Raw genomic sequence first — 72,089 nt, 5'->3', positions numbered from 1 at the left:
TTAATCGCCTTATGTCAGCGGTCGGCAACCCGCGGCTCTAGAGCTGCATGCGGTTCTTTAGCACTGTCCTAGTGGCTCCGTGGAGCTTCTTGAAAAATGTCTGAAAAAGATGGGGGAGGTAAATATATTTTTTGTTTTAATATGGTTTCTGTAGTAGGAAAATCATGACACAAACATTTATTCAATTCATTAATATTGTGATGAAGTTCAAAGTTGAGGTAGCATCGTACAACAGAGTAGTCACGTGGTGCGTCATTCTCAATAGGATGCACTGCAGGAAAAATAAACATTTCATGATGAAGGCTCATGATCTATTTGTAGCCAACTTTGTCATTTTGGTCATTGGCTAACATATCTAATATAGATTCGTACAGCATGTGTTGCCTTCATTATAAGGCTAATATGTAATTTTTTGCGGTTCCAGACATGGTTTTTTTTTTTTGGTTCAATATGAGTCTTCATGAGTCAACATTTTGGGTTGCCAACCCCTGCCTTATGTCATTTTATGAGGTGCGCAAGGCAATTTTTGTGGAAATTGCTTAAAATTTACCTTTTCAAGCAACTTTATGTAGTAACTTCATGCTCCTGAAAACAGCCAAATTCTCATGGTGGCTGACTGTATTGCTGGCTAACCCTATGCATGTAACAGTGCCAAAAATTGGAAATCCGTATATGGTTAACTTTAAATGACCATTGGGTACAGGCATGGGCCAAAATCAGTTTCTTACCGTATGATAACCTTGAGTACAAATATTACGGTATCAAAATAGAAATCTAAAATGCATTATTTTGATAATTTGTTTACATTATTCATGTTTTCTCAAACAATATGTAGAATATTTTGTACTGAAAAAAAATGCTCAGACCAAGTTTAAATTGTTGAATCGAGAACTAACAATATTGCATCACTGGTGAGCTATTTTTAAAAGTGTCGACTACTTATTTGTTTTTTGGGGGGCAGGGCACCTGATGACGACGGGCACCATATTGGTTACCGCTGTTCTACAAACATAAAAACTAAAAACCACTATAACAAACGTAACTCTTATCCCCTGCCCGAAACACTGGGATCCCAAGCTTATGCCATTTTAGCAGTGCATATTTGTTAACAATTGACTGTATGCTCGTGTCGATGTATTCACATTATCAACATTCAACAGTATGTTGTGCTAACCGACCCATTTACAGTACGTCATCAATGTCATCGACTACTTGGGACGGCTCTATACGCAATTACATTGAACAACTGTGTTGTGTGCCTAAGATTCGTATTAACAAAACAGCATGTCCTTCGGCTTTGAGAAGCTGATTTGATTCCTGCGAACTGTCAACACCATAAGCTCAGCGAGAACGTTTGTTAGGGTTTAAAAGCAGCCAATAATATTGAAATAGCTCATCTAACAATCGGATAATTAGACATTTTAAAACCTTGGTATCCTTTGAAACTAGTTATCAGCCCATGTCTGAATATGTTTTTTTTTGTTTTTTTTTTAATATAAAGGGTAGTAACAATTTTGTCCACATTTATCTCCTATACTGCGATGTATCGTCAAATGTTCAATCTTAATTCTATTTTTTTTTTTTTTTTTTTTTCCCAAACACCAGGCTATTCAGGTAAACAAATTATTTTTTCACTAATTTTCCTAATTTTCCAAACAACGGTTTGCACTAAACAACTTGATAACAAACCAATCCAGTTGTACACAGATATTACAAAAACAAAAGTATATATTTCAACAAATCCAGAAACAGCAGAAGCATATGTACCACAAATAGAATGTTCTGCTGGCTGTTGCAGGACGTTAATGATAAGATCATCATACAAGAGTGATATCTGGAATATGAAATTTTTTTACATTAACTAGTTCTACCTTTTTTTTTTTTTTTAATCTTAATTAGGCCTGAACGATATTGGAAGAAACATTGCTGCGATTTTTGGGGGGATTGCAATATATTGTGATATTAAAAATACTTATTTATACCTATTTTTTTAGCATTGGAAAGAGATATTAGACATGTTTTTCACTTTTTTCCCCAAAGTATGCTTTAAAAAATGTATCTAAATATTTTAAAAAATGGGTTTTAAGCATTTCAAATGAAATAATGATGATCAGTTTTAAATGTAACTGTCCCACCTAATCATTTTTAAACAAGAATAAAGTGCTTTAGTAAATGCTTCTGTTTATCTACCTTGGCTGCAGAATCACTATTGGCGTTCATTTCCAAGACACAACAGGTGTACAAAGAAAACCCCTTAGAAGACCGGCTACCTCGAACGTTTCCACACACACACATTCATTCCAACGCACGCTTCCTTCTTGCAAGAAGTGCTTAACAAGTTAAACAATGACTGAAACATCTGGTGCATTTGAAGTCCGCTTCAGTGGCAAGATCAAACACAACCATCGTTAACTTTAATAAGCAACTGTGCAGAGGAACATAGAGCTGGGAGAGGGATGGAGGGAGCACGAGTGACACTAAAGCGATCAGCTCGGGACCGAGAAAGCATGAACCAACATAAATTTGTGGATTAAAAAAAAATAAAACTATCGCTCATATGCACTTCGCGATGGAGATGTTTAAATGATATATCGTTCAGGCTTAATCTTAATACATTGCCCTGTTATTGTATCGTGACCAGGAATTGTCAAATCCTCAAAATGGGGTGACTCCGATTTAGGTGCAAAAATGTGATCAGGGCATTGTAGAGTAAATGGTGGTACAAATGATGATCTTGCTACTCTTTTTTTTTTTTTTTTTTTTTTTTTTTTTTTTTTTTCTTTTCCATAGTAATTGTGTCAAAATTATGAAGATGAAGCTACAAACCTTTGTTTTTGTTCATACAAGGTCGAGGAGTATTTACCAAAGCCCCTTTCAGGAAAGAAGATTTTGTGGTGGAGTACAGAGGAGATTTAATAGATTGGGATGAATCCCAAAAGAGAAAGATGGACTATGGAACAGGAAGAGTCTTTGTCTTTGATTTCCGCTGGCAAGAAAAAACTTGGTGGTGAGGCTAAGATTGCAGTTATCAGATTTTTATTTTTTCATGCATTCAGTGTTTTAACTGTTCAGGTGAAAATCAATGCCATAAGACATAAATTGTCTTGAGAAAAATCACTTGATCTCTGAGGATATATATGTTATTATATATATATTATAATATGACCCAATTGTGCATTTCCCTTCCCCTTTTAAATGTGTATATACTGTATATTCTATATATTTTATATATATATTTTTTCATATTGTCTTTTAAGCATTGATGCTGCCAAAGAAGATGGCAGTCTCGGAAGACTGGTCAATGATGACCACAAGCACCCAAATTGTAAAATGAAGATGATTGTGACAGAGGGCAAGCCTCACCTGTGTTTATTTGCACAAAGAGACCTTGACATTGGTGAAGAGATAACTTATGACTACGGACCAGCGGACTGGCCTTGGAGGAAAAAGGTTTGTCAAATAAGTATCAGACATAAAAATAACTTGCAACAGAGCTTTGGTCCCTCAAATGTTGGGGTTTCCAGTTTGTTTTCATTTTATGGTAAACAGGTTGACTGTTTGTAGGCTAACCACAAACTAATTTAAAAGTTGTTTTCCTCCTTATCGCATGATCACATTAATAGAAATTGTATGTCTCCATTTGCGGATCAGGACAAAGGACAATCGACTGTGACGAAAACTGCTGAGAGTGAAATTTCCAGGACCAGAGAGCAGCCTCCACAATCTAAAGACTCGGATATGGAGGTATGCATAGCATGTGCTTTAAAGCTGCAGTTTGTCTCATATTGGTTAATGGTTTATATTACTTCTCCACTTGTTGATTAGGTTGGAGGAAGCCATTCCACTGTGACTGAATATTCTGAGGTTGGGGTCTCCAGAACCAGAGAGCAACAGTCTCCGAAATCTACACACGCTGCAATGGAGGTATGCATCGCTTGTGCTTTAAAGCTGCAGTTTATCTGACTTCAGCCAATTGTTCGAGACTTGAAATACAGTCCAGCCCAGCCCAGCTTAGTGGGTGTGTGTCAGGTTTTACAATGTTTGTGGGGACCCCGTAAAGTTATTTATTTTGTTTTTAAAAATACTATTTAATAACCTGTTTCATCATGAGTTTATTGAAATAATAACAGAAGTTGTATATACCCTTAGTCTTAAATAATCTACAACATTACCAGCCACTGCAGCTGTTAATTTGGGAGACGTTTAGGACATGTCGGGCACTGATGTGGTCCCTAACACGTTATTGTTTTCATTAAACCTCAAATGAATAAAATGCTAGTCAAAAAGAGAACAAATGCATCACGATAAAAGTGATTTTGAATCGGCCATAGTGAGTGGATTCAACTGAGTTATGGATTTTTGTTGTTGTATATGGCTAAATCTTAAAATGCATAGAGATATACATTTGATGTTTGTTAATGAGTTATATTCTCAACTTGTTGATCAGGATGGAGGAAGCCATTCCACTGTGACTGAATATTCTGAGGTTGGGATCTCCAGAACCAGAGAGCAACAGTCTCCGAAATCTACAGACGCTGCAATGGAGGTATGCATCGCTTGTGCTTTAAAGCTAAAGTTTGTCTGACTTCAGCCAATTGTTCGAGTCTTGAAATATAGTACACCCAAGCCCAGCTTAGTGGGTGTGTGTCAGGTTTTACAATGATTGTGGGGACCCCGTAAAGTTATTTATTTTGTTTTTAAAAATACTATTTAATAACCTGTTTCATCATGAGTTTATTGAAATAATAACAGAAGTTGTATATACCCTTAGTCTTAAATAATCTACAACATTACCAGCCACTGCAGCTGTTAATTTGGGAGACGTTTAGGATATGTCGGGCACTGATGTGGTCCCTAACACATTATTGTTTTCATTAAACCTCAAATGAATAAAATGCTAGTCAAAAAAAGAACAAATGCATCACCATAAAAGTGATTTTGAATCGGCCATAGTGAGTGGATTCAACTGAGTTATGGAATTTTGTTGTTGTATATGGCTAAATCTTAAAATGCATAGAGATATACATTTGATGTTTGTTAATGAATTATATTCTCAACTTGTTGATCAGGATGGAGGAAGCCATTCCACTGTGACTGAATATTCTGAGGTTGGGATCTCCAGAACCAGAGAGCAACAGTCTCCGAAATCTACAGACGCTGCAATGGAGGTATGCATCGCTTGTGCTTTAAAACTACAGTTTGTCTGACTTCAGCCAATTGTTCGAGTCTTGAAATATAGTACACTCAAGCCCAGCTTAGTGGGTGTGTGTCAGGTTTTACAATGATTGTGGGGACCCCGTGAAGTTATTTATTTTGTTTTTAAAAATACTATTTAATAACCTGTTTCATCATGAGTTTATTGAAATAATAACAGAAGTTGTATATACCCTTAGTCTGAAATAATCTTCAACATTACCAGCCACTGCAGCTGTTAATTTGGGAGACGTTTAGGACATGTCGGGCACTGATGTGGTCCCTAACACATTATTGTTTTCATTAAACCTCAAATGAATAAAATGCTAGTCAAAAAAAGAACAAATGCATCACGATAAAAGTGATTTTGAATCGGCCATAGTGAGTGGATTCAACTGAGTTATGGAATTTTGTTGTTGTATATGGCTAAATCTTAAAATGCATAGAGATATACATTTGATGTTTGTTAATGAATTATATTCTCAACTTGTTGATCAGGATGGAGGAAGCCATTCCACTGTGACTGAATATTCTGAGGTTGGGATCTCCAGAACCAGAGAGCAACAGTCTCCGAAATCTACAGACGCTGCAATGGAGGTATGCATCGCTTGTGCTTTAAAGCTACAGTTTGTCTGACTTCAGCCAATTGTTCGAGTCTTGAAATATAGTACACCCAAGCCCAGCTTAGTGGGTGTGTGTCAGGTTTTACAATGATTGTGGGGACCCCGTAAAGTTATTTATTTTGTTTTTAAAAATACTATTTAATAACCTGTTTCATCATGAGTTTATTGAAATAATAACAGAAGTTGTATATACCCTTAGTCTGAAATAATCTTCAACATTACCAGCCACTGCAGCTGTTAATTTGGGAGACGTTTAGGACATGTCGGGCACTGATGTGATCCCTAACACATTATTGTTTTCATTAAACCTCAAATGAATAAAATGCTAGTCAAAAAGAGAACAAATGCATCACGATAAAAGTGATTTTGAATCTGCCATAGTGAGTGGATTCAACTGAGTTATGGAATTTTGTTGTTGTATATGGCTAAATCTTAAAATGCATAGAGATATACATTTGATGTTTGTTAATGAATTATATTCTCAACTTGTTGATCAGGATGGAGGAAGCCATTCCACTGTGACTGAATATTCTGAGGTTGGGATCTCCAGAAACAGAGAGCAACAGTCTCCGAAATCTACACACGCTGCAATGGAGGTATGCATCGCTTGTGCTTTAAAGCTGCAGTTTATCTGACTTCAGCCAATTGTTCGAGACTTGAAATACAGTCCAGCCCAGCCCAGCTTAGTGTGTGTGTGTGTCAGGTTTTACAATGTTTGTGGGGACCCCGTAAAGTTATTTATTTTGTTTTTAAAAATACAATTTAATAACCTGTTTCATCATGAGTTTATTGCAATAATAACAGAAGTTGTATATACCCTTAGTCTTAAATAATCTACAACATTACCAGCCACTGCAGCTGTTAATTTGGGAGACGTTTAGGACATGTCGGGCACTGATGTGGTCCCTAACACATTATTGTTTTCATTAAACCTCAAATGAATAAAATGCTAGTCAAAAAAAGAACAAATGCATCACGATAAAAGTGATTTTGAATCGGCCATAGTGAGTGGATTCAACTGAGTTATGGAATTTTGTTGTTGTATATGGCTAAATCTTAAAATGCATAGAGATATACATTTGATGTTTGTTAATGAATTATATTCTCAACTTGTTGATCAGGATGGAGGAAGCCATTCCACTGTGACTGAATATTCTGAGGTTGGGATCTCCAGAACCAGAGAGCAACAGTCTCCGAAATCTACAGACGCTGCAATGGAGGTATGCATCGCTTGTGCTTTAAAGCTACAGTTTGTCTGACTTCAGCCAATTGTTCGAGTCTTGAAATATAGTACACCCAAGCCCAGCTTAGTGGGTGTGTGTCAGGTTTTACAATGATTGTGGGGACCCCGTAAAGTTATTTATTTTGTTTTTAAAAATACTATTTAATAACCTGTTTCATCATGAGTTTATTGAAATAATAACAGAAGTTGTATATACCCTTAGTCTGAAATAATCTTCAACATTACCAGCCACTGCAGCTGTTAATTTGGGAGACGTTTAGGACATGTCGGGCACTGATGTGATCCCTAACACATTATTGTTTTCATTAAACCTCAAATGAATAAAATGCTAGTCAAAAAGAGAACAAACGCATCACGATAAAAGTGATTTTGAATCTGCCATAGTGAGTGGATTCAACTGAGTTATGGAATTTTGTTGTTGTATATGGCTAAATCTTAAAATGCATAGAGATATACATTTGATGTTTGTTAATGAATTATATTCTCAACTTGTTGATCAGGATGGAGGAAGCCATTCCACTGTGACTGAATATTCTGAGGTTGGGATCTCCAGAAACAGAGAGCAACAGTCTCCGAAATCTACACACGCTGCAATGGAGGTATGCATCGCTTGTGCTTTAAAGCTGCAGTTTATCTGACTTCAGCCAATTGTTCGAGACTTGAAATACAGTCCAGCCCAGCCCAGCTTAGTGTGTGTGTGTGTCAGGTTTTACAATGTTTGTGGGGACCCCGTAAAGTTATTTATTTTGTTTTTAAAAATACTATTTAATAACCTGTTTCATCATGAGTTTATTGCAATAATAACAGAAGTTGTATATACCCTTAGTCTTAAATAATCTACATTACCAGCCACTGCAGCTGTTAATTTGGGAGACGTTTAGGACATGTCGGGCACTGATGTGGTCCCTAACACATTATTGTTTTCATTAAACCTCAAATGAATAAAATGCTAGTCAAAAAAAGAGCAAATGCATCACGATAAAAGTGATTTTGAATCGGCCATAGTGAGTGGATTCAACTGAGTTATGGAATTTTGTTGTTGTATATGGCTAAATCTTAAAATGCATAGAGATATACATTTGATGTTTGTTAATGAATTATATTCTCAACTTGTTGATCAGGATGGAGGAAGCCATTCCACTGTGACTGAATATTCTGAGGTTGGGATCTCCAGAACCAGAGAGCAACAGTCTCCGAAATCTACAGACGCTGCAATGGAGGTATGCATCGCTTGTGCTTTAAAGCTACAGTTTGTCTGACTTCAGCCAATTGTTCGAGTCTTGAAATATAGTACACCCAAGCCCAGCTTAGTGGGTGTGTGTCAGGTTTTACAATGATTGTGGGGACCCCGTAAAGTTATTTATTTTGTTTTTAAAAATACTATTTAATAACCTGTTTCATCATGAGTTTATTGAAATAATAACAGAAGTTGTATATACCCTTAGTCTGAAATAATCTTCAACATTACCAGCCACTGCAGCTGTTAATTTGGGAGACGTTTAGGACATGTCGGGCACTGATGTGATCCCTAACACATTATTGTTTTCATTAAACCTCAAATGAATAAAATGCTAGTCAAAAAGAGAACAAATGCATCACAATAAAAGTGATTTTGAATCTGCCATAGTGAGTGGATTCAACTGAGTTATGGAATTTTGTTGTTGTATATGGCTAAATCTTAAAATGCATAGAGATATACATTTGATGTTTGTTAATGAATTATATTCTCAACTTGTTGATCAGGATGGAGGAAGCCATTCCACTGTGACTGAATATTCTGAGGTTGGGATCTCCAGAAACAGAGAGCAACAGTCTCCGAAATCTACACACGCTGCAATGGAGGTATGCATCGCTTGTGCTTTAAAGCTGCAGTTTATCTGACTTCAGCCAATTGTTCGAGACTTGAAATACAGTCCAGCCCAGCCCAGCTTAGTGTGTGTGTGTGTCAGGTTTTACAATGTTTGTGGGGACCCCGTAAAGTTATTTATTTTGTTTTTAAAAATACTATTTAATAACCTGTTTCATCATGAGTTTATTGCAATAATAACAGAAGTTGTATATACCCTTAGTCTTAAATAATCTACAACATTACCAGCCACTGCAGCTGTTAATTTGGGAGACGTTTAGGACATGTCGGGCACTGATGTGGTCCCTAACACATTATTGTTTTCATTAAACCTCAAATGAATAAAATGCTAGTCAAAAAAAGAGCAAATGCATCACGATAAAAGTGATTTTGAATCGGCCATAGTGAGTGGATTCAACTGAGTTATGGAATTTTGTTGTTGTATATGGCTAAATCTTAAAATGCATAGAGATATACATTTGATGTTTGTTAATGAATTATATTCTCAACTTGTTGATCAGGATGGAGGAAGCCATTCCACTGTGACTGAATATTCTGAGGTTGGGATCTCCAGAACCAGAGAGCAACAGTCTCCGAAATCTACAGACGCTGCAATGGAGGTATGCATCGCTTGTGCTTTAAAGCTACAGTTTGTCTGACTTCAGCCAATTGTTCGAGTCTTGAAATATAGTACACCCAAGCCCAGCTTAGTGGGTGTGTGTCAGGTTTTACAATGATTGTGGGGACCCCGTAAAGTTATTTATTTTGTTTTTAAAAATACTATTTAATAACCTGTTTCATCATGAGTTTATTGAAATAATAACAGAAGTTGTTTATACCCTTAGTCTTAAATAATCTACAACATTACCAGCCACTGCAGCTGTTAATTTGGGAGACGTTTAGGACATGTCGGGCACTGATGTGGTCCCTAACACATTATTGTTTTCATTAATCCTCAAATGAATAAAATGCTAGTCAAAAAAAGAACAAATGCATCACGATAAAAGTGATTTTGAATCGGCCATAGTGAGTGGATTCAACTGAGTTATGGAATGTTGTTGTTGTATATGGCTAAATCTTAAAATGCATAGAGATATACATTTGATGTTTGTTAATGAATTATATTCTCAACTTGTTGATCAGGATGGAGGAAGCCATTCCACTGTGACTGAATATTCTGAGGTTGGGATCTCCAGAAACAGAGAGCAACAGTCTCCGAAATCTACAGACGCTGCAAAGGAGGTATGCATCGCTTGTGCTTTAAAGCTGCAGTTTATCTAACTTCAGCCAATTGTTCGAGACTTGAAATACAGTACAGCCCAGCCCAGCTTAGTGGGTGTGTGTCAGGTTTTACAATGTTTGTGGGGACCCCGTAAAGTTATTTATTTTGTTTTTAAAAATACTATTTAATAACCTTTTTCATCATGAGTTTATTGAAATAATAACAGAAGTTGTATATACCCTTAGTCTGAAATAATCTACAACATTACAAGCCACTGCAGCTGTTAATTTGGGAGACGTTTAGGACATGTCGGGCACTGATGTGGTCCCTAACACATTATTGTTTTCATTAAACCTCAAATGAATAAAATGCTAGTCAAAAAAAGAACAAATGCATCACGATAAAAGTGATTTTGAATCGGCCATAGTGAGTGGATTCAACTGAGTTATGGAATTTTGTTGTTGTATATGGCTAAATCTTAAAATGCATAGAGATATACATTTGATGTTTGTTAATGAATTATATTCTCAACTTGTTGATCAGGATGGAGGAAGCCATTCCACTGTGACTGAATATTCTGAAGTTGGGATCTCCAGAACCAGAGAGCAACAGTCTCCGAAATCTACAGACGCTGCAATGGAGGTATGCATCGCTTGTGCTTTAAAGCTAAAGTTTGTCTGACTTCAGCCAATTGTTCGAGTCTTGAAATATAGTACACCCAAGCCCAGCTTAGTGGGTGTGTGTCAGGTTTTACAATGATTGTGGGGACCCCGTAAAGTTATTTATTTTGTTTTTAAAAATAGTATTTAATAACCTGTTTCATCATGAGTTTATTGAAATAATAACAGAAGTTGTATATACCCTTAGTCTTAAATAATCTACAACATTACCAGCCACTGCAGCTGTTAATTTGGGAGACGTTTAGGACATGTCGGGCACTGATGTGGTCCCTAACACATTATTGTTTTCATTAATACTCAAATGGATAAAATGCTAGTCAAAAAAAGAACAAATGCATCACGATAAAAGTGATTTTGAATCGGCCATAGTGAGTGGATTCAACTGAGTTATGGAATTTTGTTGTTGTATATGGCTAAATCTTAAAATGCATAGAGATATACATTTGATGTTTGTTAATGAATTCTCAACTTGTTGATCAGGATGGAGGAAGCCATTCCACTGTGACTGAATATTTTGAGGTTGGGATCTCCAGAACCAGAGAGCAACAGTCTCCGAAATCTACAGACGCTGCAATGGAGGTATGTATCGCTTGTGCTTTAAAGCTGCAGTTTATCTGACTTCAGCCAATTGTTCGAGACTTGAAATACAGTACAGCCCAGCCCAGCTTAGTGGGTGTGTGTCAGGTTTCACAATGTTTGTGGGGACCCCGTAAAGTATTTTTTTTTTTTTTTTTTAAATACTATTTGATAACCTGTTTCATCATGAGTTTATTGAAATAATAACAGAAGTTGTATAAACTCTTAGTCTGAAATAATCTACAACATTACCATCCACTGCAGCTTTTTATTTGGGGGACTTTCAGTACTTCCTGGCTCTCCTGGGGTCCATTGCACACTATATTGTTAGCAAACAAAATGGATAAAATACATCAAGATAAAGCGACTTGGCATCAGCTATACTGAGACAGTCAAACTGATAAAATAAATGTTCTCATGGATTGCTAATGCTTAAAAATTGGTAGAAAATCTGTAGCAAGTACAGTGAGGTGCAGAAGTATTTGCACTCCTTGTGAGTTCACCCCTTAAGTAAATAGAGGATTAAAATGTCATTCATAGATGCATTTCCACTTATGGAGATATAGTTTAAAAAAATAAATTAAAAAAACGCAACTGGCATTGTATGATTTTTCTATAATTCAATTATAATTTACTGGGGTTCATAAGTATTTGCCCCGCTCTCTGCTTCTATTACACAGGTGCTTGACAGCGATCCGACATTTACTTGCGGGGCGGGAATTTCTCCACAGCGGTGCTTCATGTCACACACAGGCACACAGAGGCCGATCAATTCATTCCACAAGCGTTCAGAATACATTAATTGCAAAACCGAAAAGGCGCGGTTCATAAAGGCGTATTGAACCGTACTGGCCGAACCATACGGTTCGGCTTTGAACCGCAAACCGTTGCACCACTAGTGACTGCGCTTCAAGTGTTCGTTCATAGCCGATGTGCTACCATGGTATGTGAGCCCAGCTTAGCAAAGAGTACACACGGTGGCACCCTCCATATTTTCCTTGAAATAATTCCAGGCTCTGGCTATTCTGGTCCGGTTTTTGGGCTTTTTGCCACTTTCAGGTGTTACCAATTCTGCCCTTTTGGTAATTGGCGGTGTTTTTAACTCCTCGCCGTACTGACAAGTGAACCAGTGATTCACTTGGTTCGTTGTCGTCTGTTCGTCTGATTTCCTCCTCCGGAAGGCGGCGGCGTGCATAAAAACACCGAGAGGCGTCGGATAGCTCTTTAGATACTTTTATTGACCAAAACAAAAATGTGGGGGATGCAGCCACTCAACTCCGCGATACCCACAAACTTTTCCAACTCCCTCTCTCTCGCTCCCTCTCTCTCGCTCGTCCACTTTCTTCCTATTTGCTCAATCTGACATTGGCGGTCACATTGAAATAACAGCGGCCCCCTTGGAGGTGCCAGTAACAACCGCTTGCATCGCGAGCGCCCGCCATTCTAAACTTTATCCGCATTAAAAAAAATTTTAACCCGTCATTACCCGTCGACGCAATTACGTCATCGATGACATCGACTAGTCGGGACGGCTCTAGTTATAACTATTGCTGATTCTCAGGGGTACAAATACTTATGAACCTCAATAAATTACAAATAAATTTAAAAAATTACACAATGTGAGTTCCGGATTTTTTTAGATTGTCTGTATAAGTGGAAATGCATCTATGATTGAAATATCAGACCTCTACCTATTTTGTAAGTGGATGCAAATACTTCTGCTCCTCATTGTAAATATTGTCAACCTAAATCTCAACTTGTTGACAGGACGTACAGTTGAATTTAAGTGAATCTCCGGAATTTGAGATGTCAAGCACCACCGAGCATTCCTCTCTAGGACCTACGAAGTCAGAAGTGAAGGTACTTTTTGTTTTTCAATGTTGGATATATACCGTTTTTGATATTTGTGTGTAGACCTCTTTCCTCTGTGACGGTATTCAGCAATTCATGGTTTCTTTGTTCTTTAGAAATTGGATTCAAACCATTCTTTTCCCATGGACAAAAAAAACCTGCACAATATGGGTTTGGTTAACTACACTGATTCTGATGAATCCCAGGAGCTATCCATAAATCTTTACCAAAGTACTATCCCAAAGCTCAGGAGAACTAAATGTATGCAGGTCAACAGCACACTTAGTCGTTATCAGGTATGTATTAGGTAGAAGTGTGCAAAATTTCCGATTCTTAGATTATTCGCGATTCGGCCGTGGAAGATTCGAGAACGATTCACAAACATCCAAATTCCGATTATTGAAATATGCCAAGTAAAGCAGAAGTACGACACACTCAGCGCGCCGCGCGGTCTTCGGTACGCAATTAGGGACGGAGCGAGAGTAGCTAAACATAATGCCTCTCATTACCCGGCCCCTCGGGTAACGCCAATGCTCAACTCACGGCTCTAGCTCAACTCATGCTACGAGATAAAAAAAACAACAACAACATACCTGACTGCTGCCGAAAAGCTGCTACAAGCCACATTATGTTACGGTAGATATCATTTATATAGGACTAGATGCATTATAGCTTCGGTATCGTTACCAGCACATCTAAAAAAAAACTAGATGCGGGCGTTAGTAACGGCCGCCATCTTAAAGCAGTACACTTCCCTGCAAGGCTGTTGTTGCGAACCTTCCAAGCGAACCTAATTAACTTTTTATCTAAAATACTCCTAAATCGGTAAAATATTGACTTGAATCTATCTTTAAAATAGTTTTAAAACTTTTACATGTTGAAAGTAGACAAAAGAGAAATTATGGAATAACAGGAGCAATTTTAACAACTTTAACGGTTGATTCACAACATTAAATTAATTGAAAGTAGTTTAAAGCTGCTGATATAGAATGGGGACTGGAGTTTTTTAATTTACTGTTATTTTTGTATATTTGTTTACTGCTATATGTTAACTTGATATTGAAACAGTAGTTTGGTTTAGCCTGAGAGGATTTTTGAACAATTTTGGAACTAATGTACAAAAGTAATTTAAAAAAAAAAAAAAAAAAAAAAAAAGAGTGGGGTGCATCAATAATCGTTTTATAATCGAATCTGAGCCTCTGAATCGTAATCAAATCGTTAGGTGCCCAAAGATTCCCAGCTCTAGTATTAGGAATTGTGTTGAGTCTTTTCATTGGTCGTCTGCCTTCTTTCCTTTATAAGTTTTTTTTTCTAGGTGGGAAATGAAATTGACGGTAATGGAGAGCTTCTTTACTCCACCTCAGAGGACAGTGGAGATGAATATATTCCAGGCACAAGTGAGGAATCAGATGAGAGTGAAGGTTTGCAATGTGTCGACTCTCTCGTTAAGAAGGATATCATCAAAGATTTGTTTCACCTTACAAATACCTCAAAAGCCTCCTCGATGCCATCTGTTATGCACGTTGATGGACCATCTCCTCAGCATATACCCAAACGTCAGTCCACCAAACGGAAACAAAAGTCACCCAAAAAAGGAAAAGGTAAGTTTCCTGAGATGTTTTTAATGTTGATTTCAATGTTTATTTCTCTAATTAACTTTTCAGATATACTGTATATATATTTTCATTTATTTTGGAAATGATATTGTGATGTGCTAGTACATTTACAGTGCTTGGGCTAGTTGACTGTGCACTACGCAACAGCCATATTTAGAACAGCGTGTCATGGACTAAATGACTTGACTAATTTGAAACAAATTTAATGATGAATGTTTGTTTTTGTAAAGGTCGACAACCGGTTAAAAAGAAGCCATGGAAGAAAGAGGTCTTGGCTGTTGAGAAGCATATGATGTCATTCATCACTACCTGCCGTGTTCCACGGAAGAGCGACTGCGATGACTGCCTTAAAAAGGAACAAGTAGCACTCAAAAACAGGCATTGGTCAGCAGTAAAATTTTACATTAAAAACAAGATCACAGATCTCAAAAGGAGAGTTTAGGGGGATGTAGGGGTTATATATGGTGACCCTTTTTATATTGCTATATGTGCTTTGTGACCATCTCTACAGACCTCCGTGAAGTTGCCCCATCAGATGAAAATTTATATAAAAATGATGGCAATAGTTTGTGCGTTTTTTTTTTTTTTTTGTGTCCTGCTATTGTTGCAATATTTCTCTTATAGGTTTGAGGTCAATCAACCTCCCATTTTGATTTAAAAAATGGTGTCAATTGTTTGTGCTGTAAAAAATTGTCGTTTGTGCTGCGATCGTTTTATAGATATTGAGATATTAATTTCGAGTGAAGACGTCATAACTCCCATGGCTGACGGAGCTTATCAACTCTCAATAACAGAGGGCTGTCCAAACAACTAGCACGAACGTATCAGGAACGAATGGCACTTCTGGTCCATTTTGCGGTTAATGAGGAGCTGAGGGTGACGTCATCACTCGTAATTCAAATCTCAAGCCCCCCCATTCACTACAAAATGGACCCGAATTCGTTTCTGCTCGTTATTGACACCCTCGTTATTGAGACTTGATACGCTCCGTGAGCCATGGGAGTTATGACATCCTCACTGGAAATTCATATCTAAATATATATAAAATGATACCAGCATAAACAACATTTTTTACAGCACAAATGATTGACATTTTCATATAAATTTGCGACTGATGGGGTGGAGGGACTTCACGGAGGTCTGTACAGATGGTCACAAAGCACATATAGCAATACACGAAGTGTCGTCCTTTTTTTTTTTTAACTTCTGTGTCATCCTTTTGAAGTTGTGCTGTGGCAATTGGGGTTCTTGCTTTTGCCAGTTTGCAATCGCGCTTTAGAAATTGGGGATCGTGTTGTGGCAGGTTGCATTCGTGCTTTTCTTTTGCAAAGTGTTTGGTCTTTTGCATATGCCATTGATAGTTAAGTTTGTGTATAACTGTTTGCACTTGTGTCGTCTGTTTTGAAGCGATACAGCAGTTAAGAGAGAATAAAGACGATGACTTACCTTGTGCATGTTGCACTTCACTGTTACTGGCTAAAACTTTTCGAACTATAACCCCCCCTTCGACTTGCGGTTTACGGTCAAGTGTTGCCTATCTATGGATTTTTAGAACCTAAAGTGCACTCCTGCGGCTAAAAGTCGAGTGCAGCCTATGTAAACAACCAATTATTTGTAAATATTGCTGATTGTTTGAACCCCAAACTTTTGAACCGTAGTGTACAGTCTGAAATTCCAGTAAATTTTTATCCAACATAAGGTAGAATTTAAACTGCAAATGTATCGTAATTAATGCAGTGATATACAATGATCCCTCGTTTTTCGTGGTTAAAGGGGATCCCCCCATTATAATCGAAATCGGCGAAGTAGATGTGTAGCTTATTTACATTAAAAAAAAAAAAAAATTCTTTTTTGTGTGTGTTCAATGCTTTTACTCAGATTTAGCATTGGAAAGAGTATAGTTTACTATAACAGTATAATTCTTTAAATTCTTCATTGACTGAGTCCTCTCAAATCAACTTGCTGTTTAGCAAGGAAATATCAGCGATGGACTGAGGGCGCAATGTAGCGAGGGATCACTGTAGTTCTTATATGGCTATGCAGTGATTTATTTGAGCAATGCTAGAACAACCTGTGCAAAGTTACTACAGAAATTGAATATCAGAAGTCCAAGACAAAGAATAACTTAATGCCAAGAGGAAAAAAAAAAAGTTTTAAGGCACATTCCATTAAAATATTATGTGTCAGTTTTGACACATCAATGGTCACTGAAGAAAATGCACATATAAAAAAAACTTAATACTACCTGGTCAATTAGTAGTTTTACGGCATGTTCTTCGGGTGACATAGAGTGGTTCCACAAAGTCACAATGATCTGACATTTGTGTGGGTGGTGTGCATTATTACCGTCCCCAGAAGTAGGCATGATCTGACGTTTTTCTAACTGGTACCCAGAAAGGGAGAAAAACAGATGGTGTGCATAGTTACTGACCCCAGAAGAAGGTATGATCTGACGTTTGTGTAAGCGGTACCAAGAAGAGAGGAAAAACCGGTCAGTGTGTAAAGTTACTGACCCCAGAAGTAAGTATGATCTGAGGTTTGTGTAAGCGGTACCCAGGAAGGGATAAAAAACAGGTATTGTGTATCGTTATTGACCCCATAAGTGACGAAAACGAAAAAATGTCCCCATAAGTCGGTCTGTAGTCAGGTCGATGCCTCTATACTTTGTCTAAATGGAAATTTAAAGTGATTTTTGCATTGTACAATTTTCGAGGATGCTCCCTGATTTTTTTCAGCTCTCTACGACATTCAGAAAGGGTGGTCCCCATAATGCACGGTCTTGTCAGGTGTCCCTACAATGACAGAAAAACAAGGCTGTGTGTGTGTGTGTGTGTGTGTGTGTGTGTGTGTGTGTGTGTGTGTGTGTGTGTGTGTGTGTGTGTGTGTGTGTGTGTGCGGGGTAGGTTGGGGTGTGGGGGGGTTATATGTGTCTGATGCTTTGGGACCGGTTATTTAATTTATTTATTTCCAGTCAACCAGCAGGCTGGGAAGATGAAGACAGAGAGTGATTGTGCAATGAAGAACTAAAACACAAGCAAAGATTGGATCCATGTGAAGGTTGCTGAAAGAAGATGCCTAATTGGGCACCAGAGGAATCACAAGTTGAATGAGAAACATTTCAACATTTCAAAAAGCTTTTACTTAATATAAACACATCAAGGAGAACATGAAATGATAATTACAAAAGTGCATACACTTAGGAATGAAAAGAAGAGGGGATAAAAGTCTGGACTCAGAAACATTGATGACTAACTCAAAACAGGGACAACCAAGTCTGTCAATAAAAGGCTTTTACACAAAAAGTGAGGATACACATCTATATTACACACACAATGAATATAGTACGAGTTCCTGCAATCGCAAAGCAGTTGCATTTGTCAACAGCATAACTAGGATATCTCTGTTCTTTGTTGGATATTGTAGGTGTGCATGCATGCATGCATGTGTGTGTGTGGGGGGGGGGGTCTCTGTGACACTTGTAATACAATGTATACATATGTAATATAATACAATATAATTATAATTAATTGTATGTGTAACCGGGTGAACTGCGTAATGTTAACTAGTGGGAGTTGCCTCATATGTGTCATGGAAGTTGAATGTAGTGAACATCACAACATCATTTGCTGATTTCTTAACAAAATTCCAAATTCATCACATTTATTTATGATATTGTTTTCTTAAAGTGAAACTCAGACTTAAAGACTTGTAGGCTCGAATAAGCCACAATTGTTCTCCTTTGTCAAAATGTTACTAGAAACATGTATTTTTGCAGGGGTCCCCAACCGCCGGGCCGCGGACCGTACCGGTCCGTGTCGCATTTGCTACCTGGCCGCACAGAAATAATAAATATATTAACGACTGCATTCTGGCCGAATTAACTTTGGCCTGTGCCCCTTAACATACCAATATCCCTGTCTACTCTAGAGATAATACAACAACTGGATAGAATGTCATCATAGAAATCCATCGGACTGCTAGCAGTACAGCAAAATCTTCTTTTAATAGACAATACCAAGAATCCAACCCAGAATATGGGTTTGTCGCAACAGGTGACTGTCAGCAGCCAAGTGGCCCACAAACTGCGAAGGAGTGGATTCGTGACCCGTTTGTTAATAAACCGAGTGATTCGAGCATGTCTGTGCAACAGTAGGATCAGCTTGTAGAGATCACAAATGACGGCAACCTTGAACGTACATTTGAGACAACAACTCTACCGGGGTTCTGGATTAATGTCATTCCGGAATATCCTGACATCGCTACGAGAGCACTGAAAATCTTGCTACAATTTCCAACATTGTATCTTTGTGAAGCGGGCTTCTCTGCAATGATGGCAATCAAGACAAAGTTACGGAGCAGACTGGACATAAGGAACACTGTCTCACTCCCATCACACCTAGATGGGACCATCTCGTCTCAACAAAACAAGCTCAGGCCTCCTACTGATTCAGCGGGTGAGTTATATTTTCCATGCACTTAACATTTGTTTATAGCCCTATCGTGTTATTTTATGTTTGCTGTATTTTTCTGCCGCACATTGCCAGTCCGTGGAAAAAAGACCCAAATCACAGCGGTCTGTGGTGCAAAAAAGGTTGGGGACCCCTGTATTATTGCCATTGATTTAAAAATCTATAGTATTTAGGACATGTTTTGACCTACGGGGGGAGCCAGAATATCTGTGTTAGCTCGCAAGCGAGGCTAGAATGACGACTTGCATGATTTTTTTCACATTCTGCTGCCGGTCACATTGTTTTGTTACAAAGATGTGGGATGAGTTCCTAACCATTGTACCTCCTGCATCCACTTCCAGCTCATCAGCAGTGTCTTTAAACCGATCCTAGGTGGCTTGCCGAGATATTGTCTTGCTGCCATTTGACAGTTTGCATAGCCCTTCGTTGCTAGTTGCATCATTGCCATGCTTTTTTTTTTTTTTCGTTTGTCTGCCTCTCACTGCGGTTTTCCTGCTTGTTTATTTTTTATTTTATTTGTTTTGGGGTTTTTTTTATTGATCCCGACCTACTGTCATGGACGCTTTTTGTCTTTCCCTTTTCGCAATCGCATGTTTTTTTGTGTGTTCAATGAACCCTTTTACGCAATCCCTGTGTTATTGTTGTCTATTTGCTGTCTGAAGTGAGCCACGTTTTCTAATTCCGTGGTCAAGCCAGCCGCACTTTCTTTTCAATGGCGTTTCCCTTCCAGGTTTTACCGCACAGATGGCCAATGCATGTTGGTTGCAACTGCTTTATAAGAAAAATCATGACTCCAACATCACGTGGAAGTATAGTCCTGTGGTGTTTGCGCTCGTTTGTCGCATGGGAAATGCAGGTTTGAATCTTGCAGGAGACATTCATTTAATAGCATTTGCTGCTCATTTTGTCAAATATCAACGGTGCTGTCCTGCTCATCACTTTTACGCTCGGGTTTAAATTGGAAGGGCAGAACCGACGACGTGTTTATCGAGCTAACGAGTGACACTGTGGAAGTACGGCAGGCTGCCCACTGACATCACCGCCCAGAGTGCATTGCGTCGTCAACTACAATGGCGATCTACTAGCTAAACTAATTTTTCAAATTTTATGAAAAAGAAAACATTAAGAGGGGTTTGAATATCAAATTATTATAACCCATACTATCATTTATATTTTAAAAGGGTATTACAACACCTGGGGAAATGCTAATATTCCATCATTTATCCATAAACGCATGCCTTTTAGATTCATATCATGCTACTTCATGTAATTACACACATCGCAACACCAAGAAAATTATAGAAATTTGGATCGATTATCAAGCTAAAATGACCGGCGCCCGAGATCTCAAAATCTAGCATATTGTGTGCGTGACGTCACAACAAGGAAACAACCGTCTCAGTGCTTAGTACTGAATAGCGGCGATGATGGCGGACAATTTTGTTTCTAGTTGCAGTGACGGATCCGACGCAATGAACGTTCTTCTAATGGTGACGAGGAGAGTTATGAACCTTTCTTTGGTGTTTTGGGTTATCAATTTGAGCCCAAATGAAAGCCAATGCAGCCTAATGAAAGGATCATTGAGGGGAGCAATCACACTGATGAAACACCGGCAACAGATCGTGTGGAAAACACTGAATGGTTTTTTTTGCATTTCTTTTTGTGAAGCTGATACACCGTGACCGCAAAATAAAGTAATGTATAAAATAATTATCATTTATTGTGCTATCATAGGTTTTCACTCTGCCAACCGACACAAATATGAATGAGATTAGAGGATTTGTTCTATATATTTTACGGGCGATAATTTATACATGTGTTCAGTCCTATATCCAATGCGTGATATGTTTTTTATCATAAAAGAGTACTCACTCATTTCCCTCCTTTGCTTTGCCTGGGGTGGTGGGGTGGTCTCATCAGAGCCAGTCACCGTCCTCTTTCTTGATATCTATCAATTAGGTGGCTGCACGTGTATGGTGGGCACCGCATCTGCTTTCAGCAGCAATTTCTTAGCAAAACCTGATTTCATTTGTCCATAGTTCGAATAGCTTTCAGGTGTAAAATGCGCACCACACAAATCCGTGCCGGAGGCTTGGTCTGCAAAATTAGCCCTCTTAGCACGGACGAACTTTACTCATTGTCTGCGTAGTCCAGCTCTTTTTCTCGCGTTCGGAAACTCATGGGTACTACATTGCGACAAATGGTTATTTGTACATCACATAGCATGACAGGTTTGAACCATTTTAGCGATTTTTTGATAAAACACGAATGCAACTCTCTCGTCGATAAACAACGATGGCACCTGCCTCGACCTTTTGTTTCCTTGTTGTGACGTCTCCGCACCATTCAGCTGTTTCCGGAATACTTTACGAAATGTTCGTAATTTTCGATCTATTTTCGATAATTGCTCATGAATGTGATTTATTTTTTTGTTAACTTTATTAATATTTGTTATCTGGCCACATAGCGGTTCTATTGATATCTCACAGCCCCTTAGTATTATAATACCCTTTAAGAACTACAAGTCTTTCTGTCTGTGGTTCCCTTTAAGAATAATGCATGTGTGTCAATGTGATGCATGTGAGCTTGAGCTTGTCTTGATCCTACAGAAGCTATCGGTTCCTGGATAAATTTTGGTGGGTGGAGCTCTTGTGAACACTTGTTGTCTATTACCATCGGCATGGTACGTGCAAATATCAGCGTTGGATTAATGTATTATTGTTCACTTTCATAGCCTGTTCAATTCCTGTATTCGCCCTTCATTGTACTTTGTTTCCTATTAGTGTTGTTGTTTTTGTTTTTTTTTGTTTTTATCTTTAAATAACGTTTTGTTACTGCTTTTGCCATTATATTTTGGACTACTTACGACCTGTTTTTGTGGTCCACAATGGGTAGACAAATAGCTTAACAATGAATGCTTTTTACGTTGTTGGAGCAATCATTGCTATACATGTTTGGTGTATTTGTTAAATACCCGTAGAGTACTCAGTACTCAGTACTTTTTTAGCAGGATTAAATAGGTATGTATAATATTTTACAGCCAGTTTCAGGAGAAAAGCAATTTGACTAAATGTGGAGGGACTTTTGAGGTAAAGAGCTTGTTTTCAGAACAGGATGTCCACAGCCACCAGTTCCCAGCATATTGTTGATTTTTTTTTTTTTTTTTTAATCCCTTGAAGACTTTAAACAGCACTTCAGGATAAACAAGTTGTTCTGAGGCACAAGGAAGTTCAATTCCTAAAATGGGTGCTGAGTGCACATGAATCGATGCTGATGAGACTCTAACAAGAGCCTCAAGTTACAGCATCCCGAAATAACCCCTTTTACGCTTGTTCAATCAGCACTATATTTACAAAAAAAGAAACATACAGTACCAGTAAAAAATATATATATAACAATTCTAAATCAAATTGCACTGTTGATTGTCAATTGTTATCCAGATCATATTTCAATGTGTCTGGTAAGTTATACTTAGATGTTTTTTTTTCACATTACTACAGTGATTGAACTGTCACATTGAATAAAGATAAAACCAACATTGCATCCATTCTTCCATTGTCTATAACAGCGGTCCCCATCCTTTTTTGCACTATGGACCGGTGTTATGTGGGCTTTTTTTCCACTGCCGACCATATGTGGCATGTGGCACAAAAATACAGTAAATATCAAATCAAACGACAGGGCTAAAAACAAATGTTAAGTGCAGGCATGTCATGTACCAATGTACCTGCATATTGCATCACACTCATGGATCACAAAGCTTTCATCACAAGGACTGTGTACTCTTTAATATGTCACAAAGAACAACCGAGAACAGTGTGTAAGGCACAAACACATAGCATTCAGTGTCAGGTCGTCAGCGATTCAGCATACGTTTGCATGCCAACAAGCCATTACCGCTTGACCTGATTGTTTTCTTTGTCTGTCAACATCAATAAAAGCATGTGTCTGCGATACGCAACTAGTTCCTCCGTCTCGTACATGACAAGGCATAGACTTCATAATGTATTGAAGTGACACATTGGTCATTCACTGCGTCATGCATTCCCGAAGGGCCGTCCCACACTCCACTTCATTTATTATCGGTCGGTCACATGCAGCGATCTAACGCCGGATTTAGATTGAAATAGTACAAAAGCTGTACTGCATACAAACAGGAAGGATTGTCTTAGGAGTGATTTGTTCGAGGATTCAAGGTAATTATTATATTTTTTGTACCATGCATGCATTTTTTTTTTTTTTTTTTTTTTTTTTTTTTTAACCAAAAATCGAGACTGTTTTGCATCCATATCTATAAAGAATTTAGGGATTTAAGCTTATATTCACAAGAATTTTCAATGGAAATAGCTCTTTGTCTGCGTTATGGCAGCCGCTAATTTGCTTACTGACGAGCATCATAGTTCGCAATATTGACGTAAAATAAATGCTAACTGCACGTTTTTTTGTTGTTTTTTTTGTTGCTTTTAACAAAAAATCTAGATGTTTTACGTCCATATCTATAAAGAATTCAGGGATTTAAGCATTTTTTCACATGAATTTTCAACGGAAAAAGCTCTTTGTTTGGGTTTCCACTCGGTCAGCTTTGACGGAGATAGGGCCCCTATGAATCGGCCCCGCACCCCATCAATACATTATGAAGTCTGGTGCAGGGAAAATTTAACTAACGAGACGCTGAATCAACCTTTTCACAGTAGCATCTCCTAAAACTTGACAGCAAATATCCTTGGTCGCAGGCATAATATGTTCTCTAAAGTTTCTTGGGTGTAACATTACGGTTCGCCACGAGGTATGATGCTCTTGGTGCATTCGCTTTTGTTGATATGGTGGCCCACGCTCATGCTTGCGCTTTTTTGTTTTAGAAAAATCCAAAGGCTCATCCATTATTCCAGGCTCCTCAGTCTCTGTCCTGAAGCAGCTTTGAAGGCTTTATTGCCTCTTTGCTAACTTTTGGCCACACTTCTGACTCGTCAGGTGGTATTTTCCCTGTAAACAGCTGTCCAAAGACATTTGTTCATCAGTCATCTATGCTAGCGTGTGGGCTTGTCATTTCCCGGAACAAATATGATGCGCCCATGTCAAACGTCATTTTCGAGGACAAGCGCACATAGATATATATTAAAAAAAAAAAAAAACAATAGATACTAGCTCCAATTGCTTACCATGACGACATCCTATCAAGTTTTATTATTACATGTATTAACTAATCCGAGCAAAATGACCGGAAGTAAACCGTCCGCCATTGCTGAGGTGTGCCCCCCGCAGCACAAAGCCAGCAGCTAACGCAAATGTTTACATTGACTGACACTAGGCTGCTACTGAGGTGTGCAAAAACCCCAGTAATGGCAGCCACAGCTAGAGGGCGACGTCCACATATATCTACTCGGACTAGTCAATAGAGCATGCAGATTGGTGCGTCAAGAGACACAGGCCAGAATGCGGTCGTTAATAAATTATTTATTATTTCTGTGTGGCCTGGTAGCATATGTGCCATGGACCAGTACCTGTCCCCGGCCCGGTGGTTGGGGACTGATGGTCCATACCACTGAGCCTCCCAAGTGATGCACAATGAGTTGGAGCCTTTGCCAGCTGATTCCGGGTAAACTTTCGCTCTCAACTGGTCATTAACCAACCTTTTATACCACAACATACCTAACCAATGTGGGAAGAAGCTGGATCTGTGCTGGTGCTCATGCTTGTTGGTTCATTTCGCGTGCTTCTCAAACACTAGTTGGCTTTTCATCAGCAAACGAGCCAAACCGGAGCCACATTGTGCGTCATACGCATGTGATCTACAAATATATCCAAGATTATCAAATGTATTTTCGAGATCCACAAATATATAATTGATTTGTGGGACACAACAGTAGAATAAGCTGTACAATGGAATAAAAAAGCTCTCAAGCTGCACACCAAATGCTCATCATGTCGACGGCACGGGTCTATGTGGTTGGGGGTCAAATCTAGCGAGTTCCCGTGAGCAAATGTATGCGTGTACATCGGTGGTCAAAAGTTTTGAGACACTTTCTTATCCTACTAAATGATTGAATCACGCACAGCATTGATGCCGTGATGTCCATGCATCGACAGCCGTTTGAGTGGACAAGGCGACAGGCGTCACATTATGAATGTCGGGCTTGGTGTTGAGCTGGCAGCGGTGGCTTCTTTTCTTCATCCGTGGAGAAAATTTTGAGGCAGTTAATTATTATGCTGGTCAAAGTACTGTTGCCATAGTTACCCTAAATTAAATGTAGTGTAATTACCACCAGTGGCAAGCTGTTGAAAGGATTTACAGTTCCAGATACTGTTTTAATGGGTGTTTTTCTGATAATGATGAAAAAGCCTGTTTGGTTGAAATGAGAGAAACAATTTCTGGACATGTACTAACACAGCAAAAATAAATGGTGGGTTCATTGTTTGAAAATGACATATCCTTCACAGGGAGCTATAGCACTGCCAGTTTAATGTCTTTGTAAACGGACCCCCTTGGGTCACAATGTTAACAAATTAGAAGCCAAACACCACACAAAGCAACAGTAGCTATGCCCCCTGTGGCATCTAAGGCTCAGGATGGGGTCTGGACCAATTACAATCATAGGGGTGTTAGAGTTCACGCATTTAAAGAGTTACTAGATATCTATCTGGAGAGCATTCAATCGTTTACACTTTTGGTCAAATTGCCATACTGTATCTCTTTGTTCATCTGTGTTTTTTCTTTTTCTATGCCTAGCTGAAGGATGAAGGGTGGTGCCATAGTGACAGACCTAATGGCTATTATGATCATCATCATTTTTTTTAGGGCAGATGGGGCAATGTGCCAGTGTCAGATAATTTATTTGCTTATATCTGTGTCCCTGATTTTCTCCATATTCAGTCCTATGTCCTTATTGATTTTTTTAGTTGAGTAATCTTGACCGTCCACCTGCCTCTATTCAAATTTGTTTGGGGTTTTTTTTCTTTTTTTTTTTCTTGTGGTTTTTTTGTTTGCACTTTTGACCATTGCATGCTTGATGTCCTACGTGTGTTCTTGTTTAATATATACTCTTACTCGTACCTTTCTGATATTGAGTCTGATTAGGCTCCACTTTCAGGGCTTAGCCGTCTATGACACGAGTGGCATAATGTTTGATCTAATTAGAGACACCTTGTATAATCATGTCAAAACTTGTGCTAAATAAGGACTCGGATGAGTTGAGTGACTGGCGTATCAACATTTTGGGATATGATTTAAGTGTCAAAATGGCCATTAAATGTAACCTGTCATCTACCCCCTTCACACACACTCCTTAAAAAAAAGGTGCCATGCTGTGAAAGTGACAGCAACGACAAAATAAAGGAAAATCGAAATCAGCAGTGCTGTGACTGCTCATGAAACAAAATTCAGCCTGAGGATGCTGCAGAAAGTCAATATTTTTGTTTGTTGCAAACTAGTGACAGCTAGAATATCCAAAACCTCTAAGCCATTAATACAATACCTGAAAATTAGTGGATGAAGTATTGTTTCAATTCCAAATATAGCATTGTCTTTTATGAGAGGGAGATCTTACAAACTTTTTTTCTGTTAACGAAGTGGAATAGTTCCATTTATAAAATTGCAATGTCAATAAATGGCCAATGTCAATTGTTCACTGACCTTGACTCATTCACCATTTCCTTGCTCCCAGAGCAACTTTGTCCTGCTGATAATGATCAGCACAGGTATTGCTCTATTTTTATTGTGCTTGACAACTAAAAACAACCACAAGCGACGGGTGATACAGAGAAAGTAGGGGATAGCGTGAAGTGAAGTGGTTTTGCGGTGTGACATTTGAACAGAAACATAAAAAGAGGAAGGAGGAATGGTAATGATGCTTGTGGATGGACAGGGGGAATTAAATCTTTTAATCTCCAAAAGCGTGAAGAAGGTAACCTGAGGCATTTTTGATGAGATTTCGTTGAACCCCACAAGTAGGTGAATAGCGCGAGTGTTGCTCATTAGCTAAAATGGGTGGAAAGCAGTAAGGAGAAAGAGATAAAAGTTTGGTGTCAATGCAGTGAGCATCATTCATATGCCCTTGCTTCAGAGGAAGCAAGAGAGAAGTTTGAGAAGCTTAAGGGAAGTTTATGTAGGAGTCTAGAGGAGATGTTGGAGCACATAAAGAATATATAATGAAGTTCAGAACATTGCAAAAGGACACTGATAACAACCAGATGTTTTTAAGGTCGTTGTTAGATAGATTTATGAAATAAATTAGTTATCATTGAGGGTTACAAACAGTCAGTATGCAACCACATGTAAACATATTTGCAAATTCCCGCACCAAAAAGTATTCTACCCAGTTTTGCTATAGAGGAGAATATTGGTGGAAGCAATAAATATAATTGAAAAGGTCAAGAGCAGTCAGATTGTTTTAAAACAGCATTTCATCAGTCACATAATAGATAATGCAATGCTGAGTGCTTTTAAGTGTTTTCCCCTCTCCTCTCAAAACAACTAATAGTTGGAGTAAATATCATAATTTTATGTTGATTTAGCTAAAAAAAGGGGGGGGGGGGGGTGCTGAATGATTGCAGACCTCATAATGAATGCATACTTTACACAATAAACACCACTCATACCTTTTTATGAAATCATTCATTCCCATTGACGGTAACAGACATCTAACTCCTTTGAACTGGGATGACTGGCAGCAATCATTCACTGCCAGCTCATCCCAGTTGAAATGAAGACGATGTCAGTTTCTGTCAATGGCTGTAATACAGTGGGGCAAATAAGTATTTAGTCAACCACCAATTGTGCAAGTTCTCATACTTGAAAAGATTAGAGAGGCCTGTAATTGGCAACATGGGTAAACCTCAACCATGAGAGACAGAATGTGGAAAAAAAAAAACTGAAAATCTCATTGTTTGATTTTTAAAGAATTTATTTCCAAATTAGAGTAGAAAATAGGAATTTGGTCACCTACAAACAAGCAAGATTTCTGGTTGTCAAAGAGGTCTAACTTCTTCTAACGAGGTATAACGGGGTCTAACGAGGCTCCACTCGTTACCTGTATTAATGGCACCTGCTTTAACTCATTATCGGTATAAAAGACACCTGTCCACAATTTCAGTCAGTCACACTCCGAACTCCACTGTGGCCAAGACCAAAGAGCTGTCGAAGGACACCAGAGACAAAATTGTAGACCTGCACCAGGCTGGTAAACTGAATCTGCAATAGATAAAACGCTTGGTGTAAAGAAATCAACTGTGGGAGCAATTATTAGAAAATGGAAGACATACAAGACCACTGATAATCTCACTCGATCTGGGGCTCCATGCAAAATCCCCGTGGCATCAAAAGGATAACAAGAACGGTGAGCAAAAATCCCAGAACCACACGGGGGGACCTAGTGAATGACCTACAGAGACCTGGGACCACAGTAACAAAGGCTACTATCAGTAACACAATGCGCCACCAGGGACTCAAATCCTGCACTGCCAGACGTGTCCCCCTGCTGAAGCCAGTACACGACCAGGCCCGTCTGCGGTTCACTAGAGAGCATTTGGATGATCCAGAAGAGGACTGGGAGAATATGTTATGGTCAGATGAAACCAAAATAGAACTTTTTGGTAGAAACACAGGTTCTCGTGTTTGGAGGAGAAAGAATGCCGAATTGCATCCGAAGAACACCATGCCCACTGTGAAGCATGGGGGTGGAAACATCATGCTTTGGGGCTGTTTTTCTGCGAAGGGACCAGGACGACTGATCTGTGTAAAGGAAAGAATGAACGGGGCCATGTATCGAGAGATTTGGAGTGAAAACCTCCTTCCATTAGCAAGGGCATTGAAGATGAGACGTGGCTGGGTCTTTCAGCATGACAATAAACCCAAACACACAGCCAGGGCAACAAAGGAGTGGCTTCGTAAAAAGCATTCCAAGGTCCTGGAGTGGCCTAGCCAGTCCATCAGTGGAGGGAGTTGAAAGTCCGTGTTGCCCAACGACAGCCCCAAAACATCACTGCTCTAGAGGAGATCTGCATGGAGGAATGGGCCAAAATACCAGCAACAGTGTGTGAAAAGCTTGTGAAGAGTTACAGAAAACTTTTAGCCACCGTTATTGCCAACAAAGGGTACATAACAAAGTATTGAGATAAACTTTTGGAATTGACCAAATACTTATTTTCCACCATGATTTGCAAATAAATTCTTTAAAAATCAAACAATGTGATTTTCTGCGGGGGGTTTCCACATTCTGTCTCTCATAGTTGAGGTTTACCCATGTTGACAATTAGAGGCCTCTCTAATATTTTCAAGTGGGAGAACTTGCACTATTAGTGGTTGATTAAATACTTATTTACCCCACTGTACATGATATGGTGTCTATCGCCGTCAATGACAACCAATATGTCAGAAAAAAGAATGTTTTTTCATATGCAAGGTTTTTCCTTCATCGTTTTATCAATTAAAAAATGAAAGCATTTTCCTTTCCTTCACTTATGATAATTCCATTTTTGACCGTGTGTAAAATCAAAACTGCCTCAGTGATAGGCATTAACGCCACCAGAAATTATATACTAAAGTTTGTTAATCAAGAACACATTTACATAGAATTTGGCAGCCAAATTTAAAAACATCCATGTGAAACAGATGCTTATCAAGCGCTCACAGTTTTTGAACTGAGACATGATGGATGGAACGAAGCTGATAACTGTGTTGGGTGAGTGCTCACACCTTCACTTTTTCATCTCACGTATCCTTCTCTCACTTTCTTTCCATTTTTTTTCTTCATTCCCTCATATGTTGTGCAAATCTGCCTCCTTGTTTAAGCTGATGAATGATAGGGGGGAATCTGCCCCAACACATCTCCTTATTCATGCCTGCGAAATTGTCAGCCTCTCCCTCATCTTCATTGTATCGGGCCCATACAATTTACAAAATCACAGTGGGGAAGATGAGGAAGGGAGGAGGGGTGTGAGGGTGGGGTGCAGACACAAACAGATATGCATTGAAAAAGCCAGAAGAAAATAAATCGGAGATAGAGTGACAGAGTGCAAAGTGGTGAGGCAATGAGAGAAAGAGACCACAGACTCTTCAGCTAGTGGCAGATTCTGGGATGTGCAATATGTGGGTACCCAGAGGGTGGCATTTCCTGTGGGGGCCGCTTCCTAAAAACAAATGCTTAGTGAATTGATTTTTTTGTCTGGCATCATGATATGTAAATCACTAGTGCCATTCTATCTCAGATGGCCACTCCATCCAAAGCTATAATAACAAACAGTAACGAGCAACCAAGATGACATGCAGTTGTTCATATGTGACTTTGTAACCAAATAATACACCCTCAAAACCCATTTAAAATGCAGTAAAGTCATACCAGGAAGTGGCATACGATTAAACTGTGTGAGATTGTTATTAGGATTAACAGAGAGCAATTAAATGCTAATGATATACTGAATAATGAGCGCCCGCTCACTCTCATTAGCAAACTGTTGTCAGAGGCACGGATAGGGGAAGAAGCAAAAGAAAGGGAGCCTAATATAAGAGGAGTCAACGAGGCACAAGGGAGTCAAGAGGAAAGAAAATCACAAAATGAACATTTCTTAATTATAATATGTGGAATAGTACTAACCAACCCTGATCCAAAGTCAAATGGGCATGCCTCATTAGCCTTCCTGGCATGTTATATTAGCCTGAGAGCAGGATGTAAAGCAATTGCTCAAGCAGCACAAAATCTCTCATTTCTTGAAAGTGCCCGGATTTTAAGATTGCATTGATGAGAAATGCATTCTTGTACACCCAAATAAATGACTTTTTTTAAACAGAGAGTGAGAGAGCTAAGGCCCTTTTCGAAAAATTTTAATGCACCTTCAAATTTCCCTTTCCCAATTACAAGTCAAGAAGCCCCTTTCTGTGGAATGTCAAGAGCGCCCCCATGAGGTAAGAAAGCAAACATTGTGAATGTCCAAGGGGATGGGCATCACTTCAGAGACCTGGAAGTGCACTGGAGTAGATTAAGAGGGGAAATTATTTATACATTTCTCCTCAATTATTTATTTAGCATCTCCTCACACTGTTTACTCGGGGGTTATTAATTATTATGCTGCCAAAGTTCCTTAAAAGACACAGCAGACACCCCTGGATAGTTTTAATTCTAGCAATCAGGATTCATTGGTATTCAAATGGCTTTGAACAAAAAACAATGAATAAAACCTTTTTGCAATCAATTTTCTGGACATTACCTTTTCATGTTTTATTTATGTTCAACAGGAAGCATTTGCACTATATTCCCAACCACCACCTCGGCTATATTTCCGTTTTAGGGGGAATGGAATAAATGTGACTCAGCTAATCCGTCCCCTATTTTTTTTTTCCCCAAACCTCAGTCTCCTTCTTCTCTGTATCACTCTCTAGCAGTACATTGCAGGACAGGCTCCTGTCTGCTGGCCTGGAGGCTGTCAATAGTTTGTCCAGATAGTGGCAGCAGGCTTAGCCCGGCAAAGGAAATTTAGCCTTGGATAATTTTTTGCCTTTCATGGCTTTAGTGACATGCCATTACACGCGCACGCGTGCACGCGCGCACACACACACACAACACTGCTATAGAGGGAGGGAAGGAGAAAGAGACCTACTAGAAATAATAACACACACAACATGTTCACAAATGCATTTACATGATTTATTGGTCCCCTTCTCCCATGCATTTATACACAGAGAATACACAAAATAAAACAAAACAAAAAAATGCCTCAACGTAAAAGCACCTTCATTCCACACTGCCCGAGGTGAACTGTACAAACAGGAGTAATTGGAAAACATAGCCCAAAGTAACCCCATTTTCAAGTCAAAGAGTCTCCTCTTTCCTTTAGCTTGTCTCTTCTTCAAATGTGTACTGGATTCATTATGTTTATTTTGTTTGTCTTTACTAGTGGCATGCAAGCAGAGCCTTCTAGCACCTCTCTGCTGGCATAAACATGATCAGAAGCGCTGACCCATTTTAAGAATTGAGAAAGAATTGTATTAATATATTTAGAGCAGTATATCATTTTCACTTTACAAAGTGTGTCTGTGTCTTGTTTGGCCAGCTTCCAGACAAAATTTATGTAGTTTATTTTTTTCCCCCTCCAATCAGATTTCCCCTTCATTGTAAGCTGACAACGACTTGGTGCATGACACATTCCAAAAATTGGCAGTTTTTTTTCCTCAACCAGTTAGATTTTGGAGTCATAACTTTTTTTGCGCTGACTGTCGAGCTCGGAATGATATCTGCATTTTTGGTCCTTTAATTGATTGAACTAAACCAGTGGTGGCCAACCCTGGTCCTCGAGAGCCGCAATCCAGCTTGTCTTCCATGTCTCCCTCCTTTAACACACCTGAATCAAATGATGAGCTCATCAGCAAGCTCAGCAGTTGCCTGATAACCATCCTGATAATTTGATTCAGGTGTGTTGCAGGAGGGAGACGTGGAAAACAAACTGGATTGCGGCTCTCAAGGACATGGGTTGGCCACCCCTGAACTAAACAGTGTTTCTCTGCGAACCACCTATGACGAGTTGAGCAAAATATGAGATACAAAGATTGCTAAAATTCTATTTTCCCCCATTTCAATCAAAACTGGACACTGTGAGGGTAGGTCGTTCAACGCCACTGCTGACTAGCCTATTATTTGACACTTTCAGAACAGCAAAGGTAAGTGACTTTGACCACCCAATACAGAGAATCAACATATTATTTGGTCTGTATATACTAATTACAGTAGCAATCATAGATTTATTGCATTTTGTGTATTCATTTGTGATGGAACAGTAGTGCACTTGATCAGTGAAGCGCCCACTGAATATCTAAGGCGTCAATGGTACCAGCAAGGGCGTAGATTTCCATAGGGACGGTATTGACATAACACTACCAACTTTTCAGGATGCTTAAGTTGGCCCCACCAACTTTTAAGCAACTTTATTTGCATTACAGTATATAATGACTTCAGTTATATAGGTAGTTTAGAAAAACCCACCTCTTTAAAACTGGGGGGTGGGGGGTTAAATTCCCTTGTTTTCAGTGTAAATCTATTAGAAATAAGTGAAATTATCTGCCAGTGCTTCAAGTAAATGTAACTGGATAGGCACTAGGACCTTGGGGGAAACCTTGTGGCCGTAAATGCCCGAGGGGAACCCTTAAAAAGAGAGCTACCAGCAAGGGGCGCTGACTCGCTTTTCTTGAGGCAAGCCCACGATTAAGAGAGCAAATCACAACAGGTGCGCTAGCGAGGACGCCAAAGACTGCTGCTGCGTGGGGCCTTCGTGGATCTATACTCACTATAGATCCTACCCACCGACGTCACAAAACCACGTGCTCGCTGTATGGTTCCGCCCACTTGTCCGTCATTTTGTCTCTGTATTAGCATTGGTTTCAATTGATCGAGGAATTTAAAATGCATTTCATGGAAGACCCGGTGCTTTCTGATGCCGTAAACTCACTGGATGTGTTGCATAAAAGACGTTATGTGGAAAAGCTTCGTCCTATACAGTCGCCAGATCCATATTTGATGCCCAAATCGATGTTTTTCGACCCACTGTCTTCGCCGTCTGCCTGCCTGACATCTGCTACGCTGATATTTACAATTATCTTGTCCACACAAAATCAGCCTATTCTCACGAAAATTTGAAAAACTTCAAGAGCTTGGAGGCTTATAAATACTTCGTTGCTGGTTGGGTGAAACAGGTCCTCGTTCGGCAGGAATCTATCTTGTGCTTGGAAAGGTGAGTTACGAAATTTTCAATTCAAAATCTTTTGTTATTGCTAACATCCACTGTCAAGTCTAATGTATTTCATGTCGTTTGTCAATGGAGTTAAGGCTTTTAATGTTTATATGGTTTAGTGATAGCACTCTCACTACATACATACGTGTATGTTGTCGGCGATTAGCCTAGCAATGATCTTAATTGTGGTTATTTGTCAGCCCAAAACCCTCTAAGTATATCTTAAATGCATCTTACCGGATATAAAATGACTACTACATAGTCTGTGGTGATTTTTTGGTGCCCAGTTTTCACGTCGAATTGCAGCCGTCCATTTCGCTCTCCTCTTTGGATCCCTGGGAATACGGTAAAACTTCAAGTCTCTCCTTCCATCTTCTCTGTTAGTGCAACCAACAGCCACACACGCCTTCACCATTTTGATTATTAATGTTAAGGAGCAGAAAAACACGCCGTAAATAGGAGGAATGTACGTAGCCGTAACAGGTTAACACTATGTTTTGACGGACAATTGGGCGGTACCATTCAGGAGAGCGGAGTTGTGACGTCACGTGGGTAGGGTCTATAGACATAGCAGAAGCATCCAGGCACCTGTTTGGCCTCATCAGCAAAGTGTGTGTTCTCAATTCTTCAAGGAGGACCCTGGCATGTCACTGCTTTTTCCCCTTTCTAATTAGTATTTTACGAGTCTATAGTTTTTATTTATTTGTTTATGAAGTTAATGGGATTGTGCAATTTATAGGGTTTGTGGGGCTGGCGTTTGCTGTGATTTTAACCAAAGTGGCTTGTCGTGTTGCATTGTTTTCAGTGTTCTTTTAAGCAGGCCACTGATTATTAAAATTGTTCGCTTTTAAATTATACCAGCCCCACTAACAAGGATTTTCTGCACATGCACTTTCCCGTTTCTGTCTTTTGTTTCTTGTATTCAAAATAAATACATTGTTTTGATTCAGTCCGAGCCTCTTGTTCAGGTTATTCGGAACATACCTGCATATATTAAATTATTATGTCAGTGTGCCATTTTTGGCCACTACATAAATTTTACTCAGACTTCTTGAAATATGAAAAATAGCTAGCTGAAACAGCTTTAAAAAAAAAAAACTTATTTTAAGCAAAAAGTTTGCATATTTAATCTTAGAAAGAAAAAAAAAAGAAATGTTCTTAATTTCAGGATAGATCTGGTTCAAAACATTATTTGAAAGCATTGTTGTCTAGATATAGGTGAAAAATGACCAACTTTTAGGCTTAACAATTTATGGGCTTAACAAGAACAAATAGTAATATTTACTTAAAGTAAATGGAAGAATCTGATGTATTAATCTGTTAACTAGTCTTTAACACTCAAAACAAGATGGAGAAAATTATTCAACTAGATTTAAGAGAAATGATCAGATTAAGATGTTTAAAAAATTACTGTGTAAAAGTTAGTATAAGTCAATACAGATTTATTTTTGCATTAATCATTTAGCCTATCAATTAATTAGGTTGATGTTAGTGAGAAATGTAGCCCTGACCCCCGTCCACCGAATCTGTTTGGTCTTATTGATGTCCCATCCCTAGCAAAAAGTGTATATGCAGGGTATGCTGTTATATCCTCTCTACTTATATTGAGACCAAGCCTACGCCCTTGGGTACCAGCCACCTTTATGTCTTTACATCATAGGAAAGACTAGTGAAAATAATGAAAGAAGTAAAAATAATCAGTAAATTGTGCAATGGATTAAAAAAAACAAAAACAAACAGACAAAGCATCGCATGTTTGTTCTACCAATGACAATTTTTTATGTCTGATTTGTTCATGGGCACAGAAGTTACTGAGCACAATGGCCAGTGACTCTTTTATTTTATGGAGCAACACTGACCCCTACTGAGGATTTTTTCCATTTCGACTGTATTGTTTATTAAAGTTGTAAGAGGTTAACATACCAATATACAGAACTATTTTCGGGCAATGAAGCACTTGCGGCCGACTTATATTATACGAGTTCATAAAGAGCTTTCTGGAAGGAAAAGGATCAAATCAATAAAGATGTTCATGCATGAAAAGAAAAGCAGTGAGCATATAAGATGTTTTCTTTTTGTGTAGTGACTCCTTGTTAAATTCTTTCTCACTTCTTTCTCCTGGTCAAACTGTTAGAGTCAATTTTTATCATGTTTTATGAACATTGTAAGATTTTGAATGACCTCTCTCCTTGTCCCTTTAAAAGTAAATATACCTTGCATACACTGATCCGGCACATTTTCAAATGTCTGTTTGGGATTTGGCAGCAATCTCTCTGCTGATAGAACTTCTAATGCCATTCTGTTTTTGATTTGGGGTCTGCCTGTGCAATAGCCCAAGTCAGACAGGTTTTGCAAAATGCCAGATAAATTGAACGGCAGATGGGGGCACGCAAGGGAGAGGGAGAATTTTGATGGCTTATGAATAGAATTCTCTATTTGGAAAAACTGGTGTGTTTACTATATATTTATAACATAGTAGCCTATATTGATTCACTTGTCTAAGGTTAAATAGGAAAAGATGAAATAAAACCAACATGTTGTAGATCTGAATGAATGAAATATTTTTATTAAATACTTTGTTCTTTCCGTAGTTGAATGTGCTGACAACAAAGTCACACAAAAATTATCCATGAAAATCAAATGTATCAACCCATGGAGGTCCGGATTTGGAGTTATACTCAAAATTGGAAAGAGGAAAAACTCACTATAGCAAAAAAAAACATTTAAATTAGTGATGCACAATAATGCATTTTTCAATAAAACCGATAACCAATAATTTCATCTCCTCCTCCTCTTTCCAGCAGATAACCAATAATGTCAAGCCGATAATTCTATTAAAAGATATACTGTATATAAAATGTTACTTTGCAAAAATAGATTTAGTTGCTACTTCTTCTATATTAAATGTGAACAAGTAAAAAATTATAACATCTAAACAATGACAGATTCTCTAACAATGTGTAATGGTAAGCTTTTGGCAACAATTACTTACAAAGTAAATACTTAATTATGCCTTTATAAGTATGCCATTCTTAACGAAGGATAACATTAAAGAATTTGTCACGGAGCACAACATGCCCTCTCTTTACAGTGTTTCATTTTTCAAGCACTGTACTGAATGTGTTACTCTTTGCCTCTCCTGTGTTTGACTCTTTAATTTCACAGACGAAAACATTTTGTGTAACTGTCGATTAAAACTAGATGACATTTGTATGAGATTTTATCGACTAAAACTAGAAAAACACATTTTGTAATGACTAAAAATGACGAAGACTAATTAGTATTTTCGTCCCAAAGACGAGGACAAAATGAAGAGCCAAGAACAACACTGACCTCCTCTGCAATTGGACCCGCCACGGTAAGAAGCAGCATAATTTTCCATGCATCTGACTTAATTCCAACCCAACAACTTGTAAGTATAACATAAAACGCTGCATTATAGTCAAGTCCAGTTGATGGCATCTGGCGGCTTCACACTTTCCATGTCGTCTTTCTAGTACAGGCCAACTCCTGGTACCTTGTTATGTTTCAATAAAACAAAAGATTAAAGACGTGGGTTCTAACGTGAACCTTTGATCAACCTGGGTGCTGTGCAACCATCTCGTAAGATAAAGTATCTCAACAACAACAACACTTTCTCTACTAATTATATTTACTCTTAACAAACACAGCTCCATAGTGGTGTAACTCCAAGTTAATACACTGCTGGCCAAAAGTATTGGAACCCCTGCAATTCTGTCGGATAATGCTCAATATCTCCCAGAAAATGATTGCAATTACAAGTGCTTTGGTAGTAATATCTTCATTTATTTTGCTTGCAATGAAAAAACACAAAAGAGAATGAAAAAAAAATTCAATCATCATTTTGCACAATACTCCAAAAATGGGCGGGACAGAAGTATTGGCACTCTCAGCCTAATACTTGGTAGCACAACTTTTAGACCAAATAACTTCAAACAACCGCTTCCGGTATCCATCAATGAGTTTTGTAAAATGCTCTGCTGGAATTTTAGACCATTCTTCCTTGGCCAACTGCTCCAGGTCTCTAAAATTTCAAGGGTGCCTGTCTCTCCACAGGCTTTCCCTCAAACCATTTTCTAGCGCTTTTTAAAGTATGTTTTGGGTCATTCTACTGCTGGAAGACCCATGACCTCTGAGGGAGACCAAGCTTTCTCACACTGGGCCCTACATTATGCTGCAAAATTTGTTGGTAGTCTTCGGACTTCATAATGCCATGCACACGGTCAAGCAGTCCAGTGCCAGAGGTAGCAAAGCAACCCCATAACATCAGGGAAACTCCTCCATGTTCGACTGTGGGGACTGTGTTCTTTTCTTTGAAGGCCTTGTTTTTTTTCCTGTAAACTCTATATTAATGCCTTTTCCCAAAAAGGTCTACTTTTGTCTCATCTGACCAGAGAACGTTCTTCCAAAACGTTTTTGGCTTTCTCAGGTAAGTTTTGGCAAACTCCAGCCTGGCTTTTTTATGTCTCGGGGTCAAGAGTGAGGTCTTCCTGGGTATCCCACCATAGAGTCCCTTTTCATTCAGACGCCGACGGATAGTACGGGTTGACACTGTTGTACCCTTGGACTGCAGGACAGCTTGAACTTGTTTGGATGTTAGTCGAGGTTCTTTATCCACCATCCGCACAATCTTTCATTGAAATCTCTCGTTAATTTTTCTTTTCTGTCCATATCTTGGGAGGTTAGCCACAGTGCCATGGGCTTTACACTTATTGATGACACTGCACACGGTAGACACAGGAACATTCAGATCTTTGGAGATGGACTTGTAGCCTTGAGATTGCCCATGCTTCCACACAATTTTGCTTTTCAAGTACTCAGACAGTTCTGTGGTCTTCTTTCTTTTCTCCATGCTCAATGTGGTACACACAAGGACACAGGACAGAGGTTGAGTCAACTTTAATCCATTTAAACTGGCAGCAAGTGTGATTTAATTATTGCCACCACCTGTTATGTGCCACAGGTAAGTAACAGGCACAGGTAATTACACGAATTAGAGAAGCATCACGTTTTTTCAAATGGTGTCAATACTTTTGTCCAGCCCATTTTTTGATGTTTGTGTAAAATGATAATGATTTATTTTTTTCCCCATTCTCTTTTTTGTTTTTTCATTGCAAGCTAAATAGATGAAGAAATCACCACCAACGCATTTGTAATTGCAATCATTTTCTGGGATAAATTGAGCATTATCTGATAGAATTGCACGGGTGCCAATACTTTTGGCCAGAAGTGTACTTTCAAAACACCCTCTATTGACGAGCCGCACCTGCATTTCATAGCTGCAATAATTATCACTGCCCTCTACAGGCTTTTTCTCTAGATGGTTATCATGCCTGAGCATCCACACACCAATGGTGCTGCTGCCATGCCATGCTACCAACCCATTGGGGCGAATTAGGGTTCAGTGCCTTACCCAAGGGCAAAGGCACGACAGTGGGCAGTCGTAGCTGAGAATCAAATCGCTGGCCCTTTGGACCTCGAGCTACCAACTGCGCCTTCTGCCTGTTACAATGAAATTTTCTATATCTTAATTGCAGATTATTCATAAACCCTATATTTTTCTTATACTTTCTATTACCAATGGTAATAGTTGTTCTTGAAGATATATCATATTGTAAACCACAACAGCCTTTTTATTGTCTGAGAAAATGAGAATTCAAATGGTGTTCACATTTGGCCTGACTCCTGAGCCCAATGTGTCCGTTCTGGCTCAGTGACTAGCTCATTACAGCAGAGACTGGGGTGCTCAGGCAATTTGCCTTCCACAAGGAAAAAAAAAGTGAGGTTTAAAGAGAGGTCATCATCCTTACCAGCTTCTCTGCAGAGTTCACCGGGAAAAAAGGGTCACGTATGGTCAGTCTGTTTCTCGGGCTGCTGGCCCTGATGCATCAACATGACATATTTTCAAGCTCTGTGCGGGTAGTTTCTCCTCAAAGTCGACCCCAAATGTCCCATGAGGTCTCTGTGTCATGCATTCTCTCTGCTCCAGTGTTTACCCTGACAGAATTTGTGCACATGACCTAACTGGAGGCAAGTCCCTCATTTTTCAATTAGCATACTTTTACTTACTTTGACATGTACTTGGAAGATTTTGAAACTAGTTCTTTAAAGACCAAATGTGAAGTAAGGTTGGCCAACCATGTTTGTGAAGAATATCAATGGCTAAACAATTATAAGCATATTTTCTTTTTTTTTTTTTAACGCAACCCTTCCAGATTCTTTGTTTAACCCATAGCAACGCCCTTGACAACGAAAATGCTTTACTTCGACAATCTTCGGAAATCTTCAGAAATTACGTCACACCGAGGACTGCGACGGAAGTCCGCCATACACACAGTATTGTTGCAATGCTTCTCGGTAAGACGCCACGGCGGTGTGTGGCGATGAATTGTTCTCAATCTAAAGAAAAGTTGTATGAGTGGCTGAAGGATAGCAGGGCGCGTAAATGGACATCTTTTGTTCGCACTAAGCGAATGATTTTCATGCCATCATCGAGTCATGTTCTCTGCTACAAAGACTTCGAAGATGCCTGCTTCCTCAACCAGTCTGCTTATGATCAAGGATTTGCAAAAAAGTAAGTGTGATTTTTGGATAGATGACTGAAGACTTTGTCAAAGCAGACCTGCCAGCTGTTGTTGAACAGTGCTTAATTTGTAAATCATAAGGTGCCGGAACGCAAAGTACATATGACAGGGCAGAGATGACGGCACGTGGACAGGTCCCCGAACATATTGTAATAGCCCGAATAGGGAAATAGAAAGGAGAGGAGTGAATGATGGCTTCCTTCACTTTATTGTGGAAACAGTTAAATAACAAATAACAAATATAACAGCGAACTGCTGCAACATGCGACCGCCAACTTTGCTCTCATGCCGCACTCTTCTCCTCACTTCCCGCTACGTCACCACTCTGCTGTCTGATTCACGGGCCCGCACACAGTTACGGATGGTACATTATGCAGAAAATGGTGCTGAAAACAAACGCAAATGCCCACTTGCCATGCTGTGGGACTTTCCGTTTTTTTCTTTCTTTTCTATGTGCTTTTCTGACTCATTTTGAACCATCTTCCTTCTTTTTGAGAAAAGACAGTAAATGCAACAGTCTTTTTGGCATGTTGAATTACCGTTTGATCCTGGCTGCTTGCTCCCAAGATGCCGCAAATTTCAAGATTTTTTTTTTCAAATGTCGGGAGTGTGATTTGTTAGTCCAGCTTTTCAGTGCACCAACAAATCTCTGACTCTTTCATATGACGTTAATTTTCATAAACTACATGCAATTCTTGGGATTTGTTGTGTAAATGAATGTATGCATATTATTATTTTATACAGTAATGTCCTAACTGCGTGTAATATTCTGATATAATGTTTTTCGAGGCACCCTGAAGTGCACGCAACGTTACTCTTGTTTTGGTCACGTGACGCGGGAGTGTGATAGAGAGGCACAGGCTCTATCTATCGCTCCGCACAGCCTGCCGAGAGCCCCAAGCTGTGTTCGTACTGTTAGCTCCATGTGTTAATAAAGAAACAAAGTTGTTAGCACGTCGTGTGTTCGATATCTTTGTCAACAAAAAGCTCATAACAAGACAATATGCATGATCCGTTTAACCCCTCGGTGTTATTTGTCCATTTTTTTTGGCTTTTTTCATTTTTTTTCTGTGTTTAAAAGGAAAAAAAGCATTTGAAAAAATACACTAGGGAGCTGATATTTCCTGCAGGATACTAAATCATGTAGAAGTTCGAAATGGCACCATCCGGCAATTTCTAACTTATTGCAAACAGGCTGGGAAGATTTGCACTAAACTCTTGTTATTTTGCCATTTTTTGGCTCATTGACTCCCATTATAAATTATGATTTTTAATATGCTGTAAACCTGATGTTTTAGAATGCATTTTCCGTGATTATTGATGCAATCGCTTCTTTGGCGAGTCAAAAACATGCAGATAAAAAAATGTTTGTGTTGACACCCAGAAGTCACTAGATGGAGCCATAGGCCAATACATGAATTTGCTTGCGAGGCTAGCTTCAGATTGGTCAAAAATTAATGCGATTAAGACGGTTGGCTTTACAAAAAAATTGGTGTCAATGTGTCTGAGCTCACTTTCAGTCTATTTGGGCATGCATATTTGCAATTTTGCATGTGTGCACAAGACAATAAAACGGTACTTCCCGGAAATGCAAAAAAAAACAAAACAAAAAAAACATGTGTTTATTGTTGTCGTTTGAATTTCAACTCTTATTGGTTGGGTGTTTGAATTTCTTTACTCTCATTGGTTCTGGGCATTTTGGGAGTCTTTGTTCTCGCGAGGATCAACATTTTGCATTTCTTCCAACACAACTGTGATCGATGGCAGCGAGAAGTATTTCACTGCAGGACACGATTCGGATGGCGTTAAGAAAATCCTGATTCCGACGACGACGACATTTTTTCGGACGCTTCTTTGGAGAGCCCAGAAGACATTGAAGAAATTCTTCCGGACTTTCGATGCCAGAGGAGGACGAATTTGATGACGAGGAATGGGAAATGGTTGACAACATAATGACTGAGATGAAAGCGGGGAGCAGACGGCGGGGGCACGGACATGACCACGTTGAGGCGGATGACGAAAATGACGGCTATCGAGGCGATGACGAGAGTGAGTAAGCACATGTTTTGCATATCAAGGTTTGTCTTGTAAAAGCTGATCAAAGATCAAAGCTGTTATTGTTGTGTGTGCTTGTGCTTTGCAGGCCTGCGGCACATACTCCTGCCGCCGGCGCGCACTCAGGTGGCCAATGTGTGAGTTTTTTCACATGCTGGACATTTCGTCCTGCAGCGCATTTGTGCTGTTCACGGAGATCTACCCTGAATGGAATGTGAAAAAAAATGAATGTTTTTTCTGTGTATTTTACCTCAAAATCATATATACTATAAATCTACCATTTCTTCAGTCTTTTCTCAGTTTAATATCAAAAGTTCTACATCATTATGCGGCATCCAAAGGTTCCAGAGTAGTGTGCACTACAAGACTGTTTATTTGGTTTCTGAAATCTCTGGCAGACAAGCAATATAAACAAGCTTTGAACTGTAATACTAGCAGTAATTTAAAAAAATACCCCAGCATGGCTTTATTACAAAATCGCACAAAAGATGAATCGAATACTTTAGGTCCTATGGTGTTTTTCATTTATGCACTCAAGTGACTTTTGTACATTTTATTATTTGAGCATAAGAAAAGAATGACGCATAGTGTTCAGGGACATTGCTCAAATTTCATTATTTTTGTCATACTCCAAGAGCTTAAATGGCACTTAACATTTAATCATTACAAAGTTTCGGTTTAGGTGAAAGGAATGAGTAACCAGAACATTGCAAAGATGCCATTTTAACTTTAAGGCTACAGGTATTCCAAACATTGTTGAGGAGGGTAAAGTCCAAGGATCTATACTTGAAGTGTGTTCAGCTTTCCTACAAAGAAAAGGGAAAAAAGTTTACAGATAACCTCAAAGTATAATTCTATCTACATTCATTGTTTGTCAAACACTAAATCTAACATCAGAGCTGTATGTCATCTAAGGTTTTGCAGTGTTCTCCGATTAATTAAAACTCCTAACTGGATAAAGAGAAAATCGAGGGATTTCCGGTATATCCAACAGAAAGTTTTTAGAATAAAATGCATGATATGAGCTATAAATGAGAACTGTTAAGGGCCAAACTGTCACTGAAAAATCTTTATTTACGCTTGTTATTTTGTAATATCATACTGTAGAATGGAAAGACTGCAAGTAATTTTTGATGAGGCAATGGTTGAGTTGACTGTCCACAGGCAGCATAGGGTTCCAGCTCGGCAATACTATAGCTGGAATATGAGTGTGAATGGTCGATGATCTGCTTCCCATAAAAGCTGTTTTCTTTGCCCGTGGCTTTTTACAGTAAATGCTTGGTGGTTTGCTATTTTCAGACAACTCTTTATCTAAAAAGTATTTAAGTGTTTTCCCAGGAGTTTCCTTTTATTCTGTGTGTTTTTATATTAATATTATTTTCTTATTATTTTCGTATTTATGTGGCCCCAATACTCATTTGTATCTAGAATACTCCATACAAAACAGGTACGCATTTAAAACACTTTTTAAAAAAGTGTGAATGAAAAACACTGAATAAAAAAATAATGGAAAAATAATGGAGTAATAAAATAGTTAGTACCGGTATTTCCAAATTGCTCCTTGTGATAATGGATTTCTCCTGGGAAGCAACATAAATCTACTGTAAGGATTATAGCACAGAAAACAGAGCAACTGTTTGAATCCCCTTCATCTACCTAACCCCTGTCGCTATTTCATTTTTATTTGTATTTTTTTTTAGTCTCTCCCTCCCTCTCTGTGATAAAATGATAAAATGTAATGGCAACTGCCAGTTATTTGCATTTTTTTTTTTTTTTTTTACAATTAACATTAAAATATTTCATGTTCTCCCCTTGTAATTTGTGGCTATAGCTCTATTATGTATACTGCACTGTATTGCTCAGGACTAAAATACAACAGGTCTCACAAACAAACAGCATTTAAAGAAACACTAGGTAACTTTTCAGTTTTGGCAGGTGGACAAAAGCAGTACTGTTTTGCCTTAAGGAAAACTGCGTTTTCGATGTGGACCAGCGCACAGTGTTGTAAAATTATGATCGCCTAGTCGACTGCAGACGGATTAAACAACATTTGTTTTTCCAGCGGCTGTGTGAAGGACGAATAGTAATGAGGTAATAAGTCCAGTTGAGGCCAAACAATACCATATGACGATGTTGATAATAAGAGACGTTTGATTTTGTTACGTATTAACCCACCGGCCCACTGACCGATCGCCTCTTGGTTGGGATGTGGTGTGGGGTTCGCGCCAGCGAGTGGAAGCCGGGCCAATGTTTATTCTTGAGTGTCCTTTCATCCTGGTAGCCTCCCTTTTTTTTGTCTCCTCATACAAATCTTTTTGTCTCTTTTGTCGCTCTGCCATTTTTGCAGAATTTGTGCGAAAGCGTCCAAATTGACTTCCGTCTCTATAACTAATGGGGAAGAGGGGAAGTGACGTATGCCATAAAGTTGTCAGCACATTTGTATTTTTTTTTTTGTGTGGCAGGGTTCCTGCCACCCTCCTCAAAGTTAATTAGTGCCGGTGAAAGTTAAACAGACCTCCTCAAGATATAGAAGAGGTGACATTCAACTGGTTGTCAGTCGACAAATCATCACAAATGTTATGAAAATATTTTATAATGGTTGAAAAGTTACCTCGGGTTGCTTTAAGTTTGTCCGTAGTGAAGGCTTGACACAACATCTATGGGAAAACAAGAATAATTTGACCCTCCCCATAAACTCTAGACTTCCCACAATCAGTGATCACAAATTGTCTTTGTGTATTTAAAACAATCTACATATTGGCCACAAAGTATAAAAGAGTAACTCAATTGTAATCTTTTTGATCAAGTGTATCCTAGCATAGAATCTTTTGAATTTTAAGAATACCAAACTTTAATGTTTCTGCACTGTGTTAGTGGAAAAAAACAAGAAAAATTGTCCAATATTTCCAGGATGTAGGCAAGGGGTGGGCAAACAATTCCACTAAGGGCCGCTGAGGTTGTGGGTTTCCGTTCCAACCCATCATATAGATACCCATATAGATAATATTGTCATGAGCAGTGTTGTTAATAATGGTGCTTTTTTTTTTCCAGTAGTGAGTAATAAAATTAATTAGTTTTCCCCTCTTTACAATGCCGTTACCATTACTTAGGATGTGAAGGGGCGCGTTACTACAATTTGGTTGAATGAAGCGTGAGTTGTCGACAGTTGATTTTGTCACACATTAGCTGCCTACTGCCTGGAGAAAGCAGAGCGGGGGGTGGGGAAGTGGGTGGCATCGCCGTTGCAGACGCGATGATTGGCTAGGTGGGTGGATCATGGCCTGCTTCGCTGTACACTCTGACAAACACAATAACATGGCGACGGGCCAGGGAATTTCAAAGGTAGCGTTTTCAAACTGGAAGTACCAGCACTAGTTCTCCCTCATTGAAATTAAAGGCAAGAATGAGTCCTTTTACCCAAGTTTATGTTTTTGCGTATTGGTTTTGAAGTCAGTATGCATCTCGCCTAATGCAATCATGTCCATAAATGGAGGTGTATTTCACAGAAAACCGCTGACAGTTAGTTTTGCCTCAGATAATCATGGACTTTAACTGCCAACAATAATGATGGACTTTTAACTGCCTACCAGCAAGGCTCATGACCTATTTTGTAAGATGAGTTAATCACCAAACAGACACACTTCCTTTTAAGCACAGCATATAAGCAACGCCAAGCTCTCTGTTCGGTGTGCATTTCTCTACACAGCTTTGTTCTGTCATTGAATGCACACAGAAATTTCTGAAATTAAAACTGCTCAGTAATGATCTCTTGCCTCCAGTCTTTATTCAACAATCCAGTCTAGCCATCTTACCTGAATTGAAAACGAACACGCGGAGGACCTGAAAGACTGCCTCCAACCGTTTTTGTACTTGATTTTCAATATTTAAGATTGTTACTTTACAGAATATTTAAGGATAATGTTCTGCTTATTGTATAGAAGGCCGAACAAGCAATTTGCACTGGTTAATGGTCAGTTTACATTTGTTTTCTCAAATGACTAATGTATTTGATCCAAATAAATACCAAATGTTCTAAAATACTCTATGGTGTTTTAACTTTATCAGTTAATGTAAACATCTTTGATGTAAAAAATGTTACAGAATGTAATAATAATGTGTAGCACATTGAGTAAAGTCAATTACTTTGCTGAGTAACTAATTACTCTTAAAATGAGCTAACAGTAACTCTGTTTTTTAGTGAAGTAATTTGTAACTTTAACCCATTACTTTTGTAAAGTAAGATTAACAGCTCTGGCTGTTTTTAATTGTCAGAAATGTTTTGGTCGATCAAATGCATCAGACAGTCCACCATCGCTCATGACGTCAGATATTCCAAAAGTATGGTAAACAATTCATTCATCCCTACCTTGATTTCTTGGTCGCTTACGCTGATTCTTCTCCCAATAAAAATGTCAGGCATCAGCCTGCAGCAGTTCTGGCATCCACTACATAATTAGGGACCACATCACTCGAACTAAGTAACTTCATTAGCCATTACAATTTGCCTCGTAGCCCAAAACAGATAACCCTGTAGCCTTCCCTGGTGTTCTTACATCCGGCACAAAGGAGCTTGGGAGTACTTGATGTCAAATTTGGCTCAAAATTTTAGCCCCTAAGAGTGTGTTAACTTTCTTCTTTTAATTTTCACCATTATCAGAGTCGTATGAAATTCCTGATTTACATATTTAGATTATTAGAGCAAACATCCTTCATTTGAAGGTCATTTATAGCAACCAAAAGATTAGTATTGCTTTAAACATGACAAAGCATAAAAAAGCCAAATGTCATCACTGCACAACAAAAACAAAGGAATTGAATTTGCTGGTTCAATACTTTTGGAGGTGACTGTATGTTATAAGTGAAATGAAAATGAAATTTGCTAGTGCTGAAAATGAAATTAGTGCAGATACTAACTAGTGCAGATGTATGTATGCATGTAAAACGCTTGGTGCATCCATGCATGCATACATGCGAACACATGGTGCAATACAATATGCGTTAGTCCTCATGTAATGGTAACTAAGCATTGCCTAACTATGCAAAGAAATTTTAATTGCCAGTTCTTAAATCTGTAATGCTAGTTATACTACAGAGTACTCAAATGAAGAACTGCAATACAGTACATAGTCTAACAGCTTTAATGGTAGAAAGATTTGTAAGATTCTTACAGTGAATCTGTCTAGCGAGTATGGTCCCATCCCTGATTTAACACGTTTTGCACATTACAGGTAATTGTGTCATGATCATGTTTACATCAAAAGTTGGATTAAGTCAGGTAAATTCCAACTGAAGGCCCAGGTAATCCACCAGTGTTTCTACTGAAAAAGTCCACATTTCAGCACATCATATTAGATAATGGATACTAATAGCCTCTTTACAACAGGAGGTCTTATAAATTTTGTGAAAACTGTACCATATAGAACATACATTATATTGGAGTATGCACGTTACAAGTATTTGGTCTATATTTTGCTACACATTTAAAAACATATTTTGTCCTGTCTTTTAAAGACAAACTAGAAGTATATCTTGCACCCATAAACTGTAACTTCAAGACTGCTGTATGTCCATCATTAGTCAACATGTATCCTCTGATGCCGTTTCAGGTTACATTTCTGCGTGAACCTTTTACCGCAAGCCAAGCAGCAGTACGGTCGTTCTCCAGTATGGACTCTACAGTGGGCTTTGAGGTTGCTCAGTTTGGTGAAGCTGCGACCACACAAAGAGCAGCAGAAAGGTCTCTCACCTGTATGAGTTTGCAGGTGCGCCTTAAGGTTGCTAGGGTGAGGGAAACATTTCCCACACTGGCCACAGCGCAGGGAATGCCTGAAAACAGGTTGCCAATTCGGATTGGATAAAAGATAAGAATGATGAGAGTTTGCAGACGTTGATTGTGATTTGTTGTTAGGCCACAGAGTGGCATTTAATTTGTTTGCTATGTGATCTCGCTGGACTGAACGTGCAGTATGGGGCGTAGCCTTTGATGTGGAGGGATTTCTGTTTATGGGATCCAAGTTTGAAGCCTGCGATTGTGTTTTAGGCAAACTTGAAGTGCTGTTTGACAGTGTGTAAGGTGGCTTTTTCAAGGTGCTGCTGAGGTGTTTAATAGGAGTCACCAGTCGATCAGACGTGGTATCTTTAGAATGTAGCATCAGTTCTTCTGGCATTAGAGTTTCATGAGATTTTGAAATTTGCTTTTCTGCACATGGGAAAACTGACTTTGTTGAAGGCTTCTTGTTCACTTGCTGGTTCTCAACACAATCATCTGAGGTCATGAAAACTTCCTGCTTAATTGGAACACTAAGTGAGTCGGGATTTTGGAGCCTTTGTATAGCGGAGGATTTCGAGGGACAAATCTGATCTCTGCTCCTTCCATCTTCTATAATAGAGTCTACCAGCTGATTTGGACAATTGGGTTTGGCTCTATCACACTCCCTGTCAGATCCAACTCTGTGATGAGGAGATGTGATGGCTGTCCGGCCAGTGTGTGGTTTCACCAGCAGATCTATAGTTGTGTCTGTGGTGTCCAGCCGTTCAGGAATGTTGCAAACATTTGATATCTGCAGGTCCGTCTGTATGCCATTCTTAGATAGCACTTCGTTTTTGGTGGTTTCCTGGTCATCACCTGCATATGCCTCCAGCCTCATATTTTCACTGCGTGAATCAGATTCTTCATCTGAAGACGAGAACAATAGTTTAAATTACCAGTTTACCTGAGACAAACAATTACACCCCCCCCCACATCCCACCCAAAAAAAGCTGTTAGGCTGTATTTACCCTCCAGAGTCACAAGCCAAATTGTAAAGCACTACCAGTAATTCTATTTGTCCATATTTCCATGTACATTTTAAGTGCCCAGAGGTGGGTAGAGTAGCCAAAGGTTTTACTCGTGTAAAAGTAGTCATCACTCAAGTACAAGTAAGAAAGTATTTGGTCAAAAGATTACTGAAGTAATGAATAACATTGGGAGTAACTACTTATGATGTTTGATTTTTTTATTTCACAATGGTATATTTTTTTTCTCAGTACAAAGTTATTTATATGAACTGTTATTATTATAATGTACTATAACCTATTACATAAAGGCATTAAGCCAAAGATTTTTTTTTTTAATCATTGACTACCGGCAAAAGAAAAAAAATGCAGAACTGAAGGGTCATTCGTGCAAAGGGCATGAATGTCCTCTAATGAAGAAAAATAGTTCCTTGTAATAGTGAATAGTTCCTTCATAGTTCCTATTATGAAATTAAAAGGATCATATCTCTGGTTTTCTGTGGTCAATCGGTGCCAATACTTGGAGAGATGTTAAAATCTGCGCTTTCGAGTCATGTTGAGGGCAGCGCTCTATGTCAAATACGTTTTATGTTTTTACGGTGCTTTAAAGACGCCACGTGATTGAAAAGGCTTGCGTGATTATAGAACAACAAGCTTGAGTCTGATTGGTATAATGGAGTCGTGTGATTATTGTTGTGACGTCTCATTGGTGAAACTAGTAGAGCTACTGTTGGCATGAAGGGAAAAAAAGTAAAATCTAATATTTAAAGAGGAAAAATGTAACGACTATTGTAGCCCAAAGTAGCGGAGTAAGAGTAGCGTTTCTTCTATACAAATCTACTCAAGTAAAAAGCATTGCTTAGTAAAACTATTTTTAGAAGTACATTTTTCTCCAAAAGTTACTCAAGTCAATGTAACGGAGTAAATGTAACGCGTTACTACCCCCCTCTTTAAGTGGCATACATTTTATATGCCCGTCACACTCATGAAACCCATGAAACATTCTAAGTACACAGAAGACCATATTAAACATAACACGAAGCAGTCCAAAAACACAAACAATAATACAGTTCATAAGCAATACAAAAGTATTAAATGTTCCGGTTTGGCCTACGCATACCACTCTGATTTTGATTCGAGCAACTCGGCCATTACTTCACTGGCCTCTAATATGGATGTACCTCGAATGTACCTTAATTAAATAAAATTTAATGTCTTATGCTTTTAAAGCAAAAACTTAACATTTATAGTGTTATTAATGCATTTATTTGATTTTGTAAGGATCGTTAGGTGTGTATATATCACGAGTCAAGGTATTTTTTGGACTGGGTTCTTATATTTGATCCGCATGATTTGTGATGCCCTCACATTGGTATATATATATGATTTGTATGGCATTTGTGTCCACATTTGTGAGAGGCCTGATTCCAGTCTGAAGATAGCAGATTCATTTGTGTCCCCATTTCATGATGGCAAAACTGCACATCAGCCAATATTAATAATAATTAAGTATTACAACTATAAGACCTTGAACCATGTAGTGTGGATCCAGCCTAGGGAGTTCACTGAGATGTAGAATGTATGAAATATCTAAGAAAAAAAAAGTGATGAAAATATAATACCTACACGTGTGCATGTTTAAAGAGATACCAATGTAAAAAGGTACAATAATGGTGTTCCTGCTGATTGGTAAAAACTGTATCATGGTTTGAGCTGTGTTGTGTGTATGTGCTGTATGTGTGGGTGAGTGGGTGCAAATTAAAGGTGGCAAAAAAAAAACCAAACAAAAAAAAACACCAAAAAAATCAAGGCTTCAGTGTCCCACATGCAGAGGACGATTTAAAACTTACGGACTTCTTCCTTCACATCGACAGTCAGCATCACGTCAACATGTTCTTCTGTCTACAGAAACAAAACAACAACAAAATTCTTACAATATGTCGATGTTTCAGTTACCTCATTTTTCATTTGAAAAACATTTGATTAGAAAACCTAGGGTGTCCCTCAGGATTTGGTGTTTTTTGTCGTTATACTTTCCTCGCCCAAGGTTCAACCACGTGAACTCCAGAGTGTTAAAAAGCTTCAGTCAGAAGATTGAATTGCACAAATTGTTAACCTTCCTCCTGCAGTTCTGTATTTTCATTAGTGCCACCTGTGGCGGTATGACGAAGCCCTGCTGCATGTTGTCAAGAATAGGTCCTGTTTCTAAAAATGTTACATACACAGAACGGGTGTGTACTGTATATCTTTATATTTTTAGAGCAGTATGATGGCCATGAAGCTTCTCAAACTGTTACTGAACGGCAGTCAGACTCAGGAACATAAAACTTGCGTGGTGTCAACTTTGCAAAGCTCATCCAATTGCAATTAGCAAACAATGGGAAGGGACCTGATATAGTTTTACAAAAAGCTGCAAAGCCTGACCTGTCAAATACTGATAACCTGCCTCATGCCTGAATGAAAAGTTCCTGAATTGATTTTGTTGTTTTTTTGAAAGGAGACATGCAGCAACCTAAGGAACACCCATTACACAGAATATTGCACTCATTATACTTTGCAATGTCGGATGAAAGATAATCACATGTGTTTCCTCCTTTTCTGAGGTGAGAATGGCTGGGGGTTCCTCTGCTTCTGATTCACTTTCACATAGTTGGCTGCCGATCAATCTTTCAGTAGAGTCGCTTTTCATTTTTCCACCACAGGACATGAAAACATCTGAAAATAAGAGCCTTTAATACTAATATTTTTAATGCATGTGGTTGGATGTTTGTATATGTCTTACCACTGTGCAGTTCCACAAGCCTTTCTTCTGAAGTGTTGCCATCGTCATCACTTTCAATATCAACAAACGCGCCATCTGCTTTTCTTTCAATCTCACCATGATCCTTTAATCTGATCTCAGCGTATTCCAACTTCATTCTCAGGGTCTCCAACTCCTGGTTCCTGCGTTTCACTTCTTCTAAAAAGCCGTGTTCTACCAGTTGTGTGACCTTATACATAGCGGTCTTCAATACACTCTCCATCACGTCTAAGAGCTGAGCCTGGAAGGTAACAATGAGGGGATCCAATTCTGACATAATTACAATTGCGCCTAAGTTTTATGAAGATATTGAAACAAACTTAAAATGCATGGGGCAACTACGATCTTAAATAACGCAGCGTCTATTTGTAACTACATTTAAAAACCCGCTTATTGAATGAATTCCACTTGCTGTCAACGTAGCTGCTGTGCGGATACTTGGTTTTCCGATCTTAGCAAGTTTATGCAAAATAAAAGAATTTATCGACCTACATATAGCTGCATTCGTGTTTTTCATATAATATAAAGGCACGCTCACAAAATCTCCCCATTTAACAACCTCATTGGGGCAACTAAAGTATGTAAACACACGTTCAGAGAATCAAATTATGACAAGCTGGGCTTCCTGTTTTTCAAGATGATGACGTAATACGGTGGCCGCTATAGCCACGGATAAACGAAAGCGCATTTGACGTGAGTGAAACCCAAAAACTGTATCAACGCGTTGAATTATCATCTGTTTTGTAACGCACAACTGAATTATCCGTTATTCATGCTAATTTTTAAAAATGAAAATTACCAATTAGATGTGTCATCATTCATGATGTTGGTGGAATATATCAAATGTTTTAGCCTTATGCGGGGGTGAAAGTGGGCCAGAACGGTCAGGAACGCAGTTCCGGTATAAGATTTAGGGCTGGAATGCTGTTCCAGTATAAGATTCAGGGCCGGAATGCTGTTCTGGTACACGGTGCTTTGATTCCGAAAATATGACAGCAACTGTCAAAACGCTATGTAAAAAAAATAAAAAATAAAAATGCTAAGCTGCCACACATGCATTTCAGCTCCAAGAAGAAAACAATCTACCAAAATCAGATTTACATACACAAGTGTTAACAACATTCATAATAAAGTGCTTGTGTAGCGTAATCAGTTTACACCAATATTTATAATTGATTTTATTCCATGGACGGCATGGAGGTTTCCCCAGCTGCTGCAGTTATCTGAGTCTGACGATGATGAGTTACGTCAATGTGCGAATGCACGCAGCAAAGCAAAACGCCTGGACATACTGACATGTGATCAGCAGAAGTGGTTAGCTTTGATTGGTTCAAATGTGCATGTTTTCTGGAACAGCAAAAAAGAAAAAGCTTGTTGAATTGATGCGACAAAAAAAAGGGCAAAACAACATAAAATGGATCAAATCTTTAAGAGCAACGAAAAAGTTGAGGAGGCTTATTTATCATATTTAGTTTTATTTACTCTGATGGGGAGGTTCAGAGCATCTTAGCTGTCATTGTGCACGCTGGACTTATATTTGTTCATTTATGTTAGGCTACTTATTCATTTCCTTATGATTTAAAAAAGTCAATGTTTGCGCGATCTTCAAAATATATTCCATTTCACTCTGCATGATATAAGTCATTTGTCCTTATTTTTCTGAATGTATGTTACTTAGGCTATATCTTTGTTATTAAAAAAAAAAAAAAAATGAAGAATATTTACATTAACTTTAATTTTAAAATATATCCTATGTTCTTAAGTAGTTAAAATTGAGATTTGGCATTTAGTATGTGAGGAAATGAGGGAAAATAAAAATTAGGAGATGGAGGTTGGGGTCATTGCTGGTTTTGTTTACTTTTACTTTGCAAATCATTGAAAAAATACAATTTTGAATGAAAATTAGTTTTTGTATGTGTTATAGAAATAACTGTGCTAAAACAGTTTTCTTTGCATTTTAGTAGTTTAAGAGGTTTGACCCCCTGCCCCCCCCCCCCCCCCCCCAAATAAATAAATAAATAAAAATTTAAAAAATGGGGGGAAAAAATAAAATCTGGCTCCGTGGCGACCTTCACGTCGGGGAGTTCCGGCAAGAAATTCTAGCAACTTTCATCCCTGGCCTTATGCTAGTCTTACCAACTTTAGCTATGTTGACATAGAGACAACTGTTAACAACTGGTACACAACTAATTCAATGTAATGTGCAATAACATACTGTTAAAAATATAAAACACAATTCCTGCAAATTTAATTATTTCATTTTGTTATGTTCAGTGATTACAACAAATTCTAAAGTTTTCAAGCATTTAAACCAACGCTAGGAAACTTTTCAACCTTTATAAAATATTTTCACAACATGTGTGATGATATGTCGGCTGAAAACTAGTTGAATGGCAACTCTTTTATATCCTGAGAGGGTCTGTATCACTTTCACCATCACTAATTAACTTGGAGGAGGGTGGCAGGAACCCTGCCACACACACAAAAAAAGAAACTACAAATGTGCTGACTGCTTTACGGCATACGTCACTTCCCACACATTGGCTTTCACTAACTGGCGTGACACCCCCCCAACCGAACTTGTCAACACTGACAAGCTACACGGTTGCTAACAGTCATATTCTATTGTTTAGCCACAACTGGTTTATTACCTTATTACTTTTTACCCTTCACACAGCCGCTGAAACAGAAACGCTGTTTAATCCATCTGCAGGTGTTATATAGAAAATTATATAAGGTTAAATATATAAACAAATATATACAGTATATACAGTGATTGCACTCAAGGTAGAGATTGTCAAGGATAAGGTAATTTAAGGTCATGGCAATTCATATAGGCAATTCATGTTGATATATAAATAAGGTTAAAAAGGGAATAAAGTAAAAGTTGTTAATTGTGTTGTTTTATTTGTTTGCACCGTAGCTCTTACATTGTGTTTACATCAAGGTGTGAAATAAAAGTTGTAAACCATCAATTTGAGAGACCCATCTTTTCAACCGGGATGCTACAATTACAAAACCATGATATAATATTTCTTGTCATTATTCTTTTAAATATCCATAAAGAACACACATGATGACTACAGAACATGTAAATGTCAACTCATAATAAAGTGACAACATAGCAATGATTCAATGCCCTTGTAACTTCATTTCACATGTCTAGTAGATGTTTGCGTTGATGTGATTTCAGATGATCTAGGTGTTTAAATGTTAGCCCAAACATTGTGCAACAGTACGGTCCCTCTCCTGTCTGGGTACGTTGTTGTTCTTTTAATATGTCAGCATGAGTGAGGCACTTGTTACAAGTGGTGCAATGATGAGGTTTTCCTGTGTATGAATTCTCTGGTGCAATTTCATATTCCACACTTGTGCTTCTTCAGCTCTTTCAAAGATGGGAAATCTTAACCACATTGGTTGCAGAGGTTGCTCAGAACGGATCTTCTGGTGGACTTTGTGGCTACAGCCTTGAATGATTGTTTTTCCACAATGTAGTGGCCCGTGTCCAATACCTCTGTGTGCTTGCTTGTGGGCCTTTAAAGACACGGAATTGAGAAATGTCAGAAAGCACTGGTTACAAATTGTGCCCTACTGACATTTTCTGTTGTCTGAACCTAAAGTCGCTCACCCAAACACGTACTGTCACAAGCATCAGATACAATTGAGGACACATTCGGTCTTGGCAGCTCAATCTGTTAACTAAATCTCTTGAAGCATCTGCAGAGGACACACATTTTTAATGTATCCTTCCTCATTTATCAATAAACAATTAAACTCTTTAATCCATCTTAGTCCTCATGGATGACCTGCAACTGACCCTACTGTTCTATTCCGATCTTTTGGTTCACCTGTTTGCAAACATGGATCCTTAGCCTCCTCTAGTGTTTTCGCATTGTCTTCACAATGGCAAATGTAGGTCTGGTCATTGATTAGCTGTGATGATGACGCTTGTAATTAATCGATTTTGTGTACCATGTTAGTGGCTCCATAATCATCTAAGTCTTTCATGACATGCCTGTTCTTTAAAAGTAGATCAAACTGTTCATCTGAGGCAACATTGTGAGTTAATTCTAGCCTCTGGTCAAAATCTGCTTTGCAGATCATGTGAGACTTTGTGAAATATTTGGAATCCAGAGTGTTTACTCGGTTCTGGGAGATGTGAGCCCTCGGTATCTGGTAAATAACATGAGAAAATAACCAACATGGACATGTGGGAAATTGTGTTCATATTCATAATGCTTAATATTCATTTACATCATTCCAAGATGCTCAAACTTTTAAGTGCTAAAAACATGAAGGTACAAACCATCCAAATCCACAGTATCCTTTGCTTCTGGTGTTATGTTTTGGGCTTCTTCCTTGAGCAGTCTGTCTAGATTTAGCATATGTGAGGAATACCAATAACAAAAAATAAAATAAATAAATAACAGGCTTTAGTCATCCTGTCAAGTGACTGCATAGCCTACTTTACATTGCATTTTAATACAACATATGCCAACACAGTTACATGAAACAAAAGTCCAGTCATTATAGAGTTATTCAGATTAATACCTCTTACCTTAAATTATGATCATTTTAAAAAGGCAAACGGCTTTCTAAAACCTGCCTGTAAAGCCTGCTGATCATGTAGAACATCTACTGCAATACGGGATGATGACTGTTCATAACTTCCTTCAATCCATTCTCTAATTAAATAATTAGTTCTGTAGAAAAAAAACAACAACAAAAAATGGATTTGATTTAGGACGCTTAGACTGACCATTCTCTCAAAAGCTTTTCTGGTTTACAAAGAAGGTTTAGCACAAAAATGAAAGTAAAGGCTGTGTTAGGGAATGCGTGCCTGAAGATGCATGGGGACCAGAGGCGTCGCATCCCATTAGCCAAACCAGGCAATTGCCTAGGGCCCCCAGCCAGCAGGGGCCCCCGGAAGGCCAACAGATTTAGCACACGCAGCTTTACTGCACTGTCGCAGCGACAATTGTAGGGAGTGTTTAAATACCATGGAATCATTTGGCCGATTATCTAACGATTCTGTTATCAATCCCAATCAGCACTACCCATGTCACATAGATTATACATGTTTAAGAAAGTCCAACCAGCTATTAATACCACATGATTTTTTAAAGAGTGACTCAACAAGTACTCTCTGGAAAGTCCATGCCGAGTTGTTTTATGTTGATTTTCACAGGCCACCTCATTATTCATGTGACTACTTAAAGAAATGTAGATTTTTCCCAAAAAGTATTTATGGGTCTATCGTATTCCTCGTCGAATACTCTATGAACAAAATATAACATATATGCATCTAAAATAATCCTAAACGATTTTATTAGCAATTTTAATACTCCTTTTAGCAAGGTTCCTTGGGTATGCGTACGTTCCCATAGCAACCAGTCCTGCTATTGTTCTACGTCAGTAGTAAGTACATCCATACGAGTCAGTGTAAAGTGCTTAGTTTTCGCCACTTTTATGGTCAAGATGACCGCACGTGCCCGCAACGTGCACTCGCACCCCCACACCTTTGTGTTCATTATACTGTACGTTCCCATAGCAACCAGTCCTGCTATTGTTCTACGTCACAAGCGCTGCGTATTCTGGGAGCGAGAATAGGCGTAAGGTGCGCATTTTGAGCAGAGGACGGCCACCTGTTAAAATGTGTGCGTCCATGAACGAATGTAAGTACATCCATACGAGTCAGTGTAAAGTGCTTAGTTTTCGCCACTTTTATGGTCAAGATGACCGCACGTGCACGCAGCGTGCACTCGCACCCCCACACCTTTGTGTTCATTATACTGTATGTGTGTCACGTGACACAGAAGGGCCCCATGTTGCTTGTTGCCTCGGGTCCCTGGGGTCCCCTGCTACGCCTCTGGTGAGGACATCGCCTGCTCTCACAACCACAGAAGAACTGACAGCATTGTTAAGGACCTGTCTCACCCCAGGCACTACCTCTTTGACCTGCTGCCCTCCAGCAGACTCTACAGGTCCCACAAAACGAGAAATAACAGGCTTAGAGACAGCTTCTTCCTTAGAGCCACCACCACCCTGAATAAACACAAAAAACTGAACTCTCCATAAACACTCTTTAAACTTGTTAAATATCACTGCATAATTAAATTAAATAAAATAATAAAATAAATAAATAAAATTGTGCATAAACTTGCACATCGCTTTCCTATTTATAGAAACATTTTATTCATATTTTATTCTAATTGTTGCACAAATGTCGCTGCTAATTTAGGACCTCATTGTTGCACATACTTCAACCTAGGCCAGACATAATTACTCCCTTATAAGCACCACAATACATATTTTCTTATTTATTCTAATATTCTACAGTGTGTCATCCCCTCCATAAAACTTATATAGACACATAAAAGTCTGCTAATCTCAGCCTTAAATACAGTTATATCATCACTCCAGAAAGCTGGTCTGAAATGTTCTAAATGGGTCATTAAGTTCTAATTGACAAGTGGAAGAGGAACCGGTGCAGCTGAGTGTCAAGTTTTGGGAAAAGTTTCAGTGTCATTCACGCTAGCTTGATATTTTGCCAACAACAAAAAGGTCCAGATCACAAATAATAACAGTGACGTTTTTCAGCATGCATATGGTAATATAACACACGTCATCATGAAAAATAAAAAATACAGTAGTAACCTTTCATTTAAAAAAAAAAATCGCTATTATTTTTTATTATTTAGTTGTTCTTGGTTCTTTGTAGATATTACATTCAGAAAGCTAGATTTACAAAGGTGGAGATGGCGGCGCAAGTAACCGACAGCCATCTTGCGTCAGAGGACTTCCTTGAAGGGATCTACTGCAACCGGCGTTTCACCTTTGTTTTTTTATCATGTTAATAAAAAGTTATAAATAAATAAATAAATAAAAGTCAAATAGGTGCCGCAAAATATTGTCCTGTGGACAGCGGTTTGGATCCTCTGTCTTTAGTGAATATAATAAAAACACTTAAGGAGAAAAAAAGTGATTTCCCCACTAACATATTCGTAATGAATTCCTGACAGATTTACACACGGTTTGCTTTATAACAAACTGTATGAGCGTGGGGTTTGATTTAAGGATGGATTTTGTGGGTGGAATTATAATTATTTGCAAGGGCGTAGGTTTGGTCTCAACATTGGTAGGGACGATATAACAGCTTACACTGCATGTACACTTTTAGCTGGGGACGGAGCATTAATAAGACCAAAGTGGGTGAACGGGTGTCAGGGCTACATTTCTCTCGAATATGAACCTAATTACTTGATAGGCTAAATGATCAATGCAATGGGTTGGGCAATTATGGAAAAAAATCTGAATCGGATGAATTCAACTTTTTACCTTGATTATGATCAATTTATGATCATCTGAAAAAATGTATGATTGGGCTGCAAATAAAAATAATCATGAATATTTAGAAAAAAAAACATACATTTTAATTAATAAATGAAATTCACTAATAAGTATTTAGCTTCAAAAGTGTAAAGTCCCAACATGCTCTGGCATTCTTCGTTTTTTGTTGTTGTTGTTGTTTTTTTAATTATTTTTTTTTTACTTTCAACACTTTCCTGTGAAACACAGACCGCGTCCTGGGACTTCTCTCCCTCAGCAGCTTCTTGCTCACGTTTTTCTGGTTCTATAGTTTCTGGCAGAGTTTACTACATTTCTCACATTTTAATTAACGTCAACATTCAGCAAGTGAAAGGGGGTCAATGTAAATCTGAACATAATGACAATAATTCACTAAATAATAGAAGGGTCAATTATATCCTTATAACATATGGGAATCCAATCTAAATGACCTATATAACTGAAGTCATTATATAATGTAAATAAGGTTGCTTAAAAGTTGGTGGGGACAATTTAAGCATCCTGAGAAGTTGGTAGTGTCATGTCCCAATGCAAACCTACGCTCTAGTCTTGATTATTTGTAAATATGCTGCATCTCTTCCAGTCAGGAAAATCCAAGCTGATCAAAAATCAGTTGAAATTGAACAATTTGTAGGTATTTCAAAGTAAACCCTCCTTTGACTTTTTATGTTTGTATTTTTTTAATCAACCGGACGCAAAAAGGCCGACAAGGAACATTCTCACAACTCTAGCGCGAAAGCCGCGAATCTGGCATCTAGTCTTATATATGTGATATCTATGAAGTAAACAGTCGTACTTCCACAAGAGAGCATTTTTTAAAATAATTTTGTTAATGAACTAAAATAACATTGAGATATCCCAAACGCAATTTTGTATACTATGTTGAAGTGAAACAGCAAACTATGTTCGGTGTTAAATGCAACAACGGCGGCTTCGCATAGAAGATGGCGTTGACGCATGCGCGTTCTAGTCGACAGAAAGAACCGCAGCATATGTGCGTCACACATTTCGCATACAACAAAACTGCCACGGAGGCCATGTTGAAGATGGCGTCAAGCTACATTTTGACGTACTATAAAGAGCGTTAAAAGTGGACCCGTTATTTGTTACGCAAGCTAAAGAAATATAGTAAGATGTCAACGGACGATTTCCAAACGAAGTACACCTCCTTCATGGAGAGTGTAGTGAAGAGTACCATAGGAGAAACTACAAAACTTTTTGAAACTATGGTCGAGGAATTAAAGGCGGAACTATCTAAAGTCAAGACGGAGAACGAGGCCCTTAAAACAACATGCAGACAAATGGAGGCTGAGAAAACCCAGGCGATCAGTTGGTCTGGCCAAAGTCGTGGTCCGAAGATGCGCGATACAGCCGTTCAATGTGGTACGTTTTGGTTCTTTTGAGGCTCTAAATATGTTAAGTAATCTTCAGTAGTCCAGTATTGTGTTTCTAAAAGTTGAGCGCGAAGCTGTTTTTATTTTTGTGATACGTTTTAATTCATAAATACAGGAGGTTTAGTAAATCTGCATTTCCTTCCCTCGTGGAGACTATGAGGCAGCCCTCATGACAATGCCCTTGCACGACGATATAAAGTGACTAAAGTAAATGTGTACCCCAAACATATACGTTGTAAGATATAGTCCTGAGAATATGCGCACTTTTTAAAAAGACAATAACGATTTTCCCTCTGAAGCAGGAAAAGATGGATTCGTTGTACAGTAGATGCTGCAATTGTGCTTCCGGTAGCTAGCTTTGTGTCAGGGTGTTGGTTTCACTTTTTTTTTTTAAACAAATGTAAAAATCTAATGATAAATTTGTTTCTCCCAACCGCTAAGCTGTCGATTCTGCTTATTTGAATGTATTTTCCATTGCATACAAATAAAAAATGATGGATGCAATAATCACATGATTATTAGATGCTGGGCAGCAATCAGATCACTGCTCCTTGATGTGTGTAATTTTTTTTATTTCCAGTTTTTACAAATCCTAACCATTAATTGGGTTTATTTTTGCCTTATATTGGTGTTTGGCTTAACAGCCTCCCTGTGAATATCATTCCCATACAAATCGTTGGCACTCTGTAAACAGTCCTGTTCACTTCATACGCATTTGCAGTGCTTCATTTTGTTTTGTAATCACAGTGTAATTGTATCCTATTTTTAGTCATTTGTGTCATGTCACTATGTCACCCATACCTTATTGATCAGGGTACAAAAAAATTACCCCGGGCGGATACCATTGTAATGATGCAATTTTTTCGCCAACAGGTTTGTTTTGATGGTTTAACTGAATGTTTTTATATTGACTCATTGCTCTCATATGAAGCCAGCCTACAGTTGTAATCACTGTGGTTATGCAGGGATTTAAAATACTTCCAGGGACTTATTTGTCACACTGGAGGTTGCCCCTTGTGCACAACACAGCAGTAAATGAATACATTTAATTGAATTTATTTCACGTTTTGTATTCCTTTGCAGAACTCCTTCCTGGCGATTCTGTCCTGGAAGTGCAACCGGTGGGGCAAAGCATAGTCCAGCAAAACAAACAATACAATGAAGAAGACTTGGTGTACATCCTGCTAAATGACCACAACTATTATGGTGCAAGAGAAAAAAATGCACTTCTAAACTCAGAGGTGCGTATGTCTTCTGGAAATAACAATATCTCAAATATGTATTAAGAGCTCAAAGTGTTTAAATTGAGTTTCTGGAGTTCATAATTTTGGGGAGTTTAAATCCATCATATACATTCATTCATTTTCATTTTATTCGAACAAAAGATACAACAGCGCTCCCTCTGGGGACTCCCTCGTTCTGCTTGGGGGGACTTTAACGCTCATGTGGGCAATGACAGTTAGACCTGGAGGGGCGTGATTGGGAGGAACGGTCCCCCCAATCAGAACCCGAGCTGTGTTCTGTTATTGGATGTCTGTGCTCGTCAAAGATTGTCCATAACGAACACCATGTTCAAATATAGGGGTCTCCAAAAGTGCACTTGGCACCAGGACACCCTAGGCCGCAGTTCAATGATCGACTTTGTAGTCGTGTCATCGGACTTTCGGCCGCATGTTTGGGACACTCGGGTAAAGAGAGGGGCGGAGCTGTCAACTGAGGCAGGTGGTGCCTGGGTGTGTGTTGCTTCCAATGGTGGGGGAAGATGTTGGCCAGACCTGGCAGGCCCAAGCGTATTATGAGGGTCTGCTGGGAATGTCTGGTAGAATCCCCTGTCATAAAGAGCTTCAACACCCACCTCCGGCAGAACTTCTACCTTGTCCCAGGGGAGGTGGGGGACATTAAGTGCTAGGGGGCCATGTTCCGCACCTCCATTGTTGAGGCCGCCGATCGGAGTTGTGGCCGTAAGGTGGTTGGTGCCTGTCGTTGGGGCAAACCCCTGAACCCCACTAGTGGACACCAGTAGTAAGGGGATGCCGTCAAGCTGAAGAAGGAGGGGCCTACCGGGTCTTTTTGGCCTGTGGGACTCCGGAGGCAGCTGACAGGTACCGGCTGGCCAAGCGGACTGCAGCTTCGGCGGTCGCCGAGGCAAAAACTCAGACACAGGAGTTTAGCCATGGAAAACAACTTCCGGGCGGCTTTGAGGAAATTCTGGTCCACCATCTGGCGTCTGAGAAGAGGAAAGCAGTGCACCATTAACACTGTATATAGTTGAGATGGAGTACTGCTGACCTCGACTCGGGACATCGTGAGTTGGTTGTGAGTTAAAATAATTTTAAAAGGGTGTTGGAAGAGTAAAACAACTTATCTAGTCCCATCCATTTATCTTCACATATGTTTGACTTACCTAGTAAGGAGCACTGATGAGCTACCTGCTAGCCAGTGTGTCACTTGAGCCCAAAAGGTAGTGTATAATGTGAATTGCAGCAGCTGGAAAAAGTTTTTAACGTCACAATTTTTCCCACTAAACATATTTCCAACGGCTTGACATGAAACAAGGGGTACTTTGGTTTTACCAAAGTAATCCACAGATGCAACGAAACTAAAACTAAATAAGCGCAGATATTTAAGTGACTATACAGAGTTTGTCACTTTTTTACTCGCAACTGCTTGTCACCTTGGCTAGGTTCATACTGCAGGTCTTAATGCACAATTCCCATTTTTTGTCATATCTGTATTTTTGGCGTTCAGACTGCCTTTGTCCATTGAGCCCATTCAAGTATTACGCACGCACACTAATTTGCAGTCCGACACATGCTGAGCAAACTGACCGGCATGCGCAGAAGCATCAAAACAAATAACTACGCACTGTGCATGCATGACGCACACACATAAGCCAGTATGCCCCAACTCGGCCATGTAAGCAGAACTGAAATATTGCTAATTTGGCGCACAGTTAGAAACCGAGCATTGTCCTGCTTCTCTTTTTCTTCATTGTATTTATTATGACTGTAGTCAAGCCAGCCTAATTCGTAGTAAAAGCCAAGTTCAAGCTAGACGCTAACGTTAATGAACGGCTACATCAATGCTGTCTTGCATGCTGCTCTTGCTGTTTGCTGATGTAATTGCTGCATGAATTCCAATTTGGGAGACTTGACAGTTCAGACCGCCGCCACATTCTGGAAAAATGTGGGACAGATCGGATTTAAACCACATACGAAAGTGACCCAGAACAGATTTGAAATGGTTCACTTCTATGCAACTTGTCACGTTCAGACCGTCAAGTTAATGCTTTTCTCGAGTCGGAAAAACACGAAAAAATCGGATTCATGCATTAAGACCTGCGGTCTGAACCTAGCCTTTTTGACCTGCGACTGCCACCTCCACCCTAAAGCGTAGAGTAACTGCAGTGCAGCCTAAGCTCGTGCATGACACTCATGCTTGTACTGGCGTGAACATAACGCAACGTGTGTTTGGCCATCAGATCAGCACCAGAAACGTAACGTAACAACAGCAAATGTGATTTTTTTACTGTTAGTAGCAAGGGTTTTTGCCTATCGGAGACTAGGCAGAGGCTGGGTGAAACAACTGCTGTCGCAGGGAAGCACATGGTCGTGCACAGGCACGTGTTCAGACTGTTGGACCCTAAACACTCTATGTAAGGGAAGTATACTTTTTGGGGCAATCTCAGTAAAAATATATGGCCTAAGTGCACTGTGCAAGGCATTGGTGGAGCATGCATGGAGTATAAAAGGATTTTAAATTAAATCTAAAAATCCTGTATAGTCCCCTTAAGTTGTGTTGCGTAATAACACGGGGAGTGTTGATGTTGAGTATTGAACACGCCAACTGACATATTCAATATTTTGTACAAAAGTTTTTATTTCTAATGAGAGCTTAAATATGCCACCTGTATGGAGAAACTATTTGCATGCAGTCCTTACAAGCAGCCTTTAAATCTTGGTTCTATCGTGTGCTTCTTTTATGCACCTTAAATTTCATTTCTGTGTCCCAAAATACCCCACTAATACGCACACGTTTTTTTTCTGCACACCACTTGCACAACATTGTAAATCTGGAGACTTATAACAACTTCACAATTTAAAAATGTGAACTACCCACAGTTATGGCATGTTTCTCATGGCTTTCAGGCCTTGACATCTAAAATTAGATGGTTTGTGTACGCCAAATACCGGCTATTCCGCCTTAAGACTTCTAGACTTCCTTAAGTAGTAATAACCAAATAAAAATTCACCGAGCAATGAAGCTTTGCAGAAAATTTGTTTGCACCTGGTCCAAAGCTTTGTGGTGCTTTTTAGGTCTGGTGCCATCGAGTGGGCTAGAAGCCCAAGAGATCAGCAGTGTTTACAATTCTATGGCTATTTGTTTAGGAAAATGATATGAATGTTTTTGTGTTAATATATGATCTAAATACAACTACTGCTATAATGATATTTTTTATTCATTTTTATCTAAAAATTATAATTTTTACACCGTGTTTATAAGGGGCCGTTTTACATGGTGACTCTCCGAGAATACGAAAAACTTCAAATTCGGATGTATATGGTTCCGTCTTTATTCAAACAATGTCGTAATTCCGTGTGAAAATGATGTAGTATTCATGCCAGGGCCTAGAGGGCAGTGCAGATTTACAAGGCGACAGCCAATGATCCACTTTGACCCTAACAATCTGCTCAGCCCGGAGGACAACATACCCCAAGCAATGGCATTTTTCTTTTGCTCCAAACGGCACAAAAATGGAAACATTCAAAATATTTAAATTGAAAATATTCTAAAAACAGTTAATTAAAGCCAACCTTCCGCCATATTTGCTGTTTTTAATGTTTACTAGCACCGCTGCGCACGCCCAATGTGGCGTGTGCGAGTGTAGATGTTATCGGCACAGGAGCTTTCCATTGATATGGATGCAGAGGAAGCCCCCCCCCCCCCAAGCCCCCGCAATCGAATCCTTCCACTTTGGAGCCCGGATTCAATGTTTTGCGTTTTCGCCTTCCGTTTTTCGCCGACACCCTATGATGGCAAGGCCATTCCACAACACAGTCATTGCGTATTGGTGTTGCAGAGTCGCCATGTAAACTGTCCCTAAATATTTGCTTTTTTGAAAAGTATTTCAACAGCCTTATAAAATATTATTTCACAACCCGAAATACAGAAAAGTTGAGTGTTGAACAATGCTCTCCTTTTAGATTACTGTGTTTAATTCAGTTTAAACTCATACGTCTCTTGAGACCACTCATCCCCGAGTCACTTCAGTATTTTAGGGTTCCCGTGCATTTTTTACACGTCACGTTTTTTGTAATGGTACCATCGCGTTCCACTCACAAGAAGTTTTTTTAATAACTTATACCTACCTCTTAAAAGCTCCTCCACCGTTCTCCATGTTGAGTCCGCGCAAAAATAGTAGCCAGAAGACAAAGTATTGGATACTTGGGATATAAGAATTCGTATTTCTTTTGACGTGCCAACGCAAGTCGAGATGGTGTTCTTCCAAGAAAATAAAACTACAAAAATGGATGTTTCCGTCATCTAGGGTTTTTAACACAGGTGAAAGTCATCGTCTGTTTATGTGTTCCAGCTCCCACCTGCTCCAATTGATTACGTATTATTCTCGTCCGATCCAAATTACGGGATTAATCAAATTTTCTCTCCCTATACCGCTAGAGTCTGCGGGAATCCCGTGACCTGTGGGATTTCCCAAAATAATTCATGCTCTAGATTTGAGTTAGTTGTTCTATTATTGTGTCTTTTAATTATTTTTTTTTCTTCGCTGTTTATTTTAAAGGATTCTAAACCCACTATGGTCACCAGGAATACACTGTCTGCAGCTGCAGGTGAGAAGTTAAAATGGTCACAAAACATTGACTCAGTTTTAAATAGTGCAACAAATTCCATTTCTTTGTAGTTGTAATTCTCCATTATTATTTTCCCCTCTTTTCTTAGATTCAACACCAATTCATGCTTGTGGAAGTGAAACAGAAAACTTTGGAACTAGCACGCATTTTTTGAATATAGAGCTCAGAAAAAAACATGCGACCCTTGTGACCACAGTTCACCCCAATCTGGAAAAGGATTACTATTTACATGAGCCACAGATTAAGTCAGTAGGGACATTAAAATATCCAAACTCACTCACTACAATAAATGATAGCATGGACGTGGCAGTCAGGGCAGGAAAACGAACAGCTGCATTGGGGACTAAAAGTTGTGGTAGTCTGACAACAACCTCCCAAGAACAGTTTGAAGGATCAGAGGCTCATATTGCGCAACTATCATTGAAGGAAGCACCTGTCCAAGAAAAAGCATGTGCAACACTGCAGCAATGGAGTAGTGTTCCCCATCCAGATGAGTGGAAAGTTGAGCAAACACTGCTGGACAAACAGCAAGAGGATGAACAAATTAAATTAGGCTTAATGGAGGATGAGACCACCTGGAGAACAAAAGGGGCAGTATACAAAATCAGTAAAGACGGAAAACAGCTCTCAACAGAAGTAAAACATCTGAAAAAGACGCTAATGACAACACTTTCACCACCTACAAACTGTGCTGGTAATGCAGAACAAGTTAAGAATTTACCCTCCAATTGCGAAACAGTCAGGCCCTCATCTTGGGTTACAGAAGTATCCTCAGGTCAAACAGAAAAGGCTGTTAATGTTGTTTCACCATCAATGGAAAAGAGAACAAGCAGGACATTAGAAAACATGGAGAACCATAATGCTGCACCTCTGGTAGTTTCAGTATTTTCATTGTCAGAAGACGTTTTGTCCTCTGATTCTCAGCATTCCAGCATGGGAGTAAAAGAAGCAGCAATTTATGCAGCCAACAGTGACATTACATCTGCACCAACAGTATTAACCAGGCCAACAGCTCTATCACAACAATTACTGTCATGTCAGCCACGGGAAATTTGCACTTCTGTAACACTTCATGATGCAATGCTACTAGATGAAGCAACGGATCAATCAAAGAATTGTACATCACAGGAAAAGGCAACAACCCATGACCACTGTACTGTCTCTGTTGCTACCTTGCCATCCGTGGTTCAGTGTCTATTACCTACCCAAGATGTGTCACCACAGTTACCACCAACGGCCAATGTATGTGACAAAGGCACTAAAGAGGTGTTTACAAACAAGACACTTTTTGTTAAATATCCAAAAGAACCCAACAATTCTCAATCCAATGTAAGATTTCCATTACAGCATCAAGAAGAAAATGGTGTTACTTCTGACATTACAGCGACATCATTACCTTTGAATGCTATATTAAGTAAATCCCTTGATTGGGACTCTTATTGTACTGTGGGTATATTAGCAATACCATTACAGCGAATGATAGTATCAGAACCTGTCCTGAATAATATAGTTGATCTGCCCAAATCACCATCTGCTCATACACAGCATACAATCCTCCCCCTGTCCCAAAGTCAAATTTCAACTATTGTGTCAGCAGTTGCTGCTGCTCACAATAAATCTACTTCTTCCTCTTTGGAAAGTTTTCAGTGTGAATATAAGGTTGCCTCCTCACCAGTGCCTCCGCCTGTCATTTCTGATACAACAGAACAAAGGCCATTATCACAAAAACAAATTAAAATAATAATTCCCAGATCTGTCCCTTTTGCGCCAAGTCAGTCACTACTGTCAAAGACAATAGACACACTTACCGTGCCAAATATAGCTGGACCAGATATTACAGTGCCATTGTCGTCACAGCATCCAAATATATGTGCTAAATTGACTAAGGATGAAAATGAAAAACCCACATCATCATCCCTACAACCAAATTGTTCCTCACAGCATACGGATACTTTGGAGAATTTACAAATAACTCCAGGGAAACAAACAATGGTATCGACTAAGAGTTTATCAACAAACTGTTCTCCAGTAGCACCACCAATCAGAGAAGAAAGGCCACCACATGTAGCATTGTTGACCAAATCTCTTTTGGCTTCTCAAGGAAACAAATCTGTTGTCCCACCAGACAGAACTCTGGTCAATGACCTGGTAGCAAAACCAACAGTCTCTCCAGCAGATCTGAATCCAATATCAACCGTCAATGGAAATGTAAATTGCTCTTCTATGCCAGGGAAGGTATTGGCATGCACCGATATTGTAGGGAAACCAGCCAACTGCGTACCATGTACGGCATCCAGTGTATCTGAACTGGTCTTGGAAGAATCAACAATAGACTTCTCAAAGGCTGAGTTTTCCTTTGGATCTGACCAGGCACATAAAGTGGCTTTTATTCTTGATGAGGGAAATATCAACAATGTGGATAAAGAACTTATCAACAAGGCAATTCACGATTGTGGTTCATTAAATAGCGATTCTTCCCCTTTGCAAGTAAGGCAAAACTCAAAGGATTTATCAGACCATTCTTTACAATTAATCAAAAACGAGTTCCCTGCACAGTTGGCAGTGTCACCTGTACTCCAAGTTGATCAAAAGGTAATGTAGAAATTGAAACACTTTTGCATCTTTATGATACAAAACCTAAACAAAATGTGTTTTTTCTTATCTTTTAGGCATCAACAAATGAGTCTACAGATGCCGAACGAGTGTGCGATGGGACCAGCACCAACAGCTTGACAAAGTCACAGAAAAAATCCAGTGCTGACAGCCCCCTGCCCCTCAAAATGCAGCCTCAAGCTAAAATAAGAAAAACAACTCCAGAGCCACCGAGAGGCAAACAGGGTACTCAGAAAAGTACTAAGAAACCAGGATTAGAGGATGTTATTACTGTTGAACAAGAGACTACCAATGAACATATTTCCATTTACACCAATACTGCCAGTCTTTTGAGTTCCACACGTCTGCTAACAGAAAATGTGTTTTCCCAAGTAAATATCAGTAATCAACAGAGTACAGACTTACGTTCAGATGAAAATAGGAGTACTTTTGAGGTGATATCTGTTCACAACCAAAACCCAAGTTTAAGTAAACATAGTCCATCTCCAAAAGACTCCACCGACAAAACTTTAAACATCCCCCCCTTGACACATTCTGAAATTAACATCAGCCATGTAAACTCTTACAGTCTAAAAATAGAAGATACTTTTGAGACAATTACAAAAAACTCTGAAAAGCCCTTTAGAGCCCAAGATTTGACCAGTAAAACATTTGAATCTACTATTTATCCAAAGTCAAAATTAACTAGACGTACAACTGACGTGGCAACGATAAAATCCCCACTGAGTAGTTATACAATTCGTAGGTTAGGTTTAACTAACAATAAACCTGGTCTTACAGAAACACGTCTAAGGTCAAGTATAACTAAAGATACTACACCTCTAAAGCATAAACTCACACCTGAGAGTCATAAGAATTGTGTGTCTGGTAAGGTCAGTTCTTGTGTTAAAAAGACCAAAATAAGTTGTCCTCAGGATCAGTCCTCCCTAAGAGTGACTACCCCTCCTCCAAGGTCAAGATTGACTAGAAATTCTACCAGTCCAAAAGAGTGTCAATTGCCTCCTTTCGGTCATAATCGGTCCAGTTCAACAAAATATGTTCCCCTCCCTAAAACACCATATTGTGAATCTCTCAGGAGTTACACCTTTTCTAAAGAGTATACATCCAAACAGATGACAAGACAGTCCAGTTCATTGCTGGGTAAAACTGCTTCCTCAAGTGCAGGGAGGCCCCAAATGGCTAAAAATAGTTTAAGTAATACTAGAGAAAGTAGTGCTAAGAAATCTAGATTGAATTCACCTTGTTCCACTTTAAAAAATACTGTAAAAATTCAAAATGTAAAGGAATTAACCAATCTGACAAAAGCTCAGACTATAGGAACCTCACTAAGAGAAACGAGGTCATCACTTTTACCAATCCAGAGAGATAAACGCACACCAAGAGCTCAAAATAATTTTTCAGTCTCTCCACCAACTCTTTCTCACCAACTGATCCGTATCAAAGCCCCAAATGTTGTGCCACCAGTACAGCCTCTAGCGGTCATTGGTGAACGACTGCTCAAAAATCAGTGTGGGGAATGCGGTCGTGTTCTTAGTAGCAGCGCTGCTCTTGAGAGCCATGTAAGTCTCCACACTGGTCACAGACCATTTTCTTGCACACTCTGTGGAAAGAGCTTTCCTGACGCCAAGGGTCTCAAAAGACATGTCAGAGTGCATCGCAATGAGAGGATCCATATCTGCCAACAATGTGGGAAGGACTTTATATATGGTTTTGGCCTCACCAAACATATCCAGATGGTGCATGGGAAAATCAAGCCATTTGCCTGCCAGATTTGTAACAAGACATTCTTCACAAAGCGAGATGTGGAGATCCACCTACGAATCCATACAGGGGAGAAACCATTCCACTGTGATTTATGTGAAAGAAAGTTTACAAGAAAAGTAGAACTAAACGTGCATCTTAGGTGGCATAATGGGGAAAAAAGACACTGGTGCCCATATTGTGGGAAAAGATTTTTAGACTACAACAACCTTAAAAGACACAAGTATATTCATACAGGAGAGAAACCACATTCTTGCCCACATTGTCCTAAACATTTCACACAGTCCGGACATTTGAAGAAGCATGTTAAAAATGTACATAAAGTCGTTTAGGAGCTTGCAAGTAGGCATTTTTAAATCTATATATACACACGAATGATGGTGTATTCATTTGTAATTATGTAGGTTATTAGTACTATGAGAAATGTTTGTCTTATTTATTTTAATGTTTTTCTTATGGCAGGTGAGTTACATTTTTGTATCTTGTTTCTTGTTAACAAATCAGTGCCTTCTTTAGTAAAACTTGCATTAAAAAAAACCTCAAACCGTAATTATACTTGTTTTATTTACAATAAGAATTTTTATGTCACAATTTTTCTCAGTAATTACATTTCAAAAGTATCAGTTCACATGAAATTTTCACTAGATGTTGGTAACCACCCAAGTAATCCACACATGCAAAGAAAAAAACCATAAATGTGCAGAACTTAAGTTCAAGTTCTTAATATTAATGACAGCGGAAGAAGTATTCATTTAGTACTTTTTATTTTTTTTTAAGCCTTTAATAATAACAGCTTCAAGGCACCTGTCTTTTTTTTT

At 38.9% G+C, this 72,089-nt stretch overlaps 3 protein-coding genes across 5 annotated transcripts; 2 read left to right on the top strand and 1 right to left on the bottom strand.

Moving 5' to 3' along the window:
* The first annotated feature begins 10,748 nt into the window (after positions 1-10,748).
* On the top strand, positions 10,749-16,204 carry LOC130919973 (uncharacterized). Its single transcript, XM_057842661.1, has 6 exons — positions 10,749-10,769; positions 11,288-11,386; positions 13,151-13,243; positions 13,351-13,530; positions 14,550-14,835; positions 15,081-16,204. Exons 1-6 carry the CDS (start codon positions 10,764-10,766, stop codon positions 15,290-15,292), a joined length of 876 nt encoding a protein of 291 aa, XP_057698644.1. The 5' UTR covers positions 10,749-10,763; the 3' UTR covers positions 15,293-16,204.
* A 31,609-nt stretch (positions 16,205-47,813) lies between these two features.
* On the bottom strand, positions 47,814-52,891 carry si:ch73-109d9.3 (gastrula zinc finger protein XlCGF53.1). Its single transcript, XM_057843830.1, has 4 exons — positions 52,248-52,891; positions 52,047-52,180; positions 51,316-51,367; positions 47,814-49,367 (listed from the first exon to the last, which is right to left on the bottom strand). The coding sequence occupies exons 1-4, from the start codon at positions 52,540-52,542 to the stop codon at positions 48,265-48,267; spliced, it is 1,584 nt and encodes a 527-aa protein (XP_057699813.1). The 5' UTR covers positions 52,543-52,891; the 3' UTR covers positions 47,814-48,264.
* A 7,711-nt stretch (positions 52,892-60,602) lies between these two features.
* On the top strand, positions 60,603-71,864 carry LOC130921053 (zinc finger protein 1 homolog). 3 transcript variants are annotated; one of them, XM_057844673.1, is made up of 5 exons: positions 60,603-61,016; positions 62,111-62,268; positions 66,828-66,876; positions 66,986-69,489; positions 69,567-71,864. In XM_057844673.1, the coding sequence occupies exons 1-5, from the start codon at positions 60,767-60,769 to the stop codon at positions 71,601-71,603; spliced, it is 4,998 nt and encodes a 1,665-aa protein (XP_057700656.1). In that variant the 5' UTR covers positions 60,603-60,766; the 3' UTR covers positions 71,604-71,864. The 3 variants fall into 3 exon arrangements, with proteins under 3 accessions (XP_057700656.1, XP_057700657.1, XP_057700658.1); XM_057844674.1 differs by lacking the exon at positions 66,986-69,489; XM_057844675.1 differs by lacking the exon at positions 66,986-69,489 and having other exon boundaries at positions 69,567-71,840.
* The last annotated feature ends 225 nt before the right edge of the window (positions 71,865-72,089 follow it).

This window comes from Corythoichthys intestinalis, chromosome 8 (assembly GCF_030265065.1).
Source record: "Corythoichthys intestinalis isolate RoL2023-P3 chromosome 8, ASM3026506v1, whole genome shotgun sequence".
NCBI classification, from domain to species: Eukaryota; Metazoa; Chordata; class Actinopteri; order Syngnathiformes; family Syngnathidae; genus Corythoichthys; species Corythoichthys intestinalis.
The sequence above is the reverse complement of the archived record's forward strand: the minus strand, read 5'-3'. Positions and strand labels throughout refer to the sequence as shown.

What these genes read in the sequence shown, in the direction of transcription:
- si:ch73-109d9.3 (XM_057843830.1), bottom strand. Translation starts at nt 52,542, where the DNA reads ATGTCAGAATTGGATCCCCTCATTGTTACCTTCCAGGCTCAGCTCTTA. An exon ending in GCTTGTGGAACTGCACAGTG is followed by an intron (nt 52,181 to 52,247) that starts GTAAGACATATA and finishes TCTTATTTTCAG; the next exon opens with ATGTTTTCATGTCCTGTGGT. An exon ending in CAGAAAAGGAGGAAACACAT is followed by an intron (nt 51,368 to 52,046) that starts GTGATTATCTTT and finishes TTGTTTCTGTAG; the next exon opens with ACAGAAGAACATGTTGACGT.
- LOC130919973 (XM_057842661.1), top strand. An exon ending in CTACGAAGTCAGAAGTGAAG is followed by an intron (nt 13,244 to 13,350) that starts GTACTTTTTGTT and finishes TTTGTTCTTTAG; the next exon opens with AAATTGGATTCAAACCATTC. An exon ending in GTCACCCAAAAAAGGAAAAG is followed by an intron (nt 14,836 to 15,080) that starts GTAAGTTTCCTG and finishes GTTTTTGTAAAG; the next exon opens with GTCGACAACCGGTTAAAAAG.
- LOC130921053 (XM_057844673.1), top strand. Translation starts at nt 60,767, where the DNA reads ATGTCAACGGACGATTTCCAAACGAAGTACACCTCCTTCATGGAGAGT. An exon ending in TACACTGTCTGCAGCTGCAG is followed by an intron (nt 66,877 to 66,985) that starts GTGAGAAGTTAA and finishes CTCTTTTCTTAG; the next exon opens with ATTCAACACCAATTCATGCT. An exon ending in TACTCCAAGTTGATCAAAAG is followed by an intron (nt 69,490 to 69,566) that starts GTAATGTAGAAA and finishes CTTATCTTTTAG; the next exon opens with GCATCAACAAATGAGTCTAC.